We start from the raw sequence: 63,609 nt of genomic DNA on the forward strand, positions 1-63,609 counted from the left end.
TGGAGAGCCCGGTTTGTGAGCATATGGAGATGTGGGGGGATTGGAGGGCCTGGAAAGGGCATGGAGCTCCCTGCCCTTTCTCCCCTACCTTGCCCTATGTGTTTCTTCCATCTGGCTGTTCCGAGTTATCCTTTGATAATAAACCAGTGACCTATTAAGTGACATATTTCTCTGAGTTCTGTGAGTCGCTCTAGCAAATTAATCACACCGAAGGTGGGGGTTGTTGGAACCTCCAATCTATAGCTGATTAGTCAGAAGCACAGGTGATAATCTGGATTTATGGCATCCGAACTGGGGGAAGGGGGCAATCTTGTAGGACTGTGGGATCTGACGCTGTCTTCCAGGTAGATAGTGTCAGAAAGGATCTGAATGTAGGGCTCCCAGCTGTGTCACGGGATTCTTTGATGGTGTAAAAAAAAAAATACACATTGTAATTGGAGTCAGAATCCTACTGTCCAACCCACTGTACTCTATTAATGCAGAATTGTGTGCTTAGGCAGAACCCCGGACCCTTTTCTGCGAAGTTTTCCTTCATGTTGGCCATCCTAAGGTTATGAACCAAAAAGCAGGAAAGATTCCTCATGGAAATTCAGTTTAATTACAGTCTGTGAGTGTCACCACCCACACAGGGCAGATGAGCCCTCCTGGAATGTGGAGACCAGCAGGGAAAGTGCTTTGCAACTCTTTTCCTTTTTCTGGGAAGATGGGGCTGCATTTTCAACGGTCTGTTTTTCTGTGCCTGTTTAGAAGCATTGTTCTAAATTCTTCACATGTGTGGTTAGCTCATCGAATCCTCACAGCAGCCCTAGAAGGGAGGTACGTGCCCCCAACCCAGGATACAGACGGAGGGCCCAAGGACACGCTGTCATTCACAGGCGGGGGGGGGGGGGGGGGGGGGGGGGCGGGGGGGGGGAATGGGTGGACACCGCTGGGGATCAAGCCACGCCCATGAAGCCAAGGCCCCTCCTACACTTCAAACTCCGCAAGGTCTAAACAGGATTCCCCATTACCTCCCAAACAACTTGTGCCTCTGGTGTTTATCTCAGATAGTAGAATCATCATTTCTCCCACGCAGACTTAAAACCCCAGTGATATTTTGCACTCCATTTCTCTTCTGAGCGTACCTGCTGTCCATAAACAGACCCTTCCTCCTTCCCACCTTATGCCTCTCAAACTGGTCTCCTTGTCTCATTGCCTAGTTCAGGCTTTTATTTACTTTTACATCAGTAGTGAGCAATTTCTCGCGCGCGCGCGTGTCAGTTTAAAAACAATATACACGTTTATAAGAATTCTCCCTGATAGTTCAAGCTTTGCTCAAGCCTGCTCTTGATTATCCCAGAAACTTCCTCACTGCCCTTCCTGCCTCACTCTTTCCCCTCTGCCCAACCCTTTATACAGGTCAAGATTTTCTTCTTTTTTTTTTTTTTTTTAAGTTTTTAAATGTTTATTTATTTTTGAAAGAAAAAGAGCACACGCAAGTGGGGGAGGGGAAGAAAAAGACAGAGCACACGCAAGTGGGGGAGGGGAAGAGAGAGCAGGACAGAGGAACTGAAGCGGGCTCTGTGTTGAGAGCAGAGAGCCCGACGCAGGGCTCAAACTCACAATTCGCGAGATGATGGCCTGAGCCCAAGTCAGACACTTAACCCACAGAGCCACCCTGGCGCCCCGGCCCAAGGTTTTCTTAAAACAGTCCTACTGTGCCACTTCCCTGTTCAAAACACTTTGACACCTCCCCCCAGCTGACTGCATTCAAGGTCTGATCCCATTTTCTCCTGTCCCCCACCATTCCCCCACCCCTCTCGTCCACCTTGCCCCCTGTCACCACCCCCAGCACTATCGTGCTTTACGCTCCTCCACTGCACCGCTCATTATTCTTTGAACATACTCAGCACTAACCCTGCCTCTGATCCTTTGTTCACAGTGTTCCCTCCTCACAAAATCTACCCTGCAGATTTCAGACTGGCCAGCCCCACAGTCATGTGAGCCCATGTCTTAAAATCTAGTGGTTCTATTTCTCTGGAGAACCCTGACCAACATACTTTCTGCCTGCTTTGTGCTCTTACACCCTTTTCCCATTCCCAATGTTGTCTGTCTTCCGTAATATGCGATTGTACACAGCTCGCATTCAGCAAAGGCTAAGACAGTCTCTTCTCATCTGTGGATCTCCAAGGAGCCTAGCGCAGCTTAAAGGTCCTGCCCTACCCAGAAAAGAAATGCCCTGGAGCAGAGGCAGAAGAACTAGGGAAAGGGAGGTCTTGAATTGTGTCAAAGGAGAGAAAGCCAACCCGGAAAGCAAACACATACCAGGGATTATGAACTCAGATGCCTTGGGGCCAGATGGGTCATGTGGATGAAGGAAGTGCTGAACTGGAGGAGTGACCCGATCCATTATGTCCCTACAGGAATGCAGGTTTTTCAGGAGAAGCTGAATGGGGGTGCCTGGGTGGTTCAGGCAATTAAGCGTCTGACTCTTGGTTTCAGCTCAGGTCATGATTTTACAGCTTTGTGAGTTCGAACCCTGCAATCGGGCTCTGTGCTAATGGCACAGAACTTGCTCGGGATGCTCTCTCTCCCTCTCTCTCTCTGTCCCTCCCCTACTTGCACTGTCTCTGTCTCTCTCAAAATAAATAAATAAACTTACAAAAAAAAAAAAAAAAAGAAGCTGGACATCCAGGTTTTTACGTGAAATGTCCTGATTTTTTAACTGCTGACAGCTCATTCCTATTGTTTCTAGCCACTGAGTGTGGCTAGAAAGCTTCAGGACCATTGGTACTCTTCTAGTTTGTTAAGCTAGGTTGATGGGTACATGAGGGTTTGCTTTTCCTGTATTCGTGCCCCACAGATATATTGTAAATATCCTTTTATCCATATTCCAAATTGAAACTGTAAACCTTTTGTGTGAATTCAATTTTGCAGCCGCCTTCTCATTCCCATCCTCTACTGTATGTTACTTTTGCAAAACTTGCAGAGGAAGGTTTGCAGCTACACACCTTCCCTTGAATAATAATTAGATTAGTTAAGTGTTACTTTGTGCTGAAAATAGAAAAAGGCAGCAATGCCATTTCTTCCACAAGAATTATTCTATGAAAAGAAACATGTTGCATCTCACCAGCTGCCGCCCACTCTTTCCTCTCTGGAATGTGTTGGAATCTATCAGACATTACCTTTCATACAACTTGATCTTGAATAGAATAATATTAATTATTCTGCACAAACCAAACTATGACTTCCAACATACACCTCTTCCTCTCCGTGATTTTGATGGAAGTCTATATGTGTGTGTAATAGGGCACAGCTGACGCTCAGTGTCTAAGAGAGATCTACATTCTGGCACCATGGAAATAGAGCTGTCTTTGGTTCCAAAACGGTTCAGCCTCTATTTTGAATGAAGCAACCATGACTCACTTGCAGTCTGGAAGAAGTTACTTTACCGTTCTGTGTTTCAGTCTCCTCATTGATAAAATAAGGGTAATGAGAGCCATCCCCTAAGTATCACAAATGGGTAACAGGACATTATTTTATCTGGGTGGAGGAAGAAAACCACAGAGGGGGGAAATATCAAGTCAAATCATTCGTTTAGTCATTCAGAAGATGTTTATTGGAAAAAGAAAAAAAAAGATGTTTATTCAACACCATGCTAAGGGCCAGGCATGGGGGGGGGGGGGACAAATCAGTTTAAAACATGGCCTCTGCCAGAGCACCTAGGTGGCTCCATTGGTTAAGTGTTTGGCTCAGGTCATGATCTCATGGTTTGTGAGATCGATCCCCACATCAGGCTCCATGCTGACAGCGCAGAGCCTGTTTGGGATTCTCCCTCTTCCTCTCTCTCTGCCATTTCACTGCTCATTCTGTCTCTCTCTCTCTCAAAAATAAATAAAGTTTAAAAAAAAATGGCCTCTGCCCTCACAGAACTGGGAGACAAGACATACACACAGAAGGATCATTAATCCAATATGAGGCAATATGTAGTAAATCTAGACTATGAGAGTGTGAGCTCCTCTACTGCAGGGCCTGTGTTCTGTTCCATCTTAGTAAATGTGGAGTAAATGCATGAGTGGTACCAAAAGTGCAGTAGCTCTTCTAAGGAGGAAGATATGGTGGGCTAGAAAGTTCTGGAAGCCTTTAAATTTGGAACTTGAGCCAAACCTGGAGACACGGATAAGATTCAGATAATCAGAGAGGAAGGGAAACGTGGTTTCTGGCGGTGGGAATGAGGGAGAAGACACCTAGTATGTGGGTATATGGGGCCTAGGGAGTAGGAATGGCCAAGGAGCTTTTGGAAGCAGTGAGTTTGGGAAATGGTGGCTGGAAAGGCTGGTTCATTTATTCACTCAGGAAAACCCACAACGCGGAGATACAGTGGTGGATGAGCAAGGCACCAGTCCTGGATGTCATGGGGCTGCCCATCTGTTGACCATGGTGTTTAAATGTGTGTTTAGAAAAATAGCAGGAGATTAAAAGGTAGGTTGAAAAGGTCGATTGGGACAGATTATGGAGAATAAAGCATTTGGGCTTTATTTGTAAGCATTGAGCAGCAACTAAAGATTTCTTTTTTTTTTTTATTTAAAAAAATTTTTTTAATGTTTACTTATTTTTGAAACAGAGAGAGACAGAGCATGAACGGGGGAGGGTCAGAGAGAGGGAGACACAGAATCTGAAACAGGCTTCAGGCTCTGAGCTGTCAGCACAGAGCCCGATGCGGGGCTCGAACTCACGGACCGTGAGATTATGACCTGAGCCGAGGTCGGATGCTCAACCGACTGAGCCACCCAGGCACCCCATAAAGATTTCTTAGCAGGGGAGTGACAAGAGGAAATGCCTCTCCACGATTTTGATGGAAGTCTGTCCTTGTTGCTGTCTTAGCTTGGACTACTATATTAGAATACCGGATACCTTATAAACAACAGGCATTTATTTCTCACAGTGTTGGGAGGCTGGAAAGCCAAGAACAAGATGCTGGCAGATTTGGTGTCTAGTGAGAGCCCACTTTCTGGTTCCTAGATGACACCTTCTTGCTCTGTCCTCACATGGTGGAAGGGGCAAGACTGTTATCTGGGCCTCTTTTATAAGGGCACTAATCCTACTCATGAGAGTGCCACCCTTAGGACCTAGTCACCTCCTCCAAATACCATCACTTGGGAGATGGGCTTCAATATATGAATTTGGTGGTGGGGGGATACATTTAATCTATCACAGTTATGTACAGGATGATTTGGGGCAGAAAGAAACTGAGACTGGATAGCTGGATGTCAAAGTGTCTCTGGACCAAACTGCAGTAGAAACAAGAAGGAAGGAGAAGGGTGCCTGGGTGGCTTAGTCAGTTAGGCATCTGACTTCAGCTCGGGCCATGATCGTGTGGGTTCATACGTCAACCCCCACGTCGGGTGTCTCACTGACAGTGCGGAGTCTGCCTGGGATTCTCTCTCTCCCTCTCTCTACCCCTCTCCAATTTGTGCACTTGAGTGCATGCACGCGCGCTCTCTGTCTCTCATTCTAAAAAAAAAAAAAAAAATAGAAAGAGAATGTAAGGGGGGGGGGACATCACCCAGTGAGAACTGACATTGATTAGGCATGAACACAAAACCACTCAGGTTTTGAGCCTCAATTATTTGTGATAGTAATGATTTGATCAGTCCTATATAAGCAAGATCAGGCCTTACACTTTTAAAAATTCTTGGAGCAGAACTGTGGCCTAAACCAAGGGTTCATTCTTTTCTTCTCACCAAAGTATCTCTAGGTTCCTCCTGAATGTGTCAAAGGACATATTTTTCTACTTACCTGGGTAGAGAACATCATACTCTATTTGGAACATAGGCCACTGTGTAATAAATCTCATCTTGTCTTCTTCGAAGAGTCAGTGCAAAATGAGGCAGCTTGTCATGTGAGTCAAGTCTTTTAAGCTTCTCAGATGAACGTTGCTATATTAGGACCAAGGACTGTTATGCAACAGGCCCAGCTACACCTTTCCTTGATGCGTGTACTTCACACTGAAGACCACCTGTTGAACTAACAGTTGTTACTTTATTTTTGAAAAATGATCACATTCAGGGGTGAATTGTCTGTTAATCTCACAGGGTCCTCAGTTTTGGTACTGGCTATTTGGGGATATGGAAAGAATATTCTAGAAAATGAACCAGCGGTCATTTTGATGAAAAGAATGGATGGAAATGTTTTTACACGATACACTATGACCTGTATAGAGCTAGAATAATGCTAGGACTTCAAGTGGTCCATAACTGACAGTTCCTCATAAGCTGCATGAAGGAGACAAGCAAGGAGCAGCCTTGCTGGTGCCCTGTCTTATGCTCCCATGGCCTGTTTTTCATCCCTTGCCACACTCTGATGGAAGGCCTGTGCTCCATGTCCCTCTCCCCACAAAACTGTGAGCCCCTGGGGGCAACCATATTTTACTCCTTTTCAGATCACTAGTACCTGGTATTAAACCTGGAATATAGTAGGTGCTCAATAAACATTGGATGGACAGATGAATGGGTGAAATATGTATTTGCCCTTATTTGGCATGGAATACAGGGCAGGCTAGGAGATCACTACTATTATTTTTTTTAACTTTAAAAATAAAACCACACAAGGGCTGCCTGGGTGGCTCAGCCAGTTGCATGTCCGACTCTTGATTTCATCTCAGATCATGGTCCCAGGGTTAAGGGATCAAGCTCCGAGTCAGACTTTGCACTGTGCATGGAGTCTGCTTGAGATTCTCTCCCTGTGTGTGTCTCTCTCTGTCTCTCTCTCTCTCCCCCTCTGCCCCGTCCCCCCACTTGCATTCTCTCTCTCTCTCTCTCTCTCTCTTTCTCTCTAAAATAAAAAATATAAGTAAAAAATAAAACCACATCAGGACGCCTGGGTGGCTCAGTTGGTTGAGCGTCCAACTTCAGCTCAGGTCACAAACTCACAGTTCATGGATTCGAGCCCCACATTGGGCTCTCTGCTGTGAGCGCAGAGCCTGCTTTGGATCCTCTGTCCCCCTCTCTCTCTCCCCCTCTTTTGCTTATGCATGCCCATGTGCTCTCTCTCTCTCTCTCACTCTGTCTTTCAAAATTAAACATTTAAAATAAATGAGTAATTAAAACCACATCAAAATTTAAAACTTTGTACTCCCAAAGACCCTGTTAAAAGGATGAAAAGGAAAGTTAAAGACTGACATAAAATATTTGCAAATCACACATCTAACAAAGGACTTGTGTCTAGAATATATAAAGAACTTTCAAAACTCAATGGAAACAATCCAATTAGAAAATGGGCAAAAGATATCAATAGATAGTTCATTGAAGAGGATGGCCAACAAATACATGAAAAGATGGTCAATATCATCAGTCATCAGAGAGATACAAATTAAAATCACAATGCAGGGGTGGGGGGCACCTGGGTGGCTCAGTCAGTTAAGTGTCCAACTCTTGATTTAGTTCAGGTCAGTATCTCACGATTCATGTGTTCAAGCCCCACATCAGGCTCCACGTTATCAGCGTGGGATTCTTTCTCTCTCCTTCTCTACCTCTCCCTAACTAAAGCTCATGCTGTCTCTCTCAAAACTTTAAAAAAAATTTTTTTAAACAAATTGTTTTAAAAACACACACACACACACACAATGAGGGGTGCCTGCATGGTTTAGTCAGTTAGGTGACTAACTCTCTTTTTTTTTAAGAAAATCATTTTTTTAATGTTTACTTATTTTTTTTAATTTTTTTAATGTTTATTTATTTCTGAGACAGAGAGAGACAGAGCATGAGTGGGGAAGGGGCAGAGAGAGGGGGGACACAGAATCAGAAGCAGGCTCCAGGCTCTGAGCTGTCAGCACAGAGCCCGACGCAGGGCTCGAACTCACAGACTGGGAGATCATGACCTGAGCCGAAGCCGTATGCTCAACCGACTGACCACCCAGGCGCCCCAATGTTTACTTATTTTTGAGAGATAGAGCACAAGCAGAGGAGGGAGGTAAGGAGAGAGAGGGAGACACAGAATCCAAAGCCGGCCGCTTAAGCGACTAAGCCACCCAGGTGCCCCATGACTAACTCTTGATATTGGCTCAGGTCGTGATCTCGTAGTCATGGGATTAGGGCCCGCATAGGGCTTGGCACTGAGCATAGAGCCTGCTTAAGATTCTCTCTCTCCCTCTCTCTCTACCCCTCTCCCCTTTGCGTGTGTTATCTCTCTCTCTCTCTCTCTCTCTCTCTCTCTCGTAAATAAAGTTAAAAAAAAAAAAACCTAAAAATTAATTTACCATATGACCCAACACGTGCACTCAGGCGTTTATCCCAGAGAAATGAAAATTTATTTTCACATGTAAACTTCTACACAAATGTTCATAGCAGCTTTATTTGTAATACCCAAAGACTGAAAGCTATCCAAAATGTCCTTCAGTGTTCTAGCTAAGCTATGGTACATCCATACCATAGAATAAGACTCAACAATAAAAACAAATGAGGGGCATACTGGCTGGCTCAATCAGTAGAGCATGTGACTGTTGATCTCAGGGTTGTGAGTTCAAGCCCCACGTTGGGTGTAGAGATTACTTAAAAAAATTTTTTAATAAAAAAAAAGTACAGCTAAAAAAAAAAACAATAAAAAGGAACGAACAATTGTTATGCACTGAACATTTGTGACCCCCCCCCAACAAAGTTCATGTGTTGAAGCCCTAAACCCCAATGTGATGGCATTTGGAGATGAGGCGTTTGGGAGGTCACTAGGTTTAGATGAGGTTATGAGGGTGGGGTCCTCATGATGGGATTGATGCCCTTATAAGAAGAGACACCAGGGGTGCCTGGCTGGCTCAGTCAGTAGAGCACACAACTCTTGATATTGGGGTCGTGAGTTTGAGCCCCACGCTGGGTGTACAGATTACTAAAAAATAAATAAATGCTTTTTTTTTTTAAGCCAGTCTCAAAAGGATAATACTACATGGTTTCATTTGTATGCCATTCACAAAATAACATAATTCTGGAGGTGGAGAGCAGCTTACTATTGCCAGGGGGAGGGAAAGGGTGTGTGTATGGCTATAAGGGAATAATTGGAAAGGGCATTGTGGAGATGGGAGAGCTTAGGGTCTCAGCAATGGTGGTTTACACAAAGTTACATGTGTAATAGCATTGCATGGAGCTACACACACACATACACACATATACACATACATACATGCATCCACACATACACATACACACAAATGAGTGAATGTAAACTGGGTGAAATCTGAATAATGTCTGTGGATTGTGCATTCCCTCACTTTCATTGTGTACTTTAGTTATGCAACTCCTGTGAATCTATAATATTTCAAAATTAGAAGTTTTTAAAAAAAGAAATAAGTCAGCATTTCTGACTTGCAACTTTGTTTTTTCTTTATGTGAGCCCTCTCTTTTAAATACTGCTTCTTATATCATGATTTGGGAGAACTCGAGGCAATTAAAATATATGTACAGCCTTCAAATGTGCCTTTAAAGTTGCAATTCTTTTGTTATTGTTTTGTGGTGGTAACAGCAGGAGCAGCTTTCTTTCTTTTTTTTAAGTTTTTAGTTATTTATTTTGAGAAAGAAAGAACATGAGCAGGGGAGGGGCAGAGAGAGAAGGAGAGAGAGAATCTTAAGCAGGCTCCGTGCTGACACTGCGGGGCCCAGCTCAGGGCTCGAACTCACAAACCATGAGATCATGACCTGAGTCGAAACCAAGAGTCAGACATTTAGCCGACTGAGCCACCCAGGTGCCCCTGACAGATTTGTTTTAAAGGCCCAATACCAATTCCTTCCTTCCTGGTTATTGGAATCATTATCGCCTTCCTCTTTGGTAAATTCTTCGGACAGATGTTGACTGACGTATTTTCGGAGGATCCTGGAAAACTAATAGAGTGTCCAGAGATGTAAATTAGTGAGCAATGTACATGCTGAACTTTCCTTTTGTCCTTTCCCCCAAAGGTTTATTGGACAATTATGCTTTTCAATGAACCTAACTTTAATAGCAGGCAGGGCTCCTTACTTGGTAGTTAATTGACCATCACAATGTCCTTGTATCATATCTTGACCTCATCACAGGGACAACTGGAGAACAGTCTTAGTCTATTCTGGCCACTCTAACAAAATACCACAGACTGGTGGCTTATGAACAACATGAATTTATTTCTCACGGTTCTGGAAGCTGGAAGTGCAAGATCAAGGCTCTGGCAGATTCTGTGTTCTGGTGAGGTCCCACTCCCTGGTTTCTGGATGATCATCTTGCAGTGTCCTCACAGGGAAGAAGGGGCTAGGGAGCTGTCTGGGGTCTCTCTTTTCTTTTTCTTTTTTTTAAGTGTATTCATTTATTTTAAGAGAGATAGAGACAGTGCGAGTGGGGGAGGAGCAGAGAGAGAGGCAGAGAGAGAATCCTAAGCAGGCTCTGAGCTGCCAGCGCAGAGTCCAATGTGGGGCTCAAGCCCATGAAACCCCAAAATCATGACCTGAGTAGAAACCAAGAGCCAGATGCTCAACCAGCTGAGCCACCCAGGCACCCCTGGCCTCTTATAAGGGCACTAATCCCATCATGGGGGCTCCACCCTCATGACCTAATCACCTCCCAAAGGCCCTGCCTCCTAATGTCATCACACAGGGGATAAGGTTTCAATACACAGTAAGATCCATTTCTCCTACATCCTCCACTTTGAGGGGACCCAATACCAGTTGGATGGGGAAGCAGAGAGAAAAGAAAGGCAAGTCCCCTTAGAGGAAGTATTTCTCGAGAAAGACCTGAGAGTTGGTGGCTCTGGAAGTGGGATCAGGCCCCTTTTTGTTTTGCTTCTTCCTTCCCCACCATCACTGTCACCATTATTGCTTCCAAGGGACGGGCCATTGGTCCTCTAACCCAGCACGGCCAGGGAAGGACTGGAGTGAGGTAAACCACTGCTGTTGTCTCCTGGCTTCTCTGGCTGCCCGCTTATGTCCTCTTGATGCCCTTCAGGAGCCTAAGAGAAACCAACTGTCACAGCTCAGTTCACAAGCACCTTTGTCACTTCTGAGTCCCTCCTCTGTGTGAGGCCCCTTGCCAATAGGGTTTATGCCACACAGGGTTCTGATCAAAGCCTTCCAAAACAAAAAAGGTTTGTTATATCCTCCTAGATGAACCTGGTAAAAAGATCAGAAATATTTGATGTTAATATACACGGTATCCCTAAAGTCTGGAAACATAGGGTTTTGGGTATTTTGGTTTTTTTTTCTGAAGATGTCCTTGATGACACTGTATTTTTGCCTGTTTCCAGCCTGGACGAATACCCTGTATAGTTAGGTAGGGTGTAACTCAATTACAACATGAATGGAACTGTTTTCAGTCACTATTTATAGTATCCCTGTGGGTTACCTGACTCCAGGCTACTCAGTTTCAGGACTTCTAACTCATAGATTCATTCATTAGGCAGACATTTTTGAGTGCCATCTGTTTCTTTCTTTCTTTTTTTTTTTTAATGTTTATTTTTGAGAGAGAGACAGAGTGTGAGTGGGGGAGGGGCAGAGAGAGAGGGAGACACAGAATGTGAAGCAGGGAGGCTCCAGGCTCTGAGCTGTCAGCACAGAGCCCAACGAGGTGGGGAGGCCCGAATTCACGAACCTCAAGATCATGACCTGAGCCGAAGTCGGAGGCTTAACCGACTGAGCCACCCAAGCGCCCCCAGTGCCGTCTGTTTCATGACAGCATTCCAGGTAGAGGGAGGAAAGCGACTCCTGTTGATTATCTACCTTGGGGACATTCGTCTGTCAGACAAATTCTTTGTGTCCCATCAGCTCCTCTAACATGACCACAGGCTTTGTTCTTCTGAGAGGAAGACATTGGAGAAACCGGAATCTCAAAGCCAGCTCGATGACTGTGGTGTCAATTGCCTTAATTTGTATAATTGTTCAACGATGAGTCTACCAGCCTCATCATAAACAACAACCCAGAAAGTGACTGCTCTATTAAAGTCATTTCAACAGTGTGGTGAATCTCAGGCAGGGGGCCCAGATGGTCTTTCTTTACTCAATTCCTTAAGCCAGTCTCTGAAAAAATGCCTGCACTGTTCTGTGTCTCCAAAAGGACCCAGTTCTCAGAGATCATAGAGAAACGTGTAAGAGATTTCAACTTACAGCAGTGAAATTGTAGACACAGGAAGCTGCTTTTCCAGTAAGCTGTGGACCATTGGTCCTGAGATACTTCTGGATTTCCACCCAGGCTGCCCCACCAGAATGCTACAAAAAGCTAATGTTGGGGCGCCTGGGTGGCTCAGTCGGTTAAGCGTCCGACTTCGGCTCAGGTCATGATCTCACAGTTCGTGAGTTCGAGCACCGCGTCGGGCTCTGTGCTGACAGCTCAGAGCCTGGAGCCTGCTTCACATTCTGTGTCTCCCTCTCTCTCTGCCCCTTCCCTGCTCATGCTGTGTCTCTCTCTGTCTCAAAAATAAATAAACATTAAAAAAAATTTTTTTAAAAAGCTAATGTTTGTTACCTTTATTTATTCAAGAGGTTCATTTCTTTTCCTTAATTGTAATCACTAGATGTCTAACCTAGCAAACAGCCCACGAGTGAGACCTAGGGAGAAATTAATTGAGGTCTAAAAGCTGAGCATGCTGTAAAATTATTATTATTATTATTATTGAAGTATAGCTGACATGCTGGGAGATCCTGGATGTTCCCTTGTGCTAAGCATGTTGAAGAATGGGTCAACACATCCTCATGGGAGTAGATTGGTAGTTTGGAACTGAAATGTGGGTGTGCTTTATAGATAAGCATGTTTTTGGGCTTAATTCAGGTCCCAGTTACCTACTGCTATGTAAAAGACACCCCAAAACTTAGTGACTGAAAACAACCATGTATTTATTATTTCTCACCGTGCTGGGGGATAACAGATTCAGATGTGCCATTCTTCCTTGAGGTTCTGAGTTTGGTTGCAGTCAGATGGTGATAAGGCTACACTCACCTGAACCTTCTTCACTCACATGTCTGTACCTGGGTTGGCGTGGCTGCGAAGCAACTGTGGGCTTCCTTACAACGAAGCAGCCTCTGAGTACTTGGGCTTCTCAAAGCCAGCATCGCGTCTGGCTTCCTTCCCCTAGGGCACATGTTCCAGGAGACCCAGGTGGTAGCTACGAGACTTACTAGGACCTAGCTTTGGAAGTCACACGGGGTCATTCCACCACATTCTATTAACCAAAAAGCAAGTCCCAGGGGCAGCCAGGATCCAAGAGCACGAATACCAGTGCACCAGGGAGACCACCTTTGGCAATGGGCTCCAAGAGTCTGGTGTGCTCTTAGGTTTGTTTTTTTTTTAAAGTTTTTATTTATTTTATTGGTGGGGAGGGGCAGAGAGGGAGGGAGAGAGAATCCCAAGGAGGCTCCACAGTGTCAGCGCAGAATGCAACGTGGGGCTTGAACTCATGAACCATCCAATCATGACCTGAGCGGAAACCAAGAGTCAGATGCTCAACTGACTGAGCCACCCAGGAACCCTGCTTTTAGTTTCTTTTTTTTTTTTTTAATTTTTTTTTTAACGTTTATTTATTTTTGAGACAGGGGGAGACAGCATGAACGGGGGAGGGTCAGAGAGAGAGGGAGACACCGAATCTGAAACAGGCTACAGGCTCTGAGCTGTCAGCACAGAGCCTGACGCGGGGCTCGAACTCATGCACCGCGAGATCATGACCTGAGCCGAAGTCGGATGCCCAACCGACTGAGCCACCCAGGTGCCCCGCCTGCTTTTAGTTTCAAACAGCAGGTATCATAAATGAATGGCTGGATACACATGGTGCCTTCCATCTATACCCAAAACTCCAGATACAGCGCCCAAGTTCTCAGAAGCTGACAGAGCCATTCTGCTGGCCCAGGACACTGGTGGACCCCAGCCTTCTCTACCCTCACAATTCTTTACTCTCACTGCCATCTGTCACCTCACCGGGCAAAGGAATTCCACCTCAGACAACCTTTTCTCAATTACGTCCTCTTTTACCTTGTACCTTTATCTCCAAGAGCCTCTCTCCATCTTATACACAGTCACTTCAGTAAAATCTCTACCCCTTTTGGGTAGAGCACCTGGGTTAAGCACCTGACTTCGGCTCAGATCAGGATCTTGTGGTTTGTGAGTTCGAGTCCCACATTGAGCTCTGCACGGATGGTGCAGAGCCTGCCTGGGATTCTCTCTCTCCCTCTCTCTCTCTGTCCGTGTCTCGCTCACGCTCTCTCTCAAAAATAAATAAATAAACTTAAAAAAAGTCTCTCCCCCTTTTAATTTCACATTCAAGCCCAGAGCCCACCCCGTCATGGCTGATGTTCAATCTGAGTGGCTTTAGTGCTATGATTGTATTCAATAAAAAAGGAAAGCCATCAATTGTGAAGTAAAATTAGGCAAAAAGAACCTGTGACTTCAAGTCCTAAACCCTTTGAGAGTTCCCAGAAGTACCTGTTAAAATCTTCCCCAAAGCGAATGGCTTCTCCCTACTTTCTAGTAAAGTCTGTGGGTTTTTTTTTTTAAGTTTATATATTTATTTTGAGAGAGAGAGAGAGAGAGAGAGTGAGCCCACAAGCGGGGAGGGGCAGAGAGAGGGAAAGGGAGAATCTGAAGCAGGCTCTGTGATGCCCGATATGGGCTTGATCTCATGAACCTCGAGATCATGATCTGAGCCAAAACCAACAGTGATGCTTAACCAATTGAACCACTCAAGGGCCCCGGAAAGTCTGTTTTTTGTTTTGTTTTGTTTTTGTTTTTTAAAGCACTAGTGCTTCAGATGAACAAAACCTGTTTTACTTTCTGTTCCAAAATTGTTTTTCATCGTGTCTTAAAAATATTATTGCAAAATCACATTGTTTCCTACTAATGCTTAATTGCAAAAGACGGGTATTTCAGCCATAGTATGAATTATATAGAATTTTGAGGTCTAGCCTAGGAATCTAACAACCACTGTAAGCACTGCTCTGTTTTTCCCTGGGAAAAAACATTCCAATCGCCAAACCGCAAACTTCAAAATGGCATTTTGTGGACATGTCCCATTTGTATCGGATCCCTGCTCATTTGCTTTTTTCTTCCGCGGAATTACATCATGAACTTGGGTTTGGTTGCATTACATTAAGATACTGAAAAGCAAAGTTGATGGGGGATTTAAGGAATGTTCTGTGTTGGTTCAGGACCAAGTTGCTTGTTTCCATGCCATGCTATCTCCATCCGTCAAAACTTTTAGCCTTCCTGTAAACCAGAGAAGGGCAGGAATTTCCCTGTAGGAACAGTTTTCAATTTCAACAGAAACTGTCAGTTAACATTGCTGGCCAGTTCGGGGACGCTACTGTATGGGCTGGTGACCTCTGGGGTCATTTTCTACATGTATCTGCTTTCCCTCAGCTGTACCCTTCCAGCTGCTGGTATCCAAAGGCTGAGGATATAGTGGGAACAGTTGTGACAGTAATGGAGCCCCCAGCAGGAAGGAGGAACAGTAGTAGACCCAGCCTGTCGGGGACTCTGTGACACTCCTCAATAAAGCCCCGAGAGACAGGACTGAGACCCAAGACCCAAACTGGTCCCTCCCACAGCTCCCAGTACAATGTTCTTCACACATGAGGCTAGTCTTCACACAGTAAGCTAACTGACTGACTTTCGGTGCTCCAGCTAGACAAAAATGAAGATTTGCAAAAATGGAGATGCTATTATTTCCTTTACAAAGAAAATCACCTTGGGTTAGGGGTGCCTGGGTGGCTCAGTCAGTTAAGCATCTGACTTGGGCTCAGGTCATGATCTCACAGTTCGGGGGTTTGAGCCCCACGTTGGGCTCTGTGCTCACAGCTTGGAGCCTGGAGTCTGTTTCAGATTCTGTCTCCCTCTCTCTCTGCCCCACCTGCACTCACACTCTGTCTCTCTCCCAAAAGTAAACATTAAAAACAATTAAAAAAAAAAAGAATCACCTTGAGTTAATCCCAGAGAAATTAGAAGTAGGATTTCAGTTACAACTTTCTAGAATCCCCCACATGTCCATTATGTAAAACCAGAAATGCCTTTATGCAGATTTTATTAGTTATGAATGTTTTTGGGGGTGCCTGGGTGGCTCAGTCAGTTAAACGAATGTTTTTTATTCAAACATGCTCATTTTTCCCCTCAAATTATCCAGAAAATTGGGGCATGCTGCGTGTGGGGGGAGGGCAAGGCTTTGGAATGAGCTACAATTCTTAAATGTCACAGGACATTGAAATTTTGACTTAAGCTGGGGCGTGAGAGGGAATCTTTTGAAAGAGCCACGAAATATTTATACTGCTGCCATTCAATTGCATGGACTCCCATCACTGCCTGGAAATTAAGCCGTCACTGTGTGTCAGGTCTTCTAAATAGGCAAAGAGCAGCCATCTTCTGTTGAATAGCGCCTGTCAGACGGTTGCCAAAATCTGGAGAAAATTCTCAGGCAATGTTAACTGTGCAACCCACAGGTAGAGCACAGACCAGCCTCCACATGAGACTCGGTAAAGCCTGAGATGCAATTATTCCATCTATCAAATTGTAAATATCCCCCTCCCAGTCTCCCCGAAAGATAACACCCAATGAGTGTTGATCACAAGAAGATGCTATAGAAGAATAAAATCACAGCCAACCTTTATGGAGAATAATTTATCTATATCAAACTCCTGAAATAAGAGTGTTGATACCTAATTCAAAAATTCCCACTTGTAGGGGTGCCAGGCTGGCTCAGTCGGCGGAGCATGAGACTCTTGATCTCAGGGTTGTGAGTTCAGACCCCATGTTGGGTGTAGAGATTACTTAAAGAAACAAACAAATGAACTAGCACACAAAAAATTCCACTTCGAGGGGCACCTGGGTGGCCCAGTTGGTTAAACGTGTGACTTGAGCTCAGGTCATGATCTCATGATTGGTGGGTTCGAGCCCTGCCTGTGAAGGGGTCTGTGCTAACAGCATGGAGCCTGCCTCAGATTCTGTGTCTCCCTCTGTCTGCTCCTTCCCCGCCCATGCTCTGACTCTCTCTCTCTCTCTCAAAAATAAATTAAAAACTTAAAAAAAAAAAACTTAAAAGGGCTGCCTGGGTGGCTTAGTCATTCGGGTATCCGACTTCGGCTCAGCTCGTGATCTCATGGTTCATGAGTTCAAGCCCCAAGTCGGGCCCTGTGCTAACAGCTCAGAGCCTGGAGCCTGCTTCAGATTCTGTGTCTCCTCTCTCTCTACCCCTACCCCATTCACACTCTGTTTCTCTCTCTCTCCCTCAAAAATAAATTTAAAAAAATTTTTTTAAGTTTTAAGAAACTTAAAAAAAAATTCCACTTCTAGGACTGTATTGACAAAAAAACAAAGAAATATTTTTATTTTTAAAAAATATTTTACTGTTTATTTACTTTTGAGAGGGAGAAAGAGACACAGAGAGACAGAGGCATGAGCAGGGGAGAGGCAGAAAGAAGGAGACACAGAATCTGAATCAGGCTCCAGGCTCTGAGCTGGCAGCATAGAGTCCAACATGGGGCTTGAACTCATGAACCGTGAGATCATGACCTGAGCCGAAGTCGGGCGCTTAACTGACTGAGCCACCCAGGCACCCCAGAAAACAAAGAAATATTTTTTTTTTCACTATTTAATAGCAGGTGTTTATTTCACATGTATTATCAGATGATTGTTCCACTGTTAATTATAATTTTATTTATTTATTTATTTATTTATTTATTTTATTTATTTTTTTAATATATGAAATTTATTGTCAAATTGGTTTCCATACAACACCCAGTGCTCATCCCAAAAGGTGCCCTCCTCAATACCCATCACCCACCCTCCCTACCCTCCCACCCCCCATCAACACTCAGTTTGTTCTCAGTTTTTAAGAGTCTCTTATGCTTTGGCTCTCTCCCACTCTAACCTCTTTTTTTTTTTTTTCCTTCCCCTCCCCCATGGGTTTCTGTTAAGTTTCTCAGGATCCACATAAGAGTGAACACATATGGTATCTGTCTTTCTCTGTATGGCTTATTTCACTTAGCATCACACTCTCCAGTTCCATCCACGTTGCTACAAAGGGCCATATTTCGTTCTTTCTCATTGCCATGTAGTACTCCATTGTGTATATAAACCACAATTTCTTTATCCATTCACCAGTTGATGGACATTTAGGCTCTTTCCATAATTTGGCTATTGTTGAGAGTGCTGCTATAAACATTGGGGTACAAGTGTCCCTATGCATCAGTATTCCTGTATCCCTTGGGTAAATTCCTAGCAGTGCTATTGCTGGGTCATAGGGTAGGTCTATTTTTAATTTTCTTTTTTTTTTTTAATTTTTTTTTAACGTTTATTTATTTTTGAGACAGAGAGAGACAGAGCATGAACGGGGGAGGGTCAGAGAGAGGGAGACACAGAATCTGAAACAGGCTCCAGGCTCCGAGCTGTCAGCACAGAGCCTGACGCGGGGCTCGAACTCATGGACTGCGAGATCGTTACCTGAGCCGAAGTCGGCCGCTCAACCGACTGAGCCACCCAGGCGCCCCTATTTTTAATTTTCTGAGGAACCTCCACACTGTTTTCCAGAGTGGCTGCACCAATTTGCATTCCCACCAACAGTGCAAGAGGGTTCCCATTTCTCCACATCCTCTCCAGCATCTATAGTCTCTGATTTGTTCATTTTGGCCACTCTGACTGGCGTGAGGTGATATCTGAGTGTGGTTTTGATTTGTATTTCCCTGATAAGGAATGACGTTGAGCATCTTTTCATGTGCCTGTTGGCCATCCGGATGTCTTCTTTAGAGAAGTGTCTATTCATGTTTTCTGCCCATTTCTTCACTGGGTTATTTGTTTTTCGGGTGTGGAGTTTGGTGAGCTCTTTATAGATTTTGGATACTAGCCCTTTGTCTGATATGTCATTTGCAAATATCTTTTCCCATTCCGTTGGTTGCCTTTTAGTTTTGTTGGTTGTTTCCTTTGCTGTGCAGAAGCTTTTTATCTTCATAAGGTCCCAGTAATTCACTTTTGCTTTTAATTCCATTGCCTTTGAGGATGTGTCGAGTAAGAGATTGCTACGACTGAGGTCAGAGAGGTCTTTTCCTGCTTTCTCCTCTAAGGTTTTGATGGTTTCCTGTCTCACATTCAGGTCCTTTATCCATTTTGAGTTTATTTTTGTGAATGGTGTGAGAAAGTGGTCTAGTTTCAACCTTCTGCATGTTGCTGTCCAGTTCTCCCAGCACCAAGAAATATTTTTAAATGGATGTAAGAGGATATTTATTACAACATTGTTTACAATAGCAAAACAACAAAACAAAGAGACCGCTACAAAACCCAGAAAGCAATGTACAATAAATAAGGCACCTGAGTGATTGAATATTATGAAGTCATCTAAGGCATTAAAATTCTGGAAGGTGGGGCACCTGGGTGGCTCAGTCGATTAAGGGTCTGACTCTTGACTTCAGCTCAGGTCATGATCTCATGGTTCGTGGGTTTGATCTCTGCATTGGGCTCTGCGCTGACAAGGCAGAGCCTACTTGGGATTCTCTCTCTCCCTCTCTCTCTCTCTCTGCCCCTCCCATGTTCTACTTCTCTCTCTCAAAATAAATAAACGTAAAAAAAAAGCACCCCAAGGTTAGTCTCTCAGGATGACATCAACAGAGAGGTGTGTGTGGAGAAGATCACAGTGTTCCAGAATCCTGCCCTCAAAGCCAGGGACTGAGAGTGAAGCATGCAGTCCACTGTGTAGCCTCCTAATGAGCCATGGCCACTCGATGCTCCCAGGGGATTGGGGAATATGTACTCAGATGACTGTTATTTGGATGCAGTGAGCGTGATCCTGAGAAATGAAGAGAGCGGGAAATAATACCTGGAAAGGACTAGAAAACCACAGTCACCGAGTTACTGTCAGAGACTGGAATCCAGGGACTTGGTGGCAGAAATGAAGAGGGACACTGAGCTTCAAACCACAGTCACACTGTACCTGAGGTATTGACCTGGGAAGAAGGCCTTCTGCCTGAGCCCCGTGTGTGGGCATGGACTGAGGCTGAGGAAGGTTGTGAAGGCCAGTTTGTGGAGGCTTGTATCTTTTACTGATGAATCAAAACCTTGCTGATCATATGGTCAACAAAAAGGCCGCAAGAATTTGTAACCCTGAAAAGTGATGAGATCTGACTTGACTCCGAAAAAGCTAAGTAAGCGTGCCTGGGTGGCTCAGTCGGTTGAACGTCTGACTCTTGATTTCGGTTCAGGTCATGATCTCAGGGTTGTGGGATCAAGCCCTGTATCAGGCTTCCTGCTGAGCGGGGAGCCTGCTTGGGAATCTCTTTCTCCCTCTCTCTCTGCCCCTCCCCTGCTTTCTCTCTCTCTCTCTCAAAATAAATAAATAAACTTTTTAAAAGTTTATTTATTTATTTACTTGTTTATTTATTTATTTAAAGAGAGAGTGCGTGTGTGAGCAAGCAGGGGAGAGGCAGAGAGAGAGGGAGAGAGAGAGAGAATCCCAAGCAGGTTCCACACCGTCGGCTCGGAGCCCAATGTGGGGCTCGAACCCACAACCCATGAGATTATGACCTGAGCCAAAATCAAGAGTCAGCCGCTTAACTGACTGAGCCACCCAGGTGCCCCAATAAATAAATTTTTAAAAAAAGAAAAAGAAAAGCTAAGTAGAGATCAGAGGGAGGTCAGAGGAAGCAGCAGAGACCAAGAGATGTTTGGGCCTTAGAACACAGAGAGTCTGGGGATAGGCAGGGTCAGGTGAGCAGGGAAGGAGGAGTCAAAAGCCTTAGGAAAGTCTCTGAGGGGGCTTGCCCAGGACACTGCTTGGATGACTCCCTCCACCAAGACCACAAATACACAAGGCAGCCAGTGGGAGGACATAATGAGCAGCCATCTCAGACTTGTTAATCTGAGGAGCCCACAGGCATCCAAGTGGAAGTGTCCAGAAGGCATTAGGAAATGGGGATTGAGAGCTCCTGCCGAAGTAGCCAGATGACGTGGCTGCTAAAATGAATACAATATTAGGCTGCATTTATAGCTGTGGAGTATTTCGGCCTCATATGTGTCACTAGCAGTGGGCAGAGAACAGGCATAGTTTCAGACTGACGTTAGGAATCCAGCTCAGGACACGACCTGGGGCTGGTGGGGGATGTGACCAGGATGGTAGGAGAACTGGAAATCCTGTTATACACACACACACACACACACACACACACACAACCTAGATGTCATTGTTTTCCAGAAAAGGAACTCTCTGTTGAATGCTTAGTATGTAACAGTATATGAAAATGGAAGCTCCTACAGAGATACCAAGCGACAGTAAGTATGAATTTTCAGAGTGAGGTGCCAAATTGACATGTATCACCAGATTTACAAAAGAAATGGTTGTCGGACCTGTTCAGCTACCCTGGGGGACAGCGACAGGAAAGGTCTGAGAGTGTGAAGGGGAAAATAGTTGAAGCGATTTGAGGAGGAGGTGGGTAGTAGTTGCTGTGTCTAAGACACCATCTACCCCCCAAAAAATGACAGGTTAATTGGGGAACGATATATGTATGTGGGGAGTTGATGCCTTTTAACCCAAAGCCTAATGAGCCTGTCTCCTCACCAACCCTCAAAAGCAGAGCCTAAGGGGCACCTGGGTGGCTCAATCAGTTAAGCCACCGACTCTTGGTTTCGGCTCAGGTCATGATCTCATGGTTCGTGAGTTTGAGCCTGAATCAGGCTCTGCACTGCCAGTGTGGAGCCTGCTCCCAGTTCTCTCTCATTCTCTCTCTCTCTCAACATAAATAAACTTAAAAAAACAAACAAACAGCAGAGCCTGAGGAAGGGGCTTCCTTGTATAGTTTATTTTCTGGAGTGGTCCCAGGGGATGGGAGCAGGGGCCAGGAAAGAGTAACAGGGAAGGAGGGAATGCCAATGTGAGCTCATCCATGCTGTAGACAACTGGGCCCTGATATCTTTGGGGACTTTCTGAGGCACCACATAAAAGGTGCCTCCGAATCATCCATGGGGGGATGGAAGAAGACTGAGCTTATGCATGATCTCCAAGTCTGAATTGGTCAAGGGTTGGCCTGTTTGCACACATGTCAGAATGCCATGGTCGGTTCCCCCAGCCCCCACTCCCCACCCAGCCATGAAGAAGCCCAGGACCAGAGTGAGAGGTGTCAGCTCCACATCCAAGACTTCTAAAGAACAAATGATGAAGGTGCCTGGGTGGCTCACTCGGTTAAGCGTCTGACTCTTGGTTTCAGCTCAGGTCATGACCTCACGGGGATCGTGGGTTCAAGTCCCGTGTTAGGCTCTGTGCTGGCAGCATGGAGCCTGCTTGGGAGTCTCTCTCTCTCTCCCTCTCTCTGCCCCTCCCTGACTTGTGCTCTTTCTCTCTCAAAATAAATAAATAAACTAAATAAGTAAATAAAAGGCATGGGGCACCTGGAGGGCTCAATCAGTTAAGTGTCTGACTTTGGCTCAAGTCATGATCTTCTAGTTCATGAGTGTGAGTCCACATTGGGCTGTCTGCTCTCAGCACAGAGCCTGCTTCAGATCCTCTGTCTCCCTCTCTCTTTGCCCCTCCCCCACTCATTCTCTAAATAAATAAAGAAACATTTTATAAATAAATAGCAAATGCCAGCAAGCTCATTGTCATGGTGGCCAGGAGAAGGAGCACTACCACACTGCATCCACCTACCCTTCCAGAGCGTATTGGGAGAATGGTTGTCTGAGTGTTTTCTTGGTCCCAAAGGAGACAGCCTGCTTGGGGTTGTCTTAGAGACTGTCCAAGAGGACCTCTGGGGTGGGGTGTGTGTGTGTGTGTGTGTGTGCGTGTGAACACATAAAGAAGCTGGAGGGTGCTGCCCAATGCCCGGGGCTGAGGGCAGCAATGCCCATGCCTCTATTTCCCCAACCTCAGGAGAGGATGACAGTAGGGAGAATCATTGAAGAGCCCAAGAAAACTCCCAGGGGAGAGTGAATCAGCTTTAGACACCTGGCTCAGAGAGAGCAACAGGTCAGGACAGACACAACTCCTCCCTCCATTCAACCTTGCCTCTGAGAAGCTAGAGCTGGGGGAGGTGAGGGAAAGTGTAAGGTAGAGAAATAGACAGGAATCCAGCCACACCTACTTACTGCTAGAGGATTCCAACCAGAAGCAGTCTGGGGGGGGGGGGGGTGGGGAGAGGAGGAGGTATGAAGATTATCTTGGACTGGATATTCTAATTATGGAAGAGAGGCTGTACTGGTGACTCTAAGTGTCTATAAGGCTATAAATTGCCTACAACTGTGCTGAAAATTCATGGGGCCCAGTGGAGTATTTATCCAGTAATTTTTTTTTAAGTTAGTTCATTTATTTTGAGAGAAACAGAGAGGCAGAGAGGAGAGAGAGAGAATCCCAAGCAGGCTCTGCACCTTCGACAAGGAGCCCGATGCGGGGCTCAAACCCACAAACAGCAAGACCATGACCTGAACCAAAACCCAGAGTCAGATGCTTAACCGACTGACCCACTCAGGTGCCCCTCCAGTAATGGGGTGTATTTATCCAGTGTATTCTTCAAGGTTCTCCAGAGAAACAGAACCAATAGGATGTGTGTGTATATAGATAGATAGATATAGATATAGATATAGATATAGATATAGATATAGATATATAGATATAGAAAGAGATGTATTACAAAGAATTGGCTCATGCAATTATGGAGGCTGACAAGTCCCAAGATCTGCAGTCTGCAAGCTGGAGACCCAGAGAGCCCATGTTTTAGTTCCAGTTTGAAGACGAGAAAAAAACAATATCCCTGTTCGAAGGCAGTCAGGCATGAGGAGTTCCCTCTTCCTCAGCCTTTTTGTTCAACTCAGGCCATCAACTGACTGGATAAGGCCCACCCACATTTGGGAGTCAGCCAATTTAAGCGTTAATCTCATCTAAAACCATTCACAGACACACTCAGAATAATGTTTGACCAGATATCTGGGCACCCTTAGTACTTACTTATCACCCAGATTCAAAAGCTATCAATTTATGGCCAATCTCATACTCTCTATTCCTTTTACCCACTCCCCCATCCCTAGAATGTTTTGAAACAAGTCTTAGAGACAGCATATCCTTTCATCTACTAATTTTTCAAAATGTATTTCTAAGAGTTAAAGACTTTTTTTTTAAAGATTTTATTTTTTTGAGTAATATCTACATCCAACATGGAGCTTGAACTCATGACCCTGAGATCAAGAATCACATGCTCCAATGACTGAGCCAGCCAAGTGCCCCTAAGAGTTAAAGACTTTCAGGGGCACCTGGGTGGCTCAGGCAGTTAAGTATCTGACTTTAGCTCAGGTCATGATCTCACAGTTCGTGAGTTCAAGCCCCACATCGGGCTCTGTGCTGACAGCACAGAGCTTGGAGCCCACTTTGACTTCTGTGTCTCTCCCTCTGCCCCTCCTGCCCCTGCTCACACTCTGTCTTTCTCTCTCTCTCAAAAGTAAATAAACATTAAAAAAAGTTTTTTAAAAAGAGTTAAAGGCTTTTATAAAAGAAAATAATGTTCTTTAATGTTTAATGTAAAGAACATATGTTCTTTTATGTTATAAAAGAACATAACCCATAACACCCCCCACAACAATAGTTAGTTCATACCATCAATTATTTACTCAGTGTTCACATTTCCCCAACTGGTTTTATACAAAATTAATAGTTTTTGAATCAAGATGCAAATAAGTCCTACTGATGATATGTTCCTTAAGTTGTTAGTCTATACATATACCTTCCATTTCATTTTTTACTTATAATGTGTTGTTGTTGTTGAAGCAATTGGATAATTTGCCCATAAGAATTTCCCATAGCCTGAATGTTGCTGAGTGCATCCTCATGGTGTGATTTGACATGTTCCTTTATCCTCTGTATTCCCTGCAAATTGGTAGTTAGAGCTAGGCCAGTGGTGTCTAGTAGAACTTCCTGTAATGACAGAAATGTTCTATATCTGCACTGTCCAATATGGCAGCCACTAGCTACATGTGACTATCGAGCACTTGAGATGTGGCTAGTGTGACTGAGGAGTTGGGTTTTTAATTTTATGAAATTTTAATTCACTGAAATATAAATAGCCACATACAGCTGTGACTACTGTATTTTGACAATGCAAATCTAGAGGCTTGATCTGCTTCAGTTTTGTTTTGTTTTGAAACCTACTTCAGAGGCACCTGGGTGTAGAGATTACCTACATAAATGAACAAACAAACAAACTTAAAAAAAACAGTTAAAAAAGAAAGAAAGAAAACTACTTCAAGTGGTAGTGTGTACCTCCGTCATCCACCACTGTATTTATTTATAATGTTTATTTATTTTTAAAGTTTTGTATAGATATATTTTTTTGGAGATAGAGAGAGACAGAGTGCGAGCAGGGGAGAGGCGGGGGCGGGGACAGAAGATCCGAAAAGGGCTCTGTGCTGACAGCAGCAAGCCCGACACGGGGCTTGAACCCACCAACTGCAAGGTCATGACCTTAGCCGAAGTCGGAAGCTCAACTGACTGAGCCACCCAGGTGCCTTCATCCACTACTGTATTTAGTCCAAATTTGTTTCTTCTTGTCTGCAATCAGTCGGCCATAGTGGTGCCTATACCTTTTATGTATTTCCCAACATGCCACAGGGTGGCAATGTGGGCCTGATCTCCTCTAAGGAACCCACCAGCACCTTGGATAAAATTACTCAGCCAGGGCCCAGCTACTTGGCAATTTTTCCATTCTTATTTTATTCGACTCTATCATGTTCCTTTCACAAGGCTTATAAAATGATAGACTCTTTCTTCATTTTCCAGGTGAAGAAAATGGAGCAGGGGGAGGAACAGGCTACTTCTCAAAGCTGTGCTCCCTTTCTCAGTGAAGAGCCCCTCCTCAGAGCCCCTTTGGAAGTGGGTTGGAGAGAGGCAAAAGGTTATACTGGTTAATGGCAGAACAGAGATAGAACTTAAGTCTGTCTCCTGATGCCCACACAAATCTTTTTTCTTCTATCAACACTGAATTCCATAATAGATTTGCTGGTGTTGAACCATCCTTGCATGCTTGCAATAACTCTGCTTGGCCATGATGTTTTAGTGTCTTATACACTGCTGGATTCAACTTGATAACATTTTATTCAAAATTCTTGAATTTGTGCTCATAAATGAGTTTAGTCAATTTTCTCTTTATTGTACTTATCTGGTTTGGATATCAAGCTTCTAATAGCCCCATAAAATGAGTTGCACAGTTTCCCTTTTTTTTTTGTATTTTACATAACAGTTCACATAAGGTAGGATTTCCCATTTTCTGAAGATGGGTAAAACACATCCATGAAAGTGTCTGAAGTTGGTTCCTTTCCTTCCTTCCTTCCTTCCTTCCTTCCTTCCTTCCTTCCTCCTTTTCTTTCTTTTGTAGAGGGTAGAGTGTGGGCACTGGGAGAGATTTTTTACCTTCTGCTTCATCTTTTTAAAAGGTTATTGATTTATTCTGACATTCCATATCTTATCGAATTGATTTTGTTACTTTACATCTACAAGGTTGTCTCTTTCGTTTAATTTTCCAAATTTATTGGCACAAAGTTGTTCATAATGATCGCATATGAACATTTCAAATCTCTTCCAGCACGCTTTCCTCTCCACCCTGCTGGTTCCTATCCAAGTCCTGTGCCGCAAGGCCTGCAAAATGACTTCATAGTCATGATTCCAAATGCCAACCCCAAGTGTACAGTAAATGTATATTGTCCATATATTGATGAGATGGGGAGTGTTAACCAGATGTGGAGAGAAAACCACAGTTCTTACAGCTTACAAAGGACATTTAGTTTAGCTTTTTTCCCCCATGAGAAACACAAATCTGCATAAAATATGTCTTTGTTTTGTCACTGCATGCTTATAGATGCCTCTTTGAGTCTAAGGATCTCAGGATTCTGTGGAGTCAGCCTTCCATAAATCAGTGTGCCCACTATCGAATTTAGAGCAGGGAGAATATAAAGACAATAACCACATCTTCGAGGTGTGCCTACAATTAGTTGGGAAGTAATAATAATACAAAAAGAGGTAAATTATGTGCTGATCTGTAAAGTGCTGCTGTGGATACAAACAGTAGGGAGCACTGAACATAGGGAGAGTTGGACTGTTGGGGAGGCCAAGAAGGGATTGGCTAAGCAGAAGAGCATAGAAGGAGTTTCAGGCAATAGAAATTCCTAGAAGAAAGGTAAGATCAGTAGGACAAAGGCACAGAAGCAAAAAGCACTACAGGATGCAGAATATCAGAGGAGCTTGGCCTAGGCGGGCATCTGATCAGAGATTATGGACATGGAAGGAGAGAAAACATGCCTGCTGATCTCTTCTGTGTAAAAAAGTGGATTGGGCTGAGAGACAATCAACAGGATTAACTGACATTCTTTCATATAAGAAGATATTCTTTTCTTTTCTTTTTTTAAACATATATTTTTTAAGTAATCTCTACACCCAACATGGGGCTCGAACTCACTACCCTGAGATTAAGAGTCGCATACTCCACCAACTGAGCCGGCCAGATGCCCCAAGAATATATGTATTTTTTCATTTTTTCATTTTTATTTTTTAAAATGCTTTATTTTTGACAGTGGGGGAGGGGGAGGGGCAGTTAGAGGGGGACAGAGGATCCAAAGTGGGCTCTGTGCTGACAGCAGATGTGGGGCTCCAGGTCACAAACCTCGAGATCTTGACCTGAGCCAAAGTCAGATGTTTGACCGACTGACCCACCCAGGTACTCCAAGAATGTATTCCTATATATATGAATACATGCTTGTGGAAACAACCCAAATGTCCACTGATGGATGAATATGGATAAACAAAATGTGGTCTGTCTATACAATAGAATATCATTCAGCCTTAAAAAGGAATGAAATTCTGACACATGCTACAATATGGATGAAATTTGAAAACATTATGCCAAGTGAAATAAACCAGACATAAAAGGACAAATGTGGGGCACCTCGCTGGCTCAGATGGAGGAGCATGTGACTCTTGATCTTGTGGTTGTGAGTTCAAGCCCCGTGTTGGGCAAAGAAAGTACTTAAATAAATAGAAACTTAAAAAAAAAAGGACAAATATTGTATAATTCCACTTACATGAAGTCCCTAGAGTAGCCAAAGTCACAGAGACACTCTGAGTGCTAGGGGCTGGGGTGGTGGTGGGGAGAATTGGGAGTTAGTGTTTAATGGGCACAGAGTTTCAGTTTGGGATGATGAGAAAGTTCTGGAGATAGTTGGTGGTAATAGTTCCACAACAATGTGAACGTACTTAATGCCACAACTATATGCTTAAAAATAGTTTAAATGGTAAATTAAAATTTTTATATTAAATTGTATAAAATTAAACTTTTTTATTCGTATATGTTATACAATGTTATAAAAAAATTTAATGTCATGTGTATTTTAGCACAGTAAAAAAATATAAAAGTAAAATTAATACATTCTCATATATAAGAATACATACGCACATATCCTGAGGAATACAAACCAGAGTGAGCAGGGGTTACTTCTGGAAGGTGGAAGCACAGAGAATTATACATTTCCACATTGTTTGTCTTCCGAACAGCATGTAATTTTGTCATCACAAGATAATTAAAGATGAAAAAACTCCAACAGAGCAGAATTCAATGTAATGGATTACCATGAAAAGTGCATGTGCTCTGGCTGAAAGTCACCCAAGAGAAGGGTTTTCCTTCTTTGGAGGAGAGAGTAGGTCTACTGCCCGTTAAATCCACGGAGATGCCTCAGAGGCGGGGAACAGACTAAAGGTTGGGGCTCCAGGGGCACCTGGGTGGCTCACTATGTCAAGCGTGGACTCTTGGTTTGGACTCGGGTCACGATCTCCTGGTTTCGTGGGTTCGAGCCCCGCATTGGGCACAGACAGTGCAGAGCCTGCTTGGGATTCTCTGTCTCCCTCGCTCTCTGTCCTTCCCCCACTCCCACTGTCTCTGTGTCTTTCAAAATAATTAAACTTAAAAAAAAAGAGAGATAAAAGGGTAGGGCTCCAGAGATGCTGACTGCTAGGTACTTCTGATGCTTCTCCTCCCTGAACAGAGAGGACTTGGAGGCTGGCAGTCAGCAGAGCAAACGCACACCCCCAGCCAGGGGTCTGAGGTGGCCAAGTGCATGGCGCTGACAGACACGCGAGCAGAGGCCCTGAGACAAGGGCACCTGGCTACAGGCCACAGGCCAGGCCTCAGGGGCGGCACACTGGCCTCCCCAGACACCAGAGATAGGCCTATCTACAGATTCTGCAAGTCCTGTCTGCCTCGTGGGAGAAGCCAGCATGGTCCAGGAGGCCAGGAGGGAACTGGCATTTGAAATTTTTTGTTCCTCCACTTTGCCCCCAGGTTGCTAGGGTAAAACCCATAAATACACCAACTGGCTTCATTACTGATTAATGAGCTCCAGCTTTATGTCTGACAAGCCTTGGACTGGAACCAGGTGGCTGGCTTCCTGCTTTTCTCAACAGCAGGTTCAAAGCCGTGTCCTTCTCCCCACACCCCAGGCTCCCACAGCAGTTGGGCAGAAACATAAAGAATGGGGTCTCCTTCTCCACCAACGCCTGGTGAGCTCTCAGCTCATGTGTCTTCCTTGGCCTGTTCGTCCTTCCTGATTCAGAGGCTGGCTGGGTGGCAGTGCCCTTCCCAAGCCTGACCCAGGACTTGTGCCCTTGAACCCATCCTCCTCCTCAGCCATCTATGAGGCCTTTTACCATTTCCTTTTTTTCTTTCTTTCTTCCGTCTTTCTTTCTTTCTTTTAAAGATTTTTAAAAGTAATCTCTACACGCTTGGCATGCATTTTGAGATTTATCTATGTCGTAGGGCGTATCAATAGTTCACTCCTGGGGCGCCTGGGTGGCTCAGTGGGTTAAGCATCCGACTTTGGCTCAGGTCAAGATCTCCGGTTTTTGAGTTAGAGTCCCGCGTGGGGCTCTGTGCTGACAGCTCAGAGCCTGGAGCCTGCTTCAGATTCTGTGTCTCCCTCTCTCTGCCCCTCCCCCACTCATGCTCTCTCTCTCTCTCCCTCTCTCTCTCTCTCTCTCTCTCTCTCAAAAATAAATAAACTTAAAAAAATAGTTCACTCCTTTTTAAAAAAATTATTTATTTATTTTGGAAGAGAGTGTGCATGCGTACAAGAGTGGGGGAGAAGGGGCAGGAGGAGAGAATCTTTTTTTTCTTTTAAATGTTTATTATTTATTTTTGAGAAAGAGAGAGAGACAGAATGAGAGCAGGGGAGAGGAAAAGAGGGAGACGCAGAATCCGAAGCAGGCTCGAGGCTCTGAGCTGTCAGCACAGAGCCCGGTGTGGGGCTCAAACTCATGCACAATGAAATCATGACCTGAGCCAAGGTTGGACATTTAACCAACTGAGTCACCCAGGCACTCCCTTTTGTTTAATGTTTATTTTTATTTTTGAGACAGAGACTGCAAGCAGGGGAGGGGCAGAGAGAGGGGGACAGAGAATCTGAGAATCTGAAGCAGGGTCGGCACTGATAGCAGCACGCTGGATGTGGGGCTTGAACTCACGAATCTCAAGATCATGACCTGAGCTGAAGTCCCAGGCTCAACCAGCTGAGCCACCCAGGCGCCCCAAGAGAGAGAGAATCTTAAGCAGTCTCCACACCCAGTGGAGCCTGACTGGGGGCTCAGGAGCCAAAATCAAGATTCAGACTCTTAAATGACTGAGGCACCCAGGCGCCCCCAGTTCATTCCTTTTTATCGATGAGCAGTATTCTATTGTGTGGATATACTACAATTTATTTATTCACTCCCCTGTTGATTAGTATTTGTGCTATTTCCAATTTGTTTTTTCAAGTTAGTTAACATAGAGTGTAGTCTTGGTGTCAGGAGTAGAACCCAGTGATTCATCTCTTACGTATGACACCCAATGCTCTGTTTTTATCTTATTTTTTCTTCCCCCTTCCCCTATGTTCATCTGTTGTGTTTCTTAAATTCCACATATGAGTGAAATCATATGATACCCGTCTTTCTCTGATCGACTTATTTCGCTTAGCATAATACCCTCCAATTCCATGCATGTTGTTGCAAATGGCAAGATTTCATTCTTTTTCATTGCCGAGTACTATTCCATTGTGTGTGTGTGTATAAATATATTTATATATATCTAAATATATTTATATGTATAAATATATTTATATATATATCTCACATCTTCTTTATCCATTCATCAAGCTATTATGAATAAAGCTACCATGAACATTTGTATACAAGTCTTTGTGTAGACTCATTTCTTTTTTTTTTTTAATTTTTTTTTTAATTTATTTTTGAGACAGAGACAGAGCATGAGCAGGGGAGGGGCCGAGAGAGAGGGAGACACAGAATCCGAAGCAGGCTCCAGGCTCTGAGCTGTCAGCACAGAGCCTGAGGCGGGGCTCGAACTCAACGACTGCGAGATCATGACCTGAGCCCAAGTCGGACGCTTAACCGACTGAGCCACCCAGGAGCACCTGTGTGGACTCATTTCTCATTTACCCCTTTCTCTTGGGTAAATAAGAGCAGAATAGCTGACTCACGCAGTAATTCTATGTTTGAATTGCTAAGGAAGTGCCAAGCCCTTTTCCAGAACGGCTGTAACATTTGCCGTTCGCACCAGCAGTGTGCGAGAGCTCCAGTTGTCCTCATTCTTGTTAGCATTTGGTATTACCAGTCTTTTTCATTTTAGCCATTCTAATTGGTGTGTAGTAGCATTCTGTTTTCTTTTCAATTGTTATGAAGTATTTTCAGCATATGAAATAGTAAGAGAAAATATTAAAACAAATTCCCACGTACCCAGCACCTAGCTTTGTCAGATGTTACCATTTTGCCATCATTGCCTCAGACCAAATTTCTTTTTATGCCAAGAGTCTGTTGAGAATTCCACGTGCTACACAGTCATATTTCTACATCTTAAGTTCCAGGAGAGAATTTAGTTTTGACCTTGGAAATAATCTCATGAAGCTGACCATTGACCACTTACTAAATTTCCGTGAATTTTAGTGACTGTCAACGTCAACATGTCAGTTTTAAATAACTGCTTACTCTTGGTTAATATTTTTCCAAGTGAGCATATTCTTTAAAATCAGAAAATGTAGGGGCACCTGGGTGGCTCCATCAGTTAAGCGTCCTACTGTTGACACCACTGTTGTGAGATCGAGCCCCGCATTGGGCTCTGTGTACTGAGCACGGGCCTGCTCTCTCCCTTTCTCTCTGTCCCTTCCCTCACCCTCCCCCCGCCTCAAAATAAATAAATAAACATTTTTTTAAAAATCAGAAAATGTAGCATAAAGTATGAGGTAGTGAAGCATTTTATTTTTCTTAAACAGCTTTACTAAGATATTATTTGCATACCATATAATCATCCATCTAAAGTATACAATTCAATGCTCTTTAGTATATTCACAGATAAGTGTAACCATCACCACTTTGGGGTCTTTTAATTCTCATGAATGTGTTAAAAATTGGACACTTTAAATAATGTAATGTGACAGTTCTGGAAATCAGAGTTTCCCCCTCTCCGAGGTGAATCGTGGCTGCTGTTTATTCCCATTGTTGGTTTCTGAACTAATTCTGCACCGTATATTCTTTGTCATGAGTAACCACTGAAGTCTCTGCTTGTCGGCTTAGTGGTCAGCTAATGAATGGACAGAGATCTCAAGCGTCGGGAGGAAGTAAGTAAGTGTCTGAAGCAGTGAGTCTCCCAGTTGTTGCCAGAGGCTTCTGTGGGTGTGTTAGGACACACTTTCAACACCCAACAGGGGAGTTGACAATTCTGCCTTGGCCTTCACTTTCTACTTGCACAGAATCTCAAGGTCAGCCGGAGCTGAGAGATTAGGACCTCCTCAGGTCTTTCCTGAGCATGTGTCCAGCTCTATGCATGCAGGTGGACTTCTAGATTTCCAGGAATATGCCAGAACTTTTCTGAGCCCCCTATGGACATCTTCTTCCTTAGCCCCTCCCCTTCTTATTGTCCCTGTCTCTGCTGACAACAACTGGGACTTTTGGGGTTATAGGAAACAGTTGCTCCTCAGTGAAGTGAACTGCAGGTCCCATGTGGGGCAGATAGACAGGCCTTGGGGCCTCGTTGGGCCACAAAGAGGCAGAAAGGAGCCCAGGCACCAAAAGCCTGAGACCCCTCCAGGCTGCCTTCTCATGGGATCTCCCTCACTCCTAGGCAATCTGCTGTCTTCTTTCCCTGATGACCACATCCTCTGCTTACTCATTTCATTCATCCTTTCTGTTCCCTCATAATCTCTGCTTACTCATGGCCTACCCACATCATGACCTTTTAGCTTCTGTTCCCATGATTAACTGATGAATCCCCCAGCATGCCCTAGTTTCAGTCACTAAGTGTGAGGAAACATCTTCTCGTAAGAGAATATGAGGATGCCATTCAACCTGTGGATTTACTTGTCTCAGGTCCAGTGCTCACCTTGGTCCAGTCAGCTACTGCCATGGGTGCAGGGTGGAGTCAGGTGTTCCACTAAAAAACACTTCCCAGGAGCTATGGGTGGGACAGTTTCACTTGGTGCTGAGGATTGGCAGACATCATGAATGACATCTCTAGGACTGTCACATGCTATGGCAGAGTGTAATGATTAAGAGCACGGGGGGGTGCCTGGGTGGCTCACTCAGTTAATCATCCGACTCTTGATTTCCGTGGCTCAGGTCATGACCTCACGGTTTGTGAGGTGGAGCCCCACGTCAGGCTCTGCGCTGACAGTGCGGAGCTTGCTTGGGATTCTCTCTCTGCCCCTCCCCTTGCTCTTGCACGTGCTCTCTCTCACTCTCTCTCAAAATAAATAAACTAAAAAAAAATTCCAGTAGTTTCCAAAGCCTACAGAATAAACTTTAAGCTCCGTAGTATTTCCAGGTTGGTCCCTACCTACCACTTGAGGCAGGATAATGTATTGGGCGATTACTTTATAGCTCTCCTGGCATTTTCCTCTTAGGGCAGGCCCATCCAGGACTCCACTACAGACATGTCTACCCAATCCCCTTTCTCCTCTTCCCCCTTACCAACAATACCCTGATATTATTGGGGACAGCAATATGCCAGATAGGAAATGACATTCCCAGACTCCCTTGTGTCCAGGGATGACCACTGAGATGTGAGTGGAAGTTGGAGGGTGAGGTTTCTTAGGAAAGGTCTTTGGTCCTTTGCCCTTCCCCTACTTCTTGCCTAGAATGTGGGTATGATGATGGACTTCCAGCTGCTTTGTGATCTGAGGGATGGAAGCCATGCCCCAAGGTTGAAGGAGTAGAAAGACAGAGAGAATCCCATCCCGGATGCCTGTGGAGCCACCCTGTCAGCCTTGGTTCACTTATCTCTGGTCTTCTTTTAAATGAAAGAGAAATAAACTTCTATCTTGTTTAAACCACTTGTGTTTTGTTTAACAGCCACTCCTAATCCTAACTGATAAGGCAAGCACAAAATCAGAGTTTAGGAAGGAGAATTGCCCAGAGGAATTGTTCTTGCAGGCCAGGGTGTGAGTACGAAGCCCTAGCGGTTCACCCCAGAGGCCACCTATGGCAGGAGCCTCAAAGATGACCCTGGATGTTGGCCTCGGGCTATTCATTCTCTGCCAGTGCTTACTTGCCAGTCATATGAGTCAGCCATCTTGGGGGTAAACGCCCCAGCCCAGTCAAGTCCTCAAAGACTGCAACCCAGACTTGACTGCAATCTCATGGGAGACCCACAGACACTGAGGTGATAAGTGTCCTTTGTTGTTTTAAGCTGCCGAGTTTTGTTACACAGCTATAGCTAACCAATACACCACCATGCAGGGACCTCTCAGTCAGACTGTCTTTTGCCTCTGGCAGGTGGAACACTACCAGGTTCTTGCTCTGTGGACCAGTGGGCTCTGGAGCAAAGCTTCCCAGTCAAAGTGCCATGGTTCCCTAGGTGCTGGGAATGAGCAGCAGGTCTGTCCCAAGAACTGATGGTTGTACACTTTATTGTAATTTATTCAAATTCTATATTTTATATCATCACCAAATCCTTTAAAAAAATTATAATGTTTATTTTTGAGAGAGACAGAGAGAGACAGAGAGAGAGTGCAAGCAGGGAAGGGGCAGAGAGAGAGGGAGACACAAAATCTGAAGCAGGCTCCAGTCTCTGAGCTATCAGCACAGAGCCCGACGTGGGGCTCGAACTCACTAATCAGGAGATCACCACCTGAGCTGAAGTTGGACGCTTAACCGACTGAGCCACGTAGGCGCACCCCCAAACCCTTTTTTATTACTATAATTATATACTATAAAAGAAATGTAATCATTTTTCTTTTTTGCCAAGCCTTTTACAGGCACTCTGAAATGAATAATGCAAATGTTATCATTTTCAGTGTGCAAAGGGGTTAGGAAGTCCTGGTCTAGACACCCTACTAACCACTTCCTTCTGTAACACGTTCTTTCCTTGAGTGGGCTCATCATGTAGTTACCTTCTCGGACGTGCACCCACATTTCCCTGAGACCACCACTCTAGTGAACTTGGCCAGGGCCCAAACTTCTCATCTGAAACCAGAGACAACAACCCCTTGTGCAGGATGGAGGATGGGGCTGGTTGCAGAAGTGGCCTGTTGATGTCTCCACGCCCACAGATCTTCTCTTCCTGAGTTTCCTGTGGTGTCTGTGGAATTAGCTCTTCTTGGGTCATGCCATCTGGTTAGATGGCAGTCGGGGTTGAGGTTTGTTTTGCAGCCTGGGGTAGCACTGAGGGAGCAAGGCTTGCTAATCAGAAATGATCGGTAGCTGTACTTTTCCTCCTCCTCTGTTGGAGCATCAGTGGTTCTCAAAGTGAGGTTCCAGCACTACCAGCAACAGCAGCACTCGGGAACTTGTTAGAAATACAAATTCTCTGGCCTTCCCCTGGACTATTGAATCAGAAACTCTGGGGGCGGGGCCCAGCACTCGGTGCTTTAATGAGCCCTCCAGGGGATTCGGATGCAGCTCTTGTGAAAACTTGCAAAGCTCTCTTAAGTCTTTCCGGGGATTTGATTAGAGTGTATCTTTCCTCTTTACTAAATCACTCAGCAAGAGTGGTGTTGACGTGAGCAGCCTTTGGGGTTCCGGACCTAGGCTGGTGGGCCCTCTGGGATCTCAGCACTGCTAGGTAACCCCAGGAGCTCTTCCAGGTTGGGGACAGTGTGGGCGTGGAGGTCACTAATCTCTTAGGAAACTGGGTAGACAGAAATGGGCTCATAAACACTGCAAAGAAATCGAGTTCCTCTGAAAGGTGAGATCACAAGGTGAGCTTCTCAGCATCATTCTTTTTTTCTTTCTTTAAACCCCAGGTGCAGAGGGGTAAATTAATAATATTCCTCTGTTCGTGGCATATTAACAGCATTGATCCCCATAAGCCTGTTGTGTGTATGCGTTCATGGGCGTGTGCATGTATTTTACATCTTATCTCTGTTCCTGCTCCCCCTCCATGGACATTTTAATGTTTATTTTTCCTTCATATGGGCGCTGACAGATGGGTATTGCCGTTTTCCATGAATGTATTTTTTGTTTTCATGTAAATTGTATAGCCATGTAACATACACATGGAAAAATGCACAAATCATAAGTGCACAGCTGGGTACATTTTCACAAAATGGACACACCTTTGTGACTGGCTCCCAGCTCAAGAGAAAAAACATGACCGGTGCTCCAGAAACATTTCATGCCCCTTTCCAGTCACTACCTCTCCAAGGGTAATTTGTGTCTGGACTTTTGTTTTGTTTTGTTTTTAGAGAAAGAGAATGAAATCAGGGGAGGGAGAGAGAGAATCTTAAGCAGGTTCACACCCAGTGAGGAGCCTGATGTGGGGCTCTATCTCATGAATGTGAGATCATGACCTGAGCCGAAATCAAGAGTTGGACACTTAACCGACTGAGCCACCTGAGTGCCCCTGTATCTGGACTTCTAACAGCATAGATTACATTTCCTGTTTTTGAAATTTATATAAATGGCACGTGTATATATTTTGAATTAACATTAATAGTATTGGATTATATATTTCATCCAGTTTCTTACCTTCTTTTTCACTAAAGATTAAGTTTTTCAGATCTGTTCCTGTTAGTACATGTACACATAATCCTTTGCTTCTAATTGCTGCATGATATTCCAGGGCATGCCTCCACCATACTGAACCATGAACCATGTCCCTGTGACAAAGCCCAGATTTCCTGGGAATCCCCATCATCACAAATAGCACTGTGATGAACACCTTGTGAATATCCCTCATGGACCTGTCTGAGCAGTTCTGCAGGACACATGTTGTGCAAAACGGGGTTAACACAGCAGGCCTGACTGCTTATCCATAGAAACACCTGTTGTCCAGGTTGACCCTTGGCTGGTGCCTGGGAATCAGGATTTGTAGATGATTCTCACCATTCCCTACCTGATAAGAGTGGTTCGCTGTGCCTAGACTATTGATGCAAACAGTGTGGTTTGTGCTGAACTCCAGCTTTCTTTCTGGGAGGCTGGAATCTGGGTATGTGCCCAGGCAAAGTGTGCCTCCATGAGCAGCCCCTGGTAAAAACCCTGGGTGCTCAGTCTCTAACAGACTCCCCCAGTAAGACATCATGTCCCATATGTCATCACGGCCCATCACTGGAGGAGTTAAGCACATCCTGTGTGATCCCACAGGAAAGGGAGTCTTGGAAGCTTATGCCTGGTCTCCCTTGGACTTGACCTCATGCACCTTTTCCCTATGCTGATTGTGCTCTATGTCCTTTCACTGTGATAAGTCTTAGCCATGAGGGCAACTATATCCTGAGTCCTGAGAGCCCTCCAGCTGAATCATCAAATCTGGGGGTGGTCTGGTAACCAAGCTAATGTGAGTTCACTCCTTGGCGAGTCGCAGATAGAAACTACACCAGGTGGAGTTGTTGCACAAAGAAAATGTTGTTTGCGGCAAATAAAGAGATCACAGGGAATAACTTCCAAAGCCATGACTCTCTGAGCAAGGGCAGATGGGTTCTTTTTATTATGGTTAGGATGAATATTTTAAAAGGGGATCCTTGTCATCATATGGAGAGGCGGGCATAAGGTCTTGCATGCGCCTTAAGGAAATATGCCTATCCGTACATTGTATGTTTTGTAAATGAGGCTTCTGCTGCTCCTTGAGCAGACATTTTAATATTATAATGAGGTAAAAGTAATTGTCAATCATTCTAGAGGTAGCTCCATGGTCCATCTGCTCAGGCGCCAGCCTCCAGCCAGGGGTTATGCTCAAACTGGTCAGCGTGGTCTGGGCCAGCGGGAGGTCTTGGCAAGGCAGTCGCTATTGTTTGAGGGGCGGTTTTGCTTTCCATTTGCCTGAGTTAAACATAAGCTGGAAAGAAGAGCTTAAGAAAAAATGTGAGACAAAGGTCAGTGAGTACAAGCAGGTGGGCAATAAAGGTCAAGCCTTGGGTTCTAGCTGTTGACAGTCTTGGGGACCCCTGACACATGAGGGGACTTGCTGGGTCACAAAGAATACATACATGAAGGCTCACCAAGTCCTGTTCTGCCCCCCTTGCCCCCTTCTTTCCTTCTATCTCTCCAGCCTCGTACCTATGACCTTCCTTGTTCTCTTTTCATACATCAACTTGGTAAATCATTTGTAATCTGCTTGTTTGTATCATGGTGTCTCTGCCCTTATTATGCCTCAAATGGCCATTCTCTTCTTTCATTTGCCTTTCTGATCACCACTTCAAAACCTGATTCACTATTTCCATACAGAAATTTCCATCACTTGGACAAATTTTTTAGGAAGCCAGTGGGATGCGACTTCCAAAATGAAACACGAGTTGGAACACCCTGTACTACTTACCATCAAGAAAAAGGCATGGGGCGCCTGGGTGGCCCAGTCTGTTAAGCATCTGACTTCGGCTCAGGTCATGATCTCGCAGTTTGTGAGTTTGAGCCCCACATGGGGCTCTCCGATGTCAGCACAGAGCCCACTTCAGATCCTCTGTCCCGCTCTCTCTGCCCCTCCCCCGCTCATTCTCTGTCTCTGTCTCTCTCTGTCTAAAATAAAATAAACATTAAAAAAAAATTAAACATAGAATTACCGTATGATCCAATAATTCCACTTTAGGGATATACCCAAAAGAATTGAAAGCTGGGGCTCAAATAGATTTGCATACCCACGGTCATAGCAGCATTGTTCACAATAGCCCAAAGGTGGAAACAACCCAAATGTCCAGTGATGGATGAATGGATAAAAAAAATGTGATCTACACATCCAATGGAATAGCAGTCAGCCTTAAAAAGGAAGGAAATTCTGACACATTTTACAATATGAATGAACCTTGAAGACATTAGTCTAAGTAAAATAAGCCAGACACAAAAGGACAAATATGGTATGATTCCAGTTGTATCAGGTACCAGGAGTTTACAAACTCCTAGATGGAAAATAGAAAGAAGATTGTCAGGGGCGGGGTGGGGCAGAGGGAAATGGGGAGTTATTGTTTATTTTTATTTATTTATTTTTCTGTTTTATTTATTTATTTGCTTATTTATTAAAAAATGTATTTATGGGGTGCCTGGGTGGCTCAGTCAGTTGAGCGTCCGACTTTGGCTCAGGTCATGATCTCACAGATTGTGAGATCGAACCCTGCGTCAGGCTCTGTGCTGACAGCTCAGAGCCTGGAGCCTGCTTTGGATTCTGTGTCTCCCTCTCTCTCTGTGCTTCCCTGCTCACACTGGGTCTCTAACTCTCTCAAAAATAAATAAATTAAAGAAATTTTTTTAATGTTTATTTATTTTTGAGAGAGTTAGAGAGAGCACGAGTGGGGGAGGGGCAGAGATTGAGGGAGAGAGAGAGAATCCCAAGTAGGCTCTGCACTGTCAGGGAGAAGCCCAATTCAGGGCTTGATCTCATTGAACCCTGAGATCATGACCTGAGCTGAAATCAAGAGTCAGACGCTTAACCAACTGAGCCATCTAGGCCCCCTAAAGTTTTTATTTTATTTTATTTTATTTTATTTTATTTTATTTTATTTTATTTTATTGTTTTATTTTATTGTTTTATTCTGAGAGAGAGAGCACACAAGCAGGAAAGTGGCAGAGTGAGAAGGAGGGAGAGAGAATCCCAAATAGGCTCCATGCTGTCAGCACAGAGCCTGAGACAGGGCTCAGGGCTGGATCCCACAAACCGTGAGATCACGACCTGAGCTGAAATCAAGCATCAGATGCTTAACCAATCGAGCCACCCAAAGATTTCATTTTCAGGTAATCTGTACACCAACGTGGGGCATGAACTCAAAACCCTGAGATAAAGAGTCACATGTTCCTCTGACTGAGCCAGCCAGGTGCCTGGGGAGTTATTGTTTAATGGGCACAGATTTTTTCAATTTAGGATGATTTGAAAGTTCTGGAGTTGGATGGTGGTGATAGTGGTTCAGAACAATGTGAATATACTTAAATGCCACTAAATGGGACATTTGAAAAATGTGTTAAAGTGGAAATTTTAGGTTACGTATATCTTACCACAGAAGGTATGCAAATAAAATGTAATTAAGATTGTTTTAAAACTCAGTTAACTTTCTAAAAGCAGTGAGTGCATCTTTTACTTCTTTAGTGTCAGCCAATTAAAAACATTCATGGAAGACTGACAACGATATGTCATCTAAGATGCAGAGCCTGTCCTCACAGAGCTCATGTTCTAGATGAGTCCACCTCTCTCCATAGTGCTTGGTGAAATGTGTCAAACACAGGGGAAGGGCTTGTTGAGTGGCGACAAACATTTGCACGGGGCTCAGTAGCTTTTTGCTATCACCTCTGAAGCAGGTTTTAGGATTTTCTGAGGGCAAGGTCCTTTTCGGCTTAGCTTGTCTTCATACTCGTAGTAGCCAGCCTCCAAGATGGCCTCCAGTGATCTATGCTTCCTTGTATTCATGTCGTTGTGTAATCCTCTCTTGTTGAGTTGTGGGTTGGCTTAATAAATAGAATAAGGCAGAAGTGATGTATGTGATTGGAAAGCTAGGTCATAAAAGGTAGAGTGGCTCATCTCTCAATATCTGTCCCTTTCTCCCCCTCATTACCTGCACTGGGGGAAGCCTTGTCCAGAGCGGCCGATGTGTCAAAGAACTGAGGCCTCCAGCCAACAGTCACATGAATGTGCTTAGAAGCAGATCCTCTGGGTTCAGTCAAGTCTTGGGAGAGCCTTCCCCACAAGACCCTCTGAGCCAGAGCACCCAGATCCCTGACCCTCAGAAACTGTGTGTGATAGTAATAGTCCATTGTTTTCAGCCGCTAAGTTTTGAAGACATTTGTTACATAGCAATAGATATAACTAATTTCTTCCCCATCACAACACAGTGGTTCACAGCTGAACCCTGGAACTAGACTATCTGGACTCAAATCCTGGTTAGGCCACTTCTAAGCTGTGTGACCTTGAGCATGTGACAATTCTTCTGTGACTCAGCCTCTTCAGTTATAAAATGGGGGATATGGGCACCTGGCTGGCTCAGTTGGAAGAGCATGCAACTTTTGATCTCGGGGTCGTGAGTTCAAGCCCCACGTTGGGTGTAGAGATAACTAAAAAAGTAAATCCGTTTCAAAAACAAAATAAAATAGGGGATGCTACTATTACCTACCTCATTAGGTTGGGGGGATTAAATAAATACATGTAAAGTGTTTCGCAAGGGACCTGGCATATAATTAGCAGTCAGGAAATGTCAACTGCTATTGCTGTCGTTATTGTAGCTGATGGGAGAATGCCACAGACTCAGAGTGGGGATTGAGTTTGCCAGTAGCACGATGCTCTTGACCTCCAGGGAAAGGGGGTCCCCATGGTTTTGCCTCGATGCAGAGCATCACCAGCCTCTACTTACTGCAGATGGGACCATGCTGCCCGGAGTGAGGAAAGGCAGCCCTTAGGATGGTTCCATGGATGCCGGGCTGGGGGGCATTCCGGACTCTCGGAAGTCTGAGAACGCTTTAGGCAGGTTGGACTGTGGTCCTTACTTCCGCAGCAGGTTGGATTGTGGCTGAAATTAGAAATGCTGGGACTTCTAGTTTCCAGTGCAGCAAGTGTCATTTTTCCCTTTTCCCAAAGTAAAAAGCCTTTGCTTCCAATGTATTGGTAGGCCCAAAATAAGCTTTTTTCCCTCAATTAGAAGGTATTAGATAATGTGTCCACCAAAGGAGAGAAGGATTGGGAAAATGTAAACAGAAAACTTCTACCATAGAAGTAAATTACTACGCGAAAGAAGCCAATCCAAAAAGGCTACATACTGCATGATTCCAACTATCTGACATTCTGGAAAAGACCAAACTATGGAGACAGGAAAAGGATCAGTGGTTGCCAGAGCTTAGGGGGAGGGAAGAAAGGGCAGAGTGCAGAGGATTTTCAGGGCAATGAAAGTAGTCTGTATGCTGCTTACAATGGTGGATACATGTCATTATGTCGGCAGCCCTCTTGCTCAACTATAGACCCCAACAATTAAAACCAGAAATAGACAAGCCCGCTTAACTCATGCTCTAACTAAAACCCATTGTGTTAATTTCTTATCTCACTTTCTTGAGGCATTGACGAAGATGTTTTGCAATGACCGGAACATTGCAACCACCAGACCAGAAAAGCTCTGATACCAACGGAATGCCTAGAAGGCCACACCCGACATGTTCCCTTCCCTGCCCATAATGATGGGCTGAACACATACCGACCCCCACCTGTGATCATGCGCTCCCTGTCGGCTCTCTTGCACATACCCCCAAACCTCTCTTTAAAACTCTAGGTGTCCATCTTGCAGGCTGAGAGGTCATTTGAGCCTGCCACCAACCGCAGTTGCCAGCACCCAAAATAAATTTCTCCCTTTCTCTCTTCCAAACCTTCATCTCTTGAGTTATTGACTTCTCTTATGATGAGTTGTACCTGAGTTTGGCAACAGCATTGGCAAACCTAACCAGGAGCTATGCTTTCCACTTGTCCAGCCCCCAACCTCCCTGGTGCCCCCCTCCCCTGGATGGAGCAGGTGGCTGGGGCAGTGCCAGGGCTCAATCTGTTCATTTCCTGAGTTAGCGTCTATGATAGATCGATCAGTAACAATTACACATTTGTCTAAACCCATAGAATGTACAACACCAAGAATAAACCTTAAGGTAAACTACAAACTCTGGGTGATACTGACATGTCAATGTGGAATCATCGGTTTAACAAATGTGCACTCTAGTGTGGGATGTTGATAACGGGGGAGGCTGTGCATCTGGAGGGGGCAGAGGGTATATAGGAACTTTCTGTACCTTCGTCCCAATTTTGCTGTGAACCTAAAAGTGCTCTAAAAAATAAAATCTAGGGGCGCCTGGGTGGCTCAGTTGGTTGAGAATCTGACTTCAGTTCAGGTCATGATCTCTAGGTTCGTGGGTTCCAGCCCTGTGTCAGGCTCTCTGCTGTCAGCATGGAGCCCACTTTGGATCCTCTGTCCCCCTCTCTCTCTCTGCCCCTCCCCCACCTGTGCTCACCCTCTCTCCCTCTCTCTCTCAAAAATAAATAAACATTTAAAGAATAAATCAATCAAAAAATTTTAAAGTAAAATGATAAAGGAAGCTTTGATTTGAAGCTATGTTATTTAGGCATAGCTAAATGCCTAATTTATTATTTGTACCCGTTGAGTACAAGCAACAGAAATTTCCAGCTCATTGAACTTCAGGTTACAGGTCACAGACGCCTGGTGAACCAGAAGACAGGGATTATTGTTACCAAATATGGGGGGAGGAGGATGCTGCCGAGGGCCTCAGAAAGGCCTAGAAGGCAGCAGGGAGCATTATCCTGCCCCTATGTGCCAGCAGCTCTTTATTCCATCTCTCCCTGTCTCTCTCTTTCTGTCTCCCCCTCTCTTCCTCCTTCCCTTGGCCTTTTTTTCTCCCAGACTGCTCCCTCTGTCTCCCCAGACCTACAACCCGCCAGGGCTCCCCTGTTTACACCAAATGGCATCTGGCTCTTCATAAACACTATTTTCTCTTTCTCCATCCAGTCCTAAATTCCTGGGTGAGGGGACTCCTGTGGCCCAGTATCTTGGGGCAGGTGTCCACTCCCTGCCCCAGCACCTCTGGCCATGATGGGTGGAGGTGGGGACCCGGTACAATGGAAGCTGCCTCGGAGCCCATCCCTGCTCAGAAAGAAGTGAATGGGGAGGCAGGGGTTGTTACTAGGAGGTGGTGTGTAGTAGGGCTGGTGGCTTACAGCTGGGCCTAATTCTGTGACTTGTGACAATCGTCCCCTTAGGAGCAGGAACAATATGTGAGCTGCTGGCAGACCTCTGCCCCACTTTCTGTGCTTGCTGCTGGTGCCCGCTTTCTTTTTGATTTCAGGTCTTGCAGGGGCTCTGATTTGGAGCGTGGCATTGGAGGAATTCTTCACCACCAACTTGCCTTAATTCCTCCTTTTTACATAACCAAATGGCAACAGAGAGGATGTTTGGATTCTGCTTGCTTGCTTCTCCCCCCCCCTCCCCCCCCCCCCGCGTTGCAGGAGTTTATTTATTAATTAGTGTGCTAAATAAATAAATAAATAAAAAGGAAGTCATAAAATACCCTTGTTTATGTTCTAGTCCGCGTGCTTTGTGTTCATTTGTCTGCAGCCTGGCGTGGGGGAGCGGAGCGCTTGCCCCCCTGGGAGGGGACCGCATGGAGGGTGTCTGCATCATCCGCTGCGGATGCGACTGGCCAATGCAATTCATTTCTCTCCCTCCTTCCCTCCTCCCCCCCCCCCCCCCGGCTTCCTTCCTCCGCCCCCTCCCCGCCCCCCCCCATGCTCCCGCCTCCGTCCCCGCTCGCTCCGCGGGGTCTGGGCGCCCTTGCAAGGAAAGAGGGCTTCCTGGGAGGGTGGCTTCGAGGCCCGAGAGCTCGCATCAGTCATTCCAAACGTCGTTAGGAAGCGGGGCGGGATCGATGAGGCGATGGAAAGTCGGGTTCCAGACTGCCTCGGGGGGCGTTCACCGCTGAGTCCGGGCTGCGCCCCCCCACCTTCCCGGCCGCCCGGTGCCCCGCTGGGGACTGCGCAGGTCCCGGCCCAGGCCCTCGGCGCGGCCCCCCTTCAGCCCTTCACGTTGGGGCTGCGCGCGGGTGTACAGCCGTCGAGGATCGGAGCCTAGGGGTGCCGGGGCTCCCAGAGAGTGTGACTCGGAGGGGCAGAGGTTCCCCGCTTCCCAAAGCCGGGGCGCCCCAGAGCGACTGGGAACCTAGCGCGGTGCGCCTGCCACCCGTCCCCTCGCAAGGAAGGAGGAGGAGATCGAAGGACAGCCTTTGCCCGATCATTGAAAGAGAAGCTTCTGGCCCCTCCCCGGATGGTTTGGAGCGGTTCGTAACTCAGGCTGACCCGCCTTTTCCGGCCCCTCCCAGCACTCTCACCCCCACCCGGAGGCCGGGGCGCGCGCCATCGGGCAGGCGGGCCTGGGCACAGCCACTACGGAGTCACAGAGCGGGCAGCAGGGAGGGAAGGAGGGCTAAGCTGGCTTTCCAGGAGGCTGGACTTCCTCATCGTCTCCTCCCACGCCTGAGAGCGCGGCCGGAGGGTGGGGAAGGGGGGAAGGGCTCCTGCCCTGTTGGAACCCTCCCTGGTGCGGGCGCCAGCTGCTTTTGGCAGGGTTTATGGATGTGGGGTCAGACCGGGCTCCTCATCCTTGTTCACCTCATGAGCCACCCAGAAAATTTATATAATGTCCCCGTGACTTTCAGGGGTGAACTGGTGAGTATTTGGAGAGTCCAAATGGGGCTTGGTCGGTAAAAAAAAAAAAAAAAAAAAAAAAAAAAAAAAAAATTTATTTCATTCTGTATATTATGCAATCATGTAAAGAAAATGAAATATAAACGATTACAAAAGGTGAAATACCCACTATGTATATACAATTTCCTAAATGGAATCTTTACAACCCTTTCTTTATTTTCTCCTTTATACTATGGAAAAGTTCCCACAAAAATAGAAGAGTAGATAATTTTCAGCTTCAACAATGATCAAGATATGGCCAATTTTGTTTCATTACTCCCCTCCTGTTCTTACCGGTTTTTGTTTTGTTTTGTTTATTTATTTTGAGAGGGACAGCTCAAGTAGGGGAGGGGCAGAGAAAGAGAGAGAATCCCAAGCAGGCTCCATGCTGTCAGTGCAGAGCCCAACTTGGGACTCGATCCCATGAACTGTGAGATCATGACCTGAGCTGAAATCGAGAGTGGGATGCTTAACCAACTGAGGCTCCCCGTCGCCCCATCCTTTCATTTAAAAAAAATTTTTTTTTAATGTTTATTTTTGAAAGAGAGAGCACCAGCAGGGGAGGGGCAGAGAGAGGGAGACACAGAATCTGAAGCAGGCCCAGGCTCTGAGCTGTCAGCACAGAGCCCCATGCGGGGCTTGAACTCACAGACCATGAGATCATGACCTGAACCGATGCTTAACCAACGAGCTACCCAGGCTCCCCCTTTCACTTTTTTTAAATGATAAATTGACCTTGTGTTTTAGCCTTTGCCAGATAACAAGGCATCCCAAAGTGTACTGGCCTAAAACAGCAATACTCTATGCTTTGTCATGATTGTGCTGGTTGGCTGGGCACTTCTTCTGTGGGTTTTGACTGGAATTATTCAAGAGGGAGGCTTAGCTGGGCTTGAAGGTCCAAGATGGTTTCACTTGCATGTCTGGCTGTGGGCTAGGACACTTCAGGTCTCCTCTCTTCCATGGCTTCTCGTGTTCTAGTAGGCTAGATGGATTGTTATATAGCAACCAGAACCTTCCAAGAGAATCAAGGCAGAACCCTTAAGCTTCCTGACTTAACCATGGGAGCCCCAAGTCACTTCCATCCTTTTCTATTGGCCCAAGCAGGTCACAGGGCAAGCCCAGACTCGGGTAAGGAAGTGGAGAAAAAGACACACCCCTGGATGGGAAGAAGACGTGGGGGGACACATTGCACAGTGCAAACCAGCATGGGAGGGATTGGTGGCCTTTAACCAATCTACCACAGTTTGTTTTCATCAATGTAACTTTTTTTTTTAAGTTTATGTGTTTATTTTGAGAGTGAGAGAGCGAGTGAGCAAGGGAGGGGTAGAGAGAGAGGGAGAGAGAGAATCCCAAGCAGGCTCCGTGCTGTCAGCACAGAGCCGCATGTGGGGCTCGATCCCATGAACCTGAGATCATGACCTGAGCCGAAATCAAGCGTCGGCTCAACCAACTGAGCCACACAGTCGCTCCTTCCACGTAACTTTTTATATGAGGTTTAATGCTCGCAATGGCCACACGTAATTCATCGATGAACACTTCGAATGCTTGATAGTCACCATCAAGGAGAAATTTCATTAGCACAGGTAAACAACTGCCGTCTTTTATCATCCACTTAAACTTGTGCAACAGTTGAAATTATATTTAAAGGCTCTGGCAGCTCTTCCTTTAGTGGACAGATGAAATGTTGAAAGTTCTTATTGTAATGCAAATGGGTTTTGAAAGCCAATGTATCTTTTCCTATTAGGTACTTAAAATGGTCTAATTTGCGGAAGGCACACGCATTAGAGAGCAGCTGACCCGCGGTTGGCGTGGACACCGTGAAACTGCACCAACCACAAAAGGAGAGAGGTACCTGATACCCGTGGAGATGGTGTTTCTGGGCATGCTGTGGGGGCCCCACTCCACCAGCCTCATATTGCACTCCCAAAACTGCATCCATGACAACCTCTGGTGGGGCAAGAGCAGGCATGGCGACAAACTCCAAGTTAGGGTCTCCAATTAGTTTTCCAACAAGTCAAAGGGAAGACCTCTTCAAAGTTTGTAGTTACTTTTAGCGGAAATGTCTAAGACTGAACATACTTCTTTGTTTTTTTTTCTTAATGTTTATTTATTTTTGAGAGAGAGAGAGAGAGAAACAGAACATGAGCAGGGAAGGAGCGGAGAGAGAGAATCCGAAGCAGGCTCCAGGCTCTGAGCTGTCAGCACAAAGCCCCACGTGGGGCTCGAATTCACAAACCGTGAGATCATGACCTCAGCCAAAATCCGATGCTCAACCAACTGAACCACCCAGGCGCCCCTGAAAATGCTTCTTTCAATGGAAGGTGATGGATTTTGCCTTAAATTTCCTGTCCTTAACACTCAGCTTCTTGCCACACAATGTGACAGGAATGTGTTCACATACTTGTACCGAATCCCTATGCCAGTTAGGCACATCCTTGGAGGTAACACTCAATGTTACATCAAACATCATAATGGCACACTCTGTTTGGATATAACAGCCATCTCTCAATCTACCCAATTTCTTATGACTAGTTATATCCTGTACGTTGAACTTAACAGGTCCTCTGCTGGTGTGGAATAGAAAGGAATGGTCCTCAACCTCCAATGTAGTCACATACTTCTTCAACTCAGCACTCAAATGACATTTCACGAATGCCATTTTTTCCAGCACAATCATCACCAACCAATATAAGTTTGAACTGAACTTGTGATTCTCCTTAGGTGGCTTCCAGAAGCATCCCTGTCCCCCATCTGACTGAGGGCACTATGACCATTATTCTTGGATTTACTGTTAACATGATAGCATTCTCCATCTGTGTACCTTCTTGGTTCTTTGTTGTTGTTGTTATTTTAAGTGTATTTATGTAAAAGAAATTTTTTATGTTTTTTTTATTTTGAGAGAGAGAGAGAGAGAGACAGAGACAGAAACAGAGCACAAGTCGGGGCAGGGAAGAGAGAGAGGGAGACACAGAATCCAAAGCAGGCTCCAGGCTCTGAGCTGTCAGCACAGAGCCCGAGGTGGGGCTCAAACTCACAAACTGTGAGATCATGACCTGAGCCGAAGTCGGACACTTAACCAATTGAGCCATCCAGGGGCCCCTAAGTTTCTTTATTTATTTTGAGAGATATAGAGAGTGTGAGCAGGGGAGGGGCAGAGAACAGGAGGTTCCTCGCTGTCAACACAGAGCCCAATGCAGGGCTTAAGCTCATAAACCCTGAGATCATGACCTTAGCTGAAACCAAGAGTTGGATGTTTAACCGACTGAGCCACCCAGGCACCCCTGTGTACCCCCTTGTAAAACTAGACAACAATCTACAAGACCACTCTCACTTCTCACACCGACTGCAGAGTTCAGGGGTCCCCAAGACCACCCTCAGTTTTGATTATTTGCTAGAGAGATTCACAGAACTCACTGAAAGTTGTTATACTCACCACTACAGTTTATTACAGAGAGAGGGTACTGATTAAAATCAATTAAGTGAAGAGACACAAGGGGCAGAATCCAGACAGGTCCAAACACAGAGCTTCCGGTTGTCATCTCCTGGTGGCGCCATGGACAGCGTTAACTCTTCCCAGCAACGATGTATGACAGTATGTAAGAGTATCGCCAACCAGGGAAGCTCACCTGAGCCTCGGTGGCCTGTTTCCACTGGAGCTCAGTCATGTAGACATGGTTCGTTGCCCACTCTGTGAAGGCTGAGCTGATAACCTTGTGACACAAAGCCCCCACCATAAACCACATTGTTACACTATCTGGTGTGGTCCCAGGCCCCCTTGTAAACAAAGACACTCATTTTTTAAAACTTTATTTACGTATTTTGACAGAGAGAGAGAGAGAGAGAGAGAGAGAGAGAATCCCAAGCAGGCTCTGCACTGTCAACACAGAGCCCGATGTAGGGCTTGAACTCATGAACCATGAGATCATGACCTGAGCCTAAATCAAGAGTCAGATGCTTAACCAACTGAACCACCTAAGCTCCCAACAAAGACACTCTTATCTGGCAAGACATTCCACAGGTGATATAGACATCACCTCCCAGGAGTTGAAGACAAAGGCCACACCTTTCTTTGAGCAAGGTTCATTCTTTCCCATATACCTCTCATTCTGCTTTTCCTCTCTCTCCTTTTTCCACATCCCTTTCTCTTCTACCTCTCCTGTCCTAGGCTGGGGTGGGGGGTCACATTGTTATTGTAAGCGGTTTGAAGGTCAATGAAAAGGATGGGTCACATCACTAGTTCCCTCCCCAGGGTCTCCACACTTTGTGCCCAGGGTGCTGAGTGGCAGCCACATTGCTTCCTGCTGGCTGAGCTCAGGGAGAAGGCACAGGGGTGCGGAAAGAGCACAGTTGGTCTTGGTAGCTAGAGGAGCTCTTGATCCCCCCCCACCACCCAGCCAGCCGGGACATGTCAGAAGCATCATGTCTCCTCCCTGGTGTATGAGGGAACTGACACAAAAGGGACAGAGAGAGGAGGACTGAGCAGGTCTGTGCTAAGTTGCCTGTGGCACTGACCACCACTCCCCAGTCCAAGTTGAATCCTGAACTTCAGGCAGAATAAGATCTTCCACTACCACACCCTTGGAGACCAGGCATCTTGGAGATTCTATGTACGTGTGACTGGGAAGGATGGCTGTACCCAGAATGTGGGACAGAAGTAGATGATGAAGAATTTGGAGGGTGCCTGGGTGGCTTAGTTGGCTGAGTGACAAACTCTTGGTTTCAGCTCGGGTCATGCTCTCACGGTTCGTGGATACAAGCCCCATGTCAGGCTCTGCATTGATGGTATGGAGCCTGCTTAGATTCTCTCTCTGCCTCTCTCCTGTGTGTGCATGCACTCTCTCTCTCTCAAAATAAATAAATAATTGTAAAAAAAAAAAAAAAAGGAATTTGGAGATCCATAAAATCTACCTGTTAAGAGTAGGTGACAGATTGTTTTCAAAAATGGCCACAATTCGGGGCGCCTGGCTGGCTCAGTCGGTTAAGCATCTGACTTCGGCTCAGGTCATGATCTCACGGTTCGTGAGTTCAAGCCCCTCGTCAGGCTCTGTGCTGATGGCTCAGAGCCTGGAGCCTGTTTCAGATTCTGTGTCTCCCTCTCTCCCTGACCCTCCCGCGTTCATGCTGTCTCTCTCTGTCTCAAAAATAAATAAACATTAAAAAAAATAAAAAAAAAATGGCCACAATTAAAAAACAAAACAATGGCCACAATTTCACTTCTATGAGGTATCTAGAATAGTTGAACTCATAGAAACAGAAAGTAGAATAGGGGTACCAAGGTCTGAGGAAGGGGGAAGGGGCACTCATTGTACAGAGTTTCAGTTTGGGATGATGAAAAATTCTGGAGTTGACAACACCTAATGCTGCTGAGAATGGAGGAACAGGAACTCTCATTCATTGCTGGTGGGAATGCAAAATGGTACAGCCAGTATGGAAAGTAGTTTGATAGTTTCTTAAAAACAAGGTGCCTGGCTGGCTCAGTCAGTAGAGTATGTGATTCTTGATCTTGGGGTTGTGAGTTCAAGCCCCCCAAGTTGGGTGTACAGATTACTTTTATTTTATTTTATTTTATTTTATTTTATTTTATTTTATTTTATTTTTATTTTATTTTATTACGTTTTATTGTATTGTATTTTTGAGAGAGAGAAAGACAGCGTGCAAGTGGGGAAGAGGGAAGAAGGAGAGAGAGAGAATCCCAAGCAGGCTCCACTCTCAGCACAGAGCCCAATGCAGGGCTGGATCCCACCACCCTGGGATCATGACCTGAGTCGAAACCAAGAACCTGATGCTCAGCCAACTGGATGCCCCAAGTGTAGAGATTACTTAAAAACAAACAAACAAACAAAAAAAACATTAGGGGCACCCGGCTGGTCAGTCGGTAGAGCATGCAACTCTTAATCTCAGGGTTGTGAGTTCAAGCCCATAGTGGGCGTGGAGCCTACTTTAAAAAAAAAAAAAAAAAAAGTTAAAAAAAAAAACCAGCACAGCTCCCACTAAACATAGGCTTAACATGTAATTCAGCAAAAGTGTTCCTTGGTATTTACCCAAAGGAGTTGAAAGCTTATGTCTACACAGAAACCTGAACACAGATGTTTGTAGCAGCTTATTCATAATTGCCAAAACTTGGAAGCCACCAAGATGTTTTCAGTAGGTGAGTGGATAAACAGTGGTACATCCACACAGTAAAATATGATTCAGCACTAAAAAGAAATGAGCTGTCAAGCCACAAAAAGACATGAGGAAACGTGAATGCATGCCACTAGTGAAAGAAGCCAATCTGAAAGGGCTACCTACTGTATGGTTCCAACCATATGATGTTCTGGCAAAGGCAAAACTATGAAGACAGTAAAAAGATCAGTGGTTGTCAGGGGTTGGGTTAGAGGGAGGGATGAATAGGCAGAAACAGAAGATTCTTTGAGGCAATGAAAAGAAATGGTCCTGAACTAACTGTAAAAGTGCTAAATGAATAAAAGGTAGCATTTTTTTAAAAAAAATCTATTTTTAAAAAGTTCTGGAAATGGACGGTAGTCATGGATAGACGAGTAATTTTGATGCTATGCATATTTTACCACAATACAAAAAAAATTTTTTTTTGTTTTAAATAAGCTCTATACCCAGTGTGGGGCTCAAACTCACAACCCCGCGATCAAGAGTTTGACGCTCAGGGTCCCTGGGTGGCTCAGTCGGTTAAGCATCGACGCTTAATTTCAGCTCAAGTCATGATCTCATGGATCATGAGTTCGAGCCCCTGGCTGGGCTCCGAGCTAACAGCACAGAGCCTGCTTGGGATTCTCTCTCTCCCTCTCTCTCTGCTCCTCCCCCCCACTCTCTTTCTCTTCCTCAAAATGAATAAATGAACTTAAGAAAAAAAGAAGAGTTGCATGCTCTACCAACTGAGCCAGCCAGGTGCTCCATGATACAAAGTTTTTAAAGAAAACAGAGAGACACAATTATTACCCTCCCTTTTCAATGCAGAGCGGCTCTTCCCATCAGAGTGGAACCTGGTCTGGTCTTGGGACTTGCTCTGACCAATCCGAATACCAAACATCGTGCCTGGTCCAGGCCTCTCAAGAAGCCTTGGGCTTCATTGCTGTTTCTGCTTGCTCTCCGTATGGGAGAAAGACTATCTGACCAGCTGAGGCCATCGCAGACCAGACTGTCCTCAGCCACCCTGGCAGTGGATATTGTACATGCGGGTGTGAGCCACGTACATCAGTGGAGCTATGCCCAGCTTGCCAGTCCACAGAATCAAGAGCTAAATCTAGAGTTGGTGTCGTAAGGCACTAAGCTTGGTGGTGGACTGTTTTGCAGTGAACACTAACCAACTCAGACTATGGTGATGGAGGTAAATAAGGACTTTCCAAGTGAGGAGCCTAATCCTCTGGGATGTTGGTTTCCCTTAAGTTGGAGTGTTTGAGGGACATGGCCCGCTAAGGCTTTTGGGAACACTTTTGGAGACAGCTGTTACCTTTACTGATGCTGCAGAAGCCTAAAACTTCTCGGAGGTCAAGGTTCCAGCCTTACGGGTTCTTAGATTTTGGAATCCAATGTGAAAGAGATGTGGGTGACTCAGAGAGCATCAGCAAAGAACTTCCGGTGTGATGGTAATGGGCATGAGCATAGGAAGGGGGTTGGGGAGCCAAGCTGACCCTCCCAAGAAGCAAGCTCACCTGCTCTCTCTTGGGACTCCAGGATGCTGTGCAGGTAGCCTGGCAACAATGTCCCCAGGCAGGCTGGTGGGCCCACTCTGCTTCCCCTGGTGGGAGGTTCACACGGGCCAAGATCAATGCTAAATGTGGAGATTCTTACTCAGAGCTGGGTTTCACACCTTCTGGCATTCAATACTAGCCTAGTTTTTAATAAAAAAACAACACTATTTTGGTGCCGTAAACCTATTTTTCACCATCTGGCATACCCTTATGCCTCTTATGTTTCTTCTTCTAGTACAGCCTGACAGGAAAAAACCACCATGGGACTAGAAGCTCCCGACCAACGAGGATATTATTGCACATTCAGATGGACGAGGTACCTCTCTGCAGGTTGTGACTGCTTAACTCTGAGCAGCAGACTTTAAAAGAACCTCTTTCTACAAATGTCAATTGAACAAAATGAAAGAAGTTTGGCTCGTGAAATATTAAGACAAAACATAAGTTTGATTTTCCTTTGATTCTTTTTTCTTTTTTTCTCTTTTGCATAACAGATGATGACAATCTTAAAATACCCAACAGGCTAACGAGGAAGAAAAACCACTCCTTCTGTCTAAGGGGAATGGTGAAATAATGGCCCAAAGCTGTCCTCTGCAATTCCTTTGGGGGTGACATTAAAGGATTGGAAGGCATCAGGGAAACCAACAGGAAAATTAGCTTAAAAAAAAAAAAAGATTTTATGTTTAAGTAATCTCTACATCCAACATGGGGCTCGAACTCACAACGCCGAGATCAAGAGTCACACACTCCATCGACTTAGCCAGCCAGGTGCCCCAGGAAAATTAGCTTTGTTAGTAAAATGAGCTTACTTAGTGAAAATAATTCTCACTGGATCTAGCTTTTAACAAATCTATGGTCATTTTATGATTCTATATATTTTCTGGAGTAGAAGTCTGATGACCAGCACCTTTTTACCGATAAAAAGAGCTACTCCGAAGCACACAAATGTGTCTAGGGAAGGGGTCTTGTGCCTCTTTTTACTCAATGAGCCTGTGGTTCTTCTTGGTTTTCGTGTATATGAGTGTGTCTGTGTGTGTGCACATGGGCGTGCGTGTGCACATGTGTGGGAGAGTAGATCCAGGTTTTGTGGGGTTTTTTATTTTATGATTTGGGGGATCCCTTAAAGAGAAAAAAGAACAGAACATTATGGATACAGAATTAGGTAGGAGAAGAATGTTATGCAGATTCAGAAAGAAAACACAATACATAGCATACTTTAAAAAAAAATGTTTATTTATTTTTGAGAGAGAGAGAAAGAGAGCACAAGCAAGGGAGGGGCAGAGAGAGAGGGAGACACAATCCAAAGCAGGCTCCAGGCACAGAGCCTGATGTGGGGCTCAAACTCATGAACCACGAGATCATGACCTGAGCTAAAGTTGGACACTTAACCAACTGAGCCACCCAGGCACCGCAGCATACTTTTTTTTTTTTTTTAAGTAATCTATAAAGGGGTGTGTGGGTGGTTTAGTTGGTTGATTGTCTGGCTCTTGATTTCGGCTCAGGTCATGATCCCAGGGTGATGGGATTGAGCCCTGAGTTGGGCTCCGAGATGGTGGCATGGAACCTGCTTGAGATTCTCTCTCTCTCTCTCTCTCTCTCTCTCTGTCTCTCTCTCTCTCCCTCTGCCCTCTTCCCCTGCTCAAGCTCGCTCACTCTCTCTCGCCCTCTCTCTCAAAAATAAATAAATAAACATTAAAAAACTAATCTCTACACTTAATGTGGGGCTCAAACTCACGACCCAGAGATCAAGACAGCCAGGCGCCTAACATATAGCATTTTAAAGGCTGAGAAATACCTCAAATCTCACCTAATTCAGAAAACTGACATAAAGTTTTGTTAACTGCCCGACAAACCCCTACAAGCCTTTTTTCCCCTACGATTTTTGGCTGCAGACTCTTTCAGCACCGTTTTGTGTGACAACAATTTTGTAATATCATTTTCTAGCAAGAGGATAGATAATTCATTCTGGTTTTCTTCTGGCATAGTTGATGGAGATTTGGTTTTCATTATTTATAGTTTAGAAAACTTTCCACTTCAGAGTTTGTTACTCATTTAAGGGACTGCTGTCAAATATGGGGGAACCTCTATTGAGTTTCTTTTATGAAAAGCTGTACATTTTCAGAGCATATCAAGGGTTCACTTTCAGGGAGCAATCTTAAATACTCTGAATTGACAATTCTCATCAGCCAACTTGACCTCAATGTCTTTTACAGGTCTGAGATTTGTTATCTTTGTCAATGTCAGTGTTTTGGTCAAATCAGCAAGAAAGTTAAATATTTTTCCCATTGTGTTCGTATACTTCACTTCTTTTCATTGAGTAGGTTATTAAACCAAGAACCCATATGTTAGCTCTATTCAAAATGTATCGCTTTCCCTTTTGGTATGATGTGAAAAAAAAGAAAAACTGTTACAGTTTACTTTTCCATGCCAGAATTGTTTCTATTGGTTACATATGGGCATACTTGAAAAATAATTTCATTTTATAGGGGGTTTGCAATTATATTCACTGCATTATTGATGATATTCTTAGGAGGAAAAATTTCTGTTTTGATCTGCTCACAAGCTTAGGTATTTGGTGATTGGAAGAATTTCCCACAGACTAGCTTCCGGCTCTGTACATTTTTTTAAACCTCATTTCTCCTCCTCCCACACCCCAGCTGCTGTAGTGCTCGATGTCATGATGCCAGGTGGGCGGTGGGATTATTCCCGGAAGTCATTCCTACCCCAGGATGGCCAGTAATAACTACATATGTAAACAGTTCTCATTAAAGGCACATTAAATGTATCCTCAACTCAACTTCCCCTTAGCCAGCCCCCAAAGGCCCTTGGCCTCTCCAGGACCGGAGGGGAAGTGTGACAGAGAGAGCGGGAAGAGAGCGATCTTAACCAATTACAGCTCAAATGGTTCACTTCTGCAAATCGTAGAAACAAACACGACCACGTGAATACGTTTCTGGGGCCCTGGGCAAATGAAGTGCCCTGACACTTAAGCTTCATTGCTCCGGGCAGGCATGAGTGTGCGAGGGTTTTTTGTTTTCTTTAACAAGCGGCAGCGGCATACCAAAGGCCCAACTCCAGAAGGCTCGGATCTGTGTCTCCCTATGACCTTGAACAAATCGTTCGCCTCTCAGTCCGCCTAGGTCCCGCACCTGCCAGCCTTTAGCGCGCGCAGAGGCCCTCTAGCGCCCACCCGGTCCCCGGCCGTACGGCCCCGCGGCCTCTAGAGGGCACCACATCCTCATCCCAGGCACGGGCCGCGTGCGCTCGCTCGTCCAGCGGCCCGCAGCGTCTCGCGGCTGGACTCGCTCCCGGGGACTTCCGGTGCCCTGCGCCGTAGTTCTCCAGGTGGACCGTAGATGCCGGCAGAAGCAAGGTAAAGCCGGCAGTGGCTCGCGCGGACCCCGCCAGATGGGGCAGGAGCCTCAGAAGCGGGCCAGCTTCCCCACTGAAGTTCCGGGGGCCCTTTCAGGTGTACAGAAGAGTTTTCGTCACCCATAAGCCCCCAGGGGCAAAGGGTCGGGACCACTCGGGGGTGTGCCGTCCGCTGAGGTCTGTGAGGTGGGTGTCCTCTCAAGCATGGGGCTTTGCCACCCCTCAGGCTCCTAAAGCGTGATTTGGGGTGTCTGGGACTAGGGAGGGGGCTTAGTAGGTGATCCTGGGGTGCCTGTGACCCGGCGCGACCACGAGTCAGGGTGGGCACACCAGCTGGACACGAAGGCTCAGGGTTTTGGAGGGCCTGTGTCCGTGACACCGCCCTGAGCCGGGCCCATGATCTGATGGGGTTCACACAGCCCTTGTTTGCAGGTTGGGCTGCCCCCCACCTTCCCGCCCCGCCCCCCCCCCCCCCCCCCCCCCCCCGCCGTGGCCCCCTTAGAGGCTGGCTGCCTTGGGCCTTGGAGCCATGGGAATAGCTAATGTTTTCAACATGGCATTGTCTTTGACCCCTGGGACCCAGCCCCCCCCCCCCCCCCAGGGGTCTCCAAGAGACTGTCCAAAGCTTCCCTTACTCCAGAGCTGTCCTTAAGTGTCTGAGTAGGGGGTTGGGGTGAGGAGGCAGAAGTGAAGGATTTAGGTGAGAAAATCACTCTGAGGAACATGACGACTGTCAGTCCTCACAGCCGAACACCTCGTAGCCCCGGTTCCGGTGGGAGGCCTCTGGGCCTGGCCCATTGTGGGCATGGCACCTGGGGCGTGGGGGTGGGGGGTAGGTGACAGGAAGGGCTGGCCAACAGAGAAGGTACAGGAGATTATCTGTGGAACCCGTGTGTTGGGGGGAGGGGATGAGCAGGTGAGAGGGTTCCTTATAGCCACAGACAGGAAAGGCACATGGGTTTGTGTGTGTGTGTATGTGGTAAAATAAGCATAACGCAAAAGTCACTATTTTAATCATCTTAAAGTGTATATAGTTCAGTAGCATTCAGTGACGTTACGCTGTTGTGCAACCAGAACATTCTTACCAGGGCAGAAGGAAACCAGTACCTACTGGCAGTCACTCCCTGACCCTACCCCTCCCCTGGCCCAGGAAACCACTGATCTTTCTGTCCCTGTGGATTTGCCTATTCTGGATATTTCGTACAGATGGAATCATGGAATAGTTGGTGTTTGGCTTCTTTCACTCAGCATAATGTTTCCAAGGCTCATGCATGCAGTAGCCTGTGCCAGGATTTCATTCCTTTTTGTGGCTGAATAATATTCCATCGTGTGGATATAATTGTACTGCATTCTTTTTATCCATTCGAACACTTGAGCTGTTTCCATATTTTGGTGATTTTGAATAGAGACACACGTGCCTTTGCTGTGTGTGTGTGTGCGGGGTGTGTGTGTGTGTGTGTGTGTCTATCCCTCATCTGGGACTTCCTCTGGGTCCAGTGCTCTCTGCTAATGCTGGGGTGTGAGCAGGTGTTCCAGCACCTGCGCTTTACCGTAGCTCAGGGAAACTCAGGGCCCATCAGGCACTCAGACAAGGTCCACCTGGAGTTATTTTGTTTTCTCTCAGGCGCCAGGCCTTTACAACTCACATGCCCGAAGCAGCTCCTTTCTCTCTGTTTTCTCCTAATACATCCTTAAAGCAAAGAACAAGACTGGTCTGGCTGTGCTGTGCTGAGCCAAGGATAATAGGAAATGCTGGAAGGGGGAACAAAGGTAACACTTCAGCAGTATGGTCCTGCACATTTTCATCTTCAAATACCCCCTTGGATGACAACTTGTACAAATGACTGGAGGGCGGGACAATGAGGGCCATGGAGGCCATGGATGAGCAGACCAACGTGGTCCTTCTTTGCCAAGGCAGATGGGCACATTGTGATTGCCAGTTCTAGGAAAGATAGCCAATCTCCCCTTTAGTTCCAGAAATCTCTGGGTGGGGGAATCCATCTCCAAATCCACATGCAGGGAATCCTCCTTGGGCCTGTGGATCAGTAAACAACAATGTCAAGGTAGGGTTTGAGTGGCCTGGAGTCCTTTGACCTGTTAAGTCTTCTAGTTACAGAAGATAAACCAGCCTCAGTCCTCTCTGTCCCACCCTGCCCTTTGTGGGACTGTAAATCGGCTGCTCAAGTGAACATAAGCAGCCCCATTCCAACTCCCGTCACTTGGAATTCAGCATTTACTAACTGACCTACCATGGCTGAGCTGCCCTCAGAGTTCTGGTTCCACGTTAAAAATTTTTTGTTTTAGGGCACCCAGGTGGCTCAGTCGGTTATGCATCCAACTCTCGATCTCTGCTCAAGTGATGATCTCGCAGTTCATGGGTTGAGTCCCACATCAGGCTCTGCGCTGACAGTGCAGAGTGCCTGGGATTCTCTCTCTCCCTCTCTCTCTGCCCCTCCCCTGCTCTCTCACTCAAAATAAAGTTAAAAAAATTTTTTTAAATAAGAAAATTTTGTTTTATTTTATTTTAAATTCCAGTATAATTAACATAGTGTTATATTAGTTTCAGGTATACAATATAGTGATTCAATTCTATACATCACTCAGTGCTCATCACAATGAGTGTGCTCTTAATCACCTTCACCTGTTTCACCCATTCCCCCCCCCCCCCCCCCCCCCCAGTAGCTACCAGTTCTCTGTATTTAAGAGTCTGGTTTTGTTGTTGTTGTTCTTTCTTTGTTCATTTGTCTCATAAATTCTTTTTTTATTTTTTATTTATTTATTTTTTTAATGTTTATTTATTTTTGAGACAGAGAGAGACAGAGCATGAACGGGGGAGGGTCAGAGAGAGGGAGACACAGAATCTGAAACAGGCTCCAGGCTCTGAGCTGTCAGCACAGAGCCCGACGCGGGGCTCGAACTCATGGACTGAAAGATCATGACCTGAGCCGAAGTCGGCCGCTCAACCGACTGAGCCACCCAGGTGCCCCTTGTCTCATAAATTCTACATGAGTGAAATCATATGGTATTTGTATCTCTCTGACTTCTTTCACTTAGCATTATGCTTTCTCTGTCCATGTTGCAAATGGCAAGGTTTCATTCTCTTTTATTTTTTTAAAATTTTTATCTATTTTTGAGAGAGAGAGCATGAGCAGGAGAGGGGCAGAGGGAGGGAGACAAAGGATCTAAAGCGGGCTTAGTGCTGACAGCAGCTTGCCCAATTCCAGGCTCGAATTCACGAACATCGAGATCATGACCTGAGCTGAAGTCAGATGCTCAGCCGACCGACTGAACCACCCAGGTGTCCCAAGATTTCATTCTTTTTTATGGCTGAGCAGTATTCCAGTGTGTGTGTGTACACGTGTATGTATATACCACATCTTCCGTATCCATTTATATCTATTGATGGACATATAGGTTTTTATATCTTGGCTACTGTAAATTATGCTGCAATAAACATAAGGGTGCATATATGCTTTTTCTTAAAAAAGTAGGTTCCATGCCCAGCATGAAGCCCAACACAGAGCTTGAACTCATGACTTTGAGATCAAAACCCGAGCTGAGCGGCACCTGGGTGGTTCAGTCGGTTGACCCTCTGACTCTTGATTTCGGCTCAGATCATGATCCCAGGGTCATGGGATTGAACACTCCAGCAGGTGGGGCTCTCCCTGAGCCTCTCCTCCCCCAACCAGTCCCCCCATCCCACCCCTACTCCCTCATACCACTATAAAAAAAAAAAAAAAGACCTGAGCTGAGATCTAGAGTCTGAGTCAGATGTTTAACAGACTGAGCCACTCAGGTGCCCCTCTTTTTTAATTAGTGTTTTTGTTTTCTTTAGGTAAATACCCAGTAGTGGAGTGACTGTATCTAGTGGTAATTATTTTTTTTTTTTTACTTTTCTTTATTTTTGAGAGGCAGAGAAAGACAGAGTGCGAATGGGAGAGGGGCAGAGTGAGAGGGAGACACAATCCGAAGTAGGCTCCAGGCTCTGAGCTGTCAGCACAGAGCCCGATGCAGGACTCGAACCCACGAACCAGGAAATCATGACCTGAGCTGAAGTTGGACGCTCAACCGACTGAGCCACCCAGGCACCCCATGGTAATTCTCTTTTAAGTTTTGAGGAGCCTCGATACTGTTTTCCACAGTGGCTGCACCAGTTTGCATTCCCACGAACAGTGCGCATTCCTTTCTCTCCACGTCCTTGTTGACACCTGTTGTTTCTCGTGATTTTGATTTTAGCCAGTCTGACAGGTGTGAGGTGATAGCTCATTGTGCTTTTGATTTGCATTTCCCTGATGATGAGTGATATTGAGTATCTTCATGTGTCTGTTGGCCATCTGGATGCCTTTCTTTGGCGAAATGTCTGTTCATGTCTTCTGCCCATTTTTAAATTGGATGATTTGGATTTTTTTTCTTTTTTGGTGTATATATGTTTTTTATAGTTCTGTCATTTTAGTGACAGTAATTTATTTTTATATTTTATTATTGAGTTAATAATATATACAAGTTACAAAAGCAAAGGTATGAAAGGTTTATATTGAAAAGTGTGTCGCTTCTGTTGTCAGTTCATGTACATACATTTTTTTCCCCTCAGAGGTTACCAGTTTTTAAAAAATTATTCTGAAGATGTCATAGGAATAAGAAACTGTGTGTGGGGGCATATATATATATATATATATATATATATATTTTTTTTTTTTTTTTTTTTACCAAAATGGTGGTTTACTGTAAATAATGTTCTTCAAGTTGTATAAGGTCTTTATATATTTTGGATACTAACCCTTTATCAGATATGTCATTTGCAAATATTTTCTCCCATTCAGTAGGCTGCCTTTTTGTTTTGCTGACTGGTTTCTTTGATGTGCAGAAGCTTTTTCTTTTGATGTGGTTCCAGTAGTTTATTTTTGTTTTCGGTTCCCTTGCTTGAGGAGACATCCCTAGACAAATGTTGCTACAGCCAATATTAAAGAAGTAACTGTCTGTGCTCCCTTCCAGGATTTTTACAGTTTCAGGTCTCACAATTAAGTTGATTTTGAGTTTATTTTTGTATATAGTATTAGAAAGTGGTTCAGTTTCATTCTTCTGCATGTAGCTGTCCAATGCTCCCCATTTGTTGAAAAGACTTTTTCCCATTGCATATTCTTGCCTCCTTTGTTGTAGATTAATTGACCATATAATCATGGGTTTATTTCTTTTTTTTTTTAATTTTTTTTAACGTTTATTTATTTTTGAGACAGAGAGACACAGAGCATGAATGGGGGAGGGGCAGAGAGAGAGGGAGACACAGAATCGGAAGCAGGCTCCAGGCTCTGAGCCATCAGCCCAGAGCCCGACGCGGGGCTCGAACTCACAGACCGTGAGATCGTGACCTGAGCTGAAGTCGGATACCCAACCGACTGAGCCACCCAGGCGCCCCTCATGGGTTTATTTCTGGGCTCTCTATTCTGTTCCTTTGATCTATGTGTCTGTTTTTGTGCCAGTATTGTACTGTTTTGATTACTACATCTTTGTAATATATCTTGAAATCTGAGATTGTGATATCTTAAGCTTTGTTCTTCTTTGTCAGGATTGTTTTGGCTATTCAGGGTCTTTTGTGGTTCCATAAATTTTAGGATTGTTTGTTCTAGTTCTGTGAAAAATGCTGTTGGTATTTTGATATGGATTGTATTAAATATGTAGGTTACTTTGGGTTGGACATTTTAACAATATTGGTTTTTCCAACCCATGAGCATGGAATGTCTTTCCATGTGTGTTTTCTTGAATTTCTTTCATCAGTGTTTTTTATAGTTCTCAGAGTACATGGCTTTCATCTCCTTGGTTAAGTTTATTTATAGGCATTTTTGTTCTTTATGGTGCAATTGTAAATGGGATTGTTTTCTTCATTTCTCTTTCTGCTACTTCATTACAAGTATATAGAAATGCAACAGGGGTGCCTGGGTGGCTCAGTCGGTTAAGCGTCCAACTCTTGGTTTTGGCTCAGGTCAAGATCTCACAGTTCTTGAGTTCTAGCCCTGGGTCGGGCTCTGCACTGACAGCTCAGGGCCTGGAGCCTGCTTCTGATTCTGCGTCTCCTCCTCTCCCCCTGCCCCTCCCCCGCTTGTGTGCATGTACATGTGTGTGCACTCTCTCACTCTCTCTCAAAAAAAAAAAAACATTAAAAAAGAAATGCAGCAGATTTCTGTATCTTGATTTTGTATCCTGTGACTTTACTAAATTCATTTGTCAGTTTTGATACTTTTTTGGTGAAGTCTTTAAGGTTTTCTATATATAATATCATGTCATCTGCAAATACTGAAAGTTTTGTTTTTTCCTTACCAATTTGGATGCCTTTTATTTCTTTTTGTTGTTTAATTGCTGTGGCCAGGACTTCCAGTACTATGTTGAATAAAAGGGGTGAGAGTGGACATCCTTATCTTGTTCCTGATTTTCGGGGGAAAGCTCTCCATTTTTCACCACTGAGTATGATATTAGCTTTGGGTTTTCATCTATGACCTTTATTATGTTGAGGTATGTTTCCTCTACACTTTGTTGAGAGTTTTTATCATGAATGGATATTGTACTTTGTCAAATGCTTTTTCTGCATCTATTGAAATGATCATATGGCTTTTATCCTTTCTCTTATTGATGTGATGTATCATGTTGATTGATTTGTGAACATTAAACTACTCTTGCATCCCTGGAATAAATCCACTTGATTGTGGTGAGTGATTTTTTTAATTGTATTGTTCTATTTGGTTTGCTAATATTTTGTTGAGAAATTTTGCATCTATGTTCATTAGAGATAATGGCCTGTTCTCTTTTTTTTATAGTGTCTTTATCTGGTTTTGGAATCAGGGTAACGCTGGTCTCATAGAATGAATTTGGAAGCTTTCTTTCCTTGTCTATTTTTGGAATACTTTGAGAAGAATAGGTATTAACTCTTCTTTATTTTTTTTTTAATTTTTTTTAACGTTTATTTATTTTTGAGACAG

General features: G+C 45.0%; 1 protein-coding gene and 1 long non-coding RNA gene across 3 annotated transcripts; both read left to right on the top strand.

Annotated features, from left to right (window-relative positions):
• The first annotated feature begins 41,749 nt into the window (after nucleotides 1-41,749).
• LOC109248112 (translation initiation factor IF-2-like) lies at nucleotides 41,750-47,616 on the top strand. The gene is made up of 4 exons (XM_053891366.1): nucleotides 41,750-41,838; nucleotides 43,837-43,850; nucleotides 44,758-45,548; nucleotides 47,311-47,616. Exons 1-4 carry the CDS (start codon nucleotides 41,750-41,752, stop codon nucleotides 47,326-47,328), a joined length of 912 nt encoding a protein of 303 aa, XP_053747341.1. The 3' UTR covers nucleotides 47,329-47,616.
• A 77-nt stretch (nucleotides 47,617-47,693) lies between these two features.
• On the top strand, nucleotides 47,694-55,126 carry LOC128773840 (uncharacterized). Of its 2 annotated transcripts, none has more exons than XR_008418297.1 (3): nucleotides 47,694-47,887; nucleotides 53,508-53,657; nucleotides 53,764-55,126. It is a non-coding gene; the product is annotated as an uncharacterized LOC128773840 (long non-coding RNA). The 2 variants fall into 2 exon arrangements; XR_008418298.1 differs by lacking the exon at nucleotides 47,694-47,887 and adding an exon at nucleotides 52,384-52,908.
• Nucleotides 55,127-63,609: the final 8,483 nt, after the last annotated feature.

Source organism: Panthera pardus, unplaced genomic scaffold (assembly GCF_024362965.1).
Source record: "Panthera pardus isolate Hobbes unplaced genomic scaffold, ASM2436296v1 HiC_scaffold_27, whole genome shotgun sequence".
Taxonomy (NCBI): Eukaryota; Metazoa; Chordata; class Mammalia; order Carnivora; family Felidae; genus Panthera; species Panthera pardus.

Excerpts from the sequence above, each read along its gene's own strand:
- LOC109248112 (XM_053891366.1), top strand. The coding sequence starts at position 41,750 with ATGGATGCCGGGCTGGGGGGCATTCCGGACTCTCGGAAGTCTGAGAAC.